At 44.5% G+C, this 72,089-nt stretch overlaps 1 protein-coding gene across 1 annotated transcript; it reads right to left on the reverse strand.

The window, feature by feature from the left end:
* Positions 1-16,125: 16,125 nt before the first annotated feature.
* sf3a3 (splicing factor 3a, subunit 3) lies at positions 16,126-52,143 on the reverse strand. The gene is made up of 17 exons (XM_085962479.1): positions 51,899-52,143; positions 48,160-48,207; positions 46,493-46,545; positions 45,837-45,942; positions 44,454-44,526; positions 43,585-43,676; positions 39,546-39,628; positions 37,016-37,154; positions 33,997-34,065; positions 32,701-32,768; positions 32,184-32,288; positions 29,306-29,375; positions 24,801-24,965; positions 22,312-22,422; positions 20,944-21,034; positions 18,604-18,659; positions 16,126-16,779 (listed from the first exon to the last, which is right to left on the reverse strand). The coding sequence occupies exons 1-17, from the start codon at positions 51,992-51,994 to the stop codon at positions 16,702-16,704; spliced, it is 1,503 nt and encodes a 500-aa protein (XP_085818605.1). The 5' UTR covers positions 51,995-52,143; the 3' UTR covers positions 16,126-16,701.
* Between the last annotated feature and the right edge of the window lie 19,946 nt (positions 52,144-72,089).

Consider the following 72,089-nt stretch of genomic DNA (forward strand, 5'->3'; position numbering starts at 1 on the left):
TGTAACCTTGGCCTCACATCTCTGACTCTCTCCTTTACTCCCCCACAGGACCATCGAGAGCCCCCATCCCCACTATCCAGGAGGAACAACATGAGCTTCCAGACTCCTCAGAGGAAGCTCCAACCTCTGAGGGCGCAGCGTCAGCAGAATTCAGCACACCCAGCAGCAGCGCAGACACTCACACCTCGGTGGGACCTTCGCGAGATAGAGTAGTGTTGTCACCTGGTGTATCACAGCTCACAAGTAAGCATCAGCAGATGGTGGAGACAGGGACAGCAGTGGAGAGTCCTCGTCGGAGGGTGCAGGACTCTGCCAGCTCGGCTCAGCTGTATGTCGACCCTGTGCCTACGGGTCCATCCAGAGGAAGAGTGGTGCTGGAACTCCAGGAACAGGTGCAGGAGTCTCTGGCAGATTTTGTCTCTAGGGTAGCTGCGAGTGTGGAGCGAATGGAAGAGTCCCTCACGAACATGAGCAGAGCCTTTGTGGAGGCATTGGCGCATGAAGGCAGCACCATGGAAAGGATGGCAACCTCTGTGGAGAGGCTGGCTATGGCCATGGAGGCAGTAAGTCGCCGGAGTGAGGAAAACATGGTGAGTGTTCAGAATAGGCTGACATCTCTGGAGGAGTGATGGTCAGCTATTGAACAGAGAAACCAAACCTTCATGGAAGTCCTGCTGAATAGGACTGCCAGTGCAGATACGGGTCCCCATGGCCCCCCTGATATGCAGCAAGGTGCTCTCAAGCCACTTGCAAGCGCTGAGGGGGACCTGACCCATGAGAGGGAAGTTGGTGGCAGACATCAAGGAAGTGGGGGCTCCTCTCCAAGCACTCACACTTCCATGCCACTGCAGAGCCCTCGGTCAGAGCCCCACCAGAGCCCCCACCCAACTGAGATCGGCGTCTCAACCCCTGCACAGCCACAGGAGCAGCAGACTGTTGACGAGTCCTCACAGGCTCGCAACCCCAGAGGACGCCCGCCAAAGGTGTCGAGGCAGGAGCAGCAACAAAGTGAGCAAGGGGCCTCCACATCTGCTGAAGTCACAGGGGAAGCACCACGTACAAACATGCGTAAAAGAAAGATAATGCACAAGTAGGCACAAGGGTAGTCACTTGGGTGTAATTTTGTGTTTATTTTTAACATGCCATCAGTTGCATATTGTCATAAAAACTACTGATGGGAAACTGTTGCAGTTGTGGTGTCTGTCATTTCGCAAATGGGACTTCCACATTGAGGGCTTAGGGTGACTTGCAATTGTCAGTATGGTGGTCAGAGTGATAGGAATCCGCAGGCTCTTGGCCATTGTCGATGGTCTGATAAGAAGCTGCGAGGCAAAAGTGTTTGATTGTGCAGGCTAAGCAAATCTGGCCAAGTGCCTCCCTTGCATCCCGGGCAACAATGTGGTCGCACGCTGGCGCCTTCTGGCCTGTGCAGCTTCAGGTGGGTGAGCAGCAGTTTGGTACTCCTGTTGATGCTGCTGTTGTTGGTGGTGCTGTTGTTCATAGTTCTGCTGCTGCCACGGCTGGTCTTCGTCCGAATCTGATGTCCAGGAGGAAAGGAAATAAATGGTTCCCATGCTTCTGGTATATGCCTCAGTTGAGAAAGCGCTCAGTCAAGGTGGGGAGAGGGGTTTCCCAGGAGGTCACACTGGAGATGGGTGTCAGGCTCCAAACTTCCAGAACAATGAGTAGGCCTGTTAAACGTTCCCCCAGACCTGAGACAACAAAGTTCATCCACCTGCAAATGAAGGTTGCTGAAAACTCCTTTTTAATGGTGGAGCTGCAGCTGTTAGTAAGCAATCCACTTGTGCTGCCGCCAGGTTTCACTGGCGTGTTTCAGAGGAGGCGTGAAGCGCATGGGAAAAGTGTTAAAATCAGGAAGGCCTCTCAAAATGGGATTATAGAGACAATTAAGTGGTTGTTAAGGGCCTTAAGGGCCTATCCCACCTCTTGGAGGTGGGATGGAGATGGGGTCAGAAAACCCGCATGTGGGAAAATTGCTCGGAGGCGGGATGGAGGTGGGATCGGGCCTGGTAAAATCGAGCCCTATGACTCTATCCCCCTCCAAGGCCAATATATCCTTCCTGAGATGTGGTTCCCAAAACTGAATGTAATGCTCCAGATGGGGTCGGACCAAAGCTCTGATCAACTAAAGCATCACTTCCTCCCTTTTGTATTCCAGCTCCCTTGAGACAAACACCAACATTCCTTTAGCCCTTATTTTCATACTTGTACCTGTGCACTAACTTTGAGTGATTTGTGTACTTGGACACCCAAATCTCTTTGCTCCTCCACAGTTCCTAGTCTCTCGCAATTAAGAAAATGTTCTAATTTGTCTTTCTTGGATCCAAAGTGGACGACCTCACACTTCCCTGCATTGAATTTCATCTGCCATAGTTTTGCCCACTCACTTAATCTGTCTATGTCCCCTTGCAACTTACTGTCCCTCCTAACTTAGTGTCATCTGAAAACTTGGATATACATCTCTATGTTCCTTCATTGATATATATGGTGAAACGCCAAGGCCCCAGTACCAATCCCTGGGATAAAAACCAATTGTCACATCCCGCCAATCAGAGTACATTCCCTTTATCCCTACTCTCTGGGCTGGATTTTGCCATCCCTGGGAAGGCAGGTTTGGAGGTGGGACTGCCGGGAAAATGGCAGAATTTGGGGGCAGGTGCCCAACCTGCCACCAACTCGCCTCCATGCCATCTTGCCAGGAGGTGGGAAGCCATCCCATGCCGGGATTACAGCTACTCAAATGCCTGTTAACAGGTAATCAACAGGCAGAAAATAGGCTTATCTCCATTTCGCCCACACAAGTGCAGTCTTCCCGAAGGCTCCGAAACCCACCAGGGTCACCGAGGCGAGTAGTGGGTCTGCGGGGGTCGGAGGGGTCCAAAAGTGTGCTGTGGAGGTGAGTGATGGGTGTAAGTGTGGAGAGGTGAGTATCTGAGGTAAGTGGAAAGTGTTAGAAAAAGTGTACTTACCTTTGTTTCTTCCTGCAAGCTTCAATCGGTGGGTATGCGGAGAGTCTCGCACCTCCGCGGTAGAGATGACAGATGGTCGCTGCATTCTCCAATGCAACAACCATCTAATTTCTGCAAAAGAAAGAGGTTTGATGAGGTCTTGAATTCAAGAGCTCATCAAACTACAGCGAATGTCAGTGTTTGACAGCTTCACAGAGCTGTCAAACTATGACAATTCATCTGTCAAAAGTTTTTGACAGATGAAACGTCATACGTTGACGTTCTCTGCAACCGGCTTTCTCTTAATTGGCCTGCTGAGCCCGCTGGGCGGGCTTAACAAGGTCAATCAAGAGAAAATAGCGTGGGTTGGCCAGAAGTCGATGGAGGCGGGACTGAAACCCAACAAGTGGGAGTCCCGCCTCCAAAAGCTCCCCATTAGCAAAATCCAGCCCTCTGTCTCCTACCTCCCAACCACTTACCAACCTTTCATTTGATTTAAGCCTTATAAAGTCTCAAACTTCAGAAGTGCTCATTTCGCCACAAAATAAATTGACCAACTTAAATCTTGAATACAGAAGGATCCAAAAGAGCATTTCCAGTCAATTTCCACACAGCTTACTTTGTGGCTGGTTGGCATCTTCAATCAATTCTACATTACCTTGTGCTTCTCTTAATACAGGACAATGCTCTCATATCACAGAACCTCAAGATGCTCTCTGCAGGAGCAGTTCTTTTTTACCGAAGAAAATTCTCTATTATTGTCTGGGCATTTAAAGAAAATTTATGCATCATATTCAGATGCGCAGAAAGCAGGTCCTTTCTCACTGAATCCCTTTGTGAATGTCAGTAGCGGTTGGATTCAAGAATATACTTTTTCATTTTCTTTAAGGTTTTGATAGAGTAGATACAGAGAGAGTGTTTTCACTTGTGGGGAAGGGCAAAACTAGAGGCCACCAATATAAGACAGTCACCATGAAATCAAATAGGGAATTCAGAAGTAACTTCTTCACCCAGAGAATGGTGAGAATGTGGAGCTCACTACCACAGGGAGTGGTTGAAGCAAATAGTTAGATGCATTTAAGGGGAGGTTAGATAAGCATATGAGGGAGAAGAGAATAGAGGGTTACACTGATTGAATTAGATGAGGAAAGACAGGAGGCGGCTTGAGTGGAGCATAAGCACCGGCATGGACTGGTTGGGCCGAATGGCCTCTTTCTGTGCCGTATATCCTATGTAATCCCTTGCCTCAGCTCATCGGCTGCTGAAACCCTTATCCATGCCTTTGTCACTTCTATACTTGACTATTCCAATGCACTCCTGGCTGGCCACCCTATGTAAACTTGAGGTAATCCAAACTCGGCCGCCCGTATCCTAACTCACACCAAGTCCCGTTCGCCCAACACCCCTGTGCTCGCTGACCTACATTGGCTCCCGGTTAAGCAGCGCCTCGATTTCAAAATTCTCATCCTTGTTTTCAAATCCCTCCATGGCCTCGCCCCTCCCTATCTCTGTAATCTCCTTCAGCCCCACAACCCCACGAGGTATCTGCATTCCTCTCTTGAGCATCCCTGATTATAATCGCTCAACCTTTGGTGGTCGTGTCTTCTATTGCCTAGGCCCTAAGCTCTGGAATTCGCTCCCTAAACCTCTCCGCCTCTCTAGTGAGAAACAGAGTTAACGTTTTAGGTCGATGAACCTTCGTCAGAACTGGAAAAGGCTTTTAAGCAAGGGCAGTGGAGGAAAGAACAAAAGGGAAGGTCTGTGACAGGAGGGAAGGCAGGAGAGATTAAGAGACATTAAGGGAGATTAAGAGATGGTGCAAGGCAAAAGGAGATGGTAATGGGACAAGTTAAGAAACAAAAGATGACTAAGATGAAGTGTAAATGGCACTGGCAGAAAGAAAGACAGCTGCCATGTGGGAGAGAGAATTTTTAAAAAAATAAATGGAAAAAAAAGGATAGGGGCAGACGTTATGATCTGAAATTGTTGAACTCTTAAGTTGAGTCCGGCAGGCTGCAAAGTGCCCAATCGAAAGATGAGGTGCTGTTCCTCGAGCTTACGTTGAGCTTCATTGGAACAGTGTAATAAGCCGAGGACGGTGAGGTCAGAGTGGGAGTGGAGCGGTGAATTAAAGAGACAGGCGACCGGAAGCTCAGGATCACCCTTACGGACTGAACGGAGGTGTTCCGCAAAGCGGTCACCCAATCTGCGTTTGGTCTCCCCAATTTAGAGGAGACCGCATCGTGAGCAGCGAATACAGTATACTAAATTGCAAGAAGTACAAGTAAATCGCTGTTTCACTTGGAAGGAGTGTTTGGGGCCCTGGACAGTGGGAAGTGAGGAGGTAAAAGGGCATGTGTTGCATCTCCTGCGTTTGCACGGGAAGGTGCCGGGCGAGGGGGAAGGGGTGTTGGGGGTGATAGAGGAGTGGACCAGGGTGTCTTCGGAATGCTGAAAGGGGAGTGAGGGGAAGATGCGTTTGGTGGTGGGATCACACTGGAGGTGGTGGAAATGGCAGAGGATGATCTGTTGAATGTGGAGGCTGGTGGGGTGAAAGGTGAGGACAAAGGGAACCCTATCGTGGTTCTGGGAGGGAGGGGGAAGGGGCGAGAGCAGAAGTGCGGGAAATAGAACGGACATGGTCAAGGGCCGTGTCAACCACAGTGGAGGGGAATCCTCGGTTGAGGTAAAAGGAAGACATGTCGGAAGCACTAGTATGGAAGGTGGCATCGTCAGAGCAGATGCGGCGGAGACGGAGAAACTGGGAGAATGGAAGAGTCCTTACAGGAAGTGGGGTGGGAGGAGGTGTAGTCCAGGTAGATGTGGGAGTCAGTGGGCTTGTAGTGAATGTTTGTCTTTCTGTCAGTGCCATTTACACTTCATCTAGAGCCATCTTTTGTTTCTTAACTTGTCCCATTACCATCTCCTTTTGCCTTGCACCATCTCTTGATCTCTCCTGCCTTCCATCCTATCACAGACCTTCCCTTTAGTTCTTTCCTCCCCTCCCCCCTTTCCCTGCCTCTACACTTGCTTAAAAACCTGTTGCATCTCCAGCTTTTTCCAGTTCTGACGAAGGGTCATCGACCTGAAACGTTAACTCTGTTTCTCTCTCCACAGATGCTGCCTGACCTGCTGAGTATTTCCAGCATTTTCTGTTTTTATTTCAGATTTCCTGCATCCGCTGCATTTTGCTTTTGTTCTCTCCGTCTTGCTACCTCTCTTTCCTCCTTTAAGATGCTCCTTAAAACCTACCTCTTTGGTCACCTGTGTAAAGTCTGTGGGTTGTGCAGTTAATAAATACACAGACTTCAGAAGTAACAAACAAACAGGTCTTTACTATTCGAGGGTCCGGGCAAATCTGCCCCAGCAATCCTGCCACAACACTTATATACTGGTGTGGTCACTATCGGTATTACAGTATACAGAAGCCAAACAAATAGTGCCACACCTAAAGTAGTTCTCTTAAAGGTGAACGGTTACATTCAATAGTTCCCTTAAAGGTAGACGGGTACATACACTACAATCCTCCCTTTTTAGCTTATTACTTAGAGTCTCCGTTAAACATACATATCTTCAACTTCCTATAAACAAATTACAGATATAATCTCGGTGGAGTCAATGTCATATAAAACAATTTACAGATATAATCTCGGTGGGAACAGTTCACAGGTTCAGTCTCTGCGGAAACAGTTCATAGATTCAGTCTCTGATCTTGACTCGTTCCGAACAACATTTCTTTGGTGTAGCCGGTTCACCTGGCTAGCGTGACTCCTCCATAGCCTTTTTCTTGACGTAACAGCTTGAACTTTCGTCCTGTTGAATCAGCAGTGCGGACTTTTACAACCAACTGGCTGTCTTGACATTTTCCAGTTTTTCAACTAATTTAGCTCCTTTCGTAGTGTTCCGCCTGAGATGGTAGAAGTGCTAATATTTTAGACAGTTATTATCTTCTGCTTCTTCTTTTTCTTTTCTGCCTTTTTGAAACTCTCGGAGCTCCTTTCTCGGCTGCCAGCTGTAGCGCCACCAACTCTCTATGTTCCTTAGACCTTAAGTGCTTCCTCCGGATTTCAGCACTTTGGGAGTTTTCATCACAAGCTGGGCAGACCACATCCTCGTAATATTCAGTGTCACTCAACAGGTCATGGTAATATTCGGGTTCGTCCTGAGTTAGGCCAGTGAGAGAGCCTTCTTCTTCCTCCTCACCCGTCTGGACATTAGCTGACGGTGGTTCCTTCCCTAGACATCTTTCTTGAAAAGACTTCTTCATGCATTCATATTCATCCCGCTCTTCCTGGGTTGTCTGCCATTCCTTCACTACTGACCTCATTTGTGAGTTCAATACCTTCCCTTCCACCGGGGATTGCGGTATCAGGCTATTTAATCCTTCTACTGAAGCAGCTGTTTCAACATTCTTCTGTTCACATCGACGTGATTCAACGAACTCTTCATAGAGTAAACTGTAACACAAAATCTGTGTTGCCACCTCAGTTATTTCTGTAACTTTTGGGAGCTCCGAATTCCTTCCCTTTGCAGATTGAAGCTCGTGTTCCCATTGTGGAGTCTTGTCTCTCAGCATGTGAAGGAGTTGGCTGACCGTTAACTCTTCCGCGGGGACTCTGTGGATCAGAGTCTTCACCATTTCATCCACCTTTCCCTCCAATGCTTTCACCTTCCTTTCCTCTTGTACTTTGGTTTCAAGCGCTCGAAGAAGTTGCGCCTTGATGCTCCCAAGCTCATGTTCAGAGCCCATTCTTACAGTCTCTGTGTTTCTTAGTTTCCTTCCCTTCCACTGAAAGGATTCCCAGTTGACTCTGCTCTTCAAGTCGTTGAACCTCGGTCATTGCCGCCTCATATTTGTCTTGGGTTTCCTCCAATATTTTTATGAGTTCTTGGACATCTTGTCTTTCATGTTCTGCCATGTCTTTCACCGCTAAATTCTCATCTATGGATGGAACTTCTACCGATGAGTCTGTCTTGGCCTTGAGCTCATCAAGAATTTCCTGCAGCCTTTGGACTTCTTGCTCATGTTCAACCTTTAGTTGTTCATATGCTTCTACTGAAACTAGCTTTTCGGAGGTTGCCGAGTTAATCCCCTCCAGAATTGTAGCCTGGGCCTGTTCATACTGTTCTTTCCACTTCTCACACTCTGCTTGTAAGGAGTCGTAGAGAAGAACTGGAATAAAATCCCGGCTTCCTGAAGATTCCTCTTCATTTGCTTCTTTCGCAATTTCCTGTTGGAGTTCAGCCAAGGCTGCTATGCTATCTGCCTCTTGAAGTCTCACTGCCATCAAATCTTCTTTATTCTTGCAGTCTATCTCAGTCATTTTCCCTTTATTTTCATTTAACTGAGTGATAAGCTCCTCTTGCAACATGGCCACATTATTCACATCAGGTAAAGAAGCGTTTCTCTTTTCCATGTCCAAGATTTTTTTCTGCATATCTTTAAGTGCACACTGCGATTCAGCTTCTCTTAACCTTGCCTGCACTAGCTCCGTCTCCAATTGCAGAACAAAATCCTCAGTGTAGCGTGGTTTGCCTTTATGCTGTATCTCTAGATCATGCAAATATTCTAACTCCTGAACATCATAAGGGAGGTGTGATCGGTAATTGGTCACGATGGCTCTATGGTCGCTCTCTGCTTGAGCCAGCAGGTTCTGTTGTCTTTCCAGACTCTCCCATTCGGTGTCATAGAACTTTTTCATTGTTTTCATCTCTTGTACGAGACGGTAACTTAATTGTTCGAATTGTTGTCGTACTTTGAAATAACGTTGAGTTCGAGCTCGGTGTTCCTCCGTAATGCATATGTCTGTGACTTGAACAGACTCAGAATTCTCTGTCTTTATGCACGCCATCGTTTTTCCAACCTTAGTCAGTGAGTTCATGTTAACCTTGTTTTTCATACGTGGGCTGGACTTATCGTCTTCCGGCTCAGAGTCTGAGCTGCTTGTCTGCACCGAGTCCTCACTCGTCATTGCTTGTAGGTAGTGCCATTCCATGTCTATTTTCTTGATCCACTCCCGTCCTAGAAGTGGTGGTCCTCCCTCATGTAGTACATACAAGTTCATTCTTGGGTGTTCTTTACCCCTATCTCTCACCTTGACTCTTATTTTTCCCATGGGGTATACTTTATGCCCCGTGTATGTCTGCAATACGAACTTGGTATCTCTTAAGGGTATGTGTGAGAATAGCCGGTGGTAATCCCCTCGATTTATGACTGATACAGCTGATCCAGTGTCCAACTCCATTTTCACTTGGACTCCAGCTATTTTTAGCATGACCCAGATAGTTTGTAGGTCAGCTTCCTTACTCACATGGTGGATACTCAGACTACCCAGCTCCTGGCCGTTTGGATCGGAGTCTGGATTCTGTTCGTCTGAACTCTTCTCAGCCCCCTTGTATACCTTGTTGTACTTTTCTTGTGATGGCTTCCTTTGGTTGTTGGTCTTCTTCCCTGACCGGCATACCTTAGCGATGTGACCCAGTTTGCCACATTTCCTACATTCTTGGTTCTTAAACCAGCATTGATTCTGGTCGTGTGTTGTCTTCCCACAACGATAGCATTTTGTTGTACTCGAGGTAATTTGGTCCACCCCGAGCGCCGCCGCCTTTAGTTGCATTTCCGCCGTTCCTTTCGCTGCGGCTTCGTGTGATGCGGCTATAAGGACAGCCCTGTCAAGTGTAAGGTCGTTCTCTTCTAGTAGGCGCTTTTGCGTCCCTTCCTTGGACAATCCGCCTACGAACTTGTCTCGCAGTGCCTCTGTCAGATTCCCTCCGAACTGGCAGTATTTCGCTAGCCTACGCAGTTCGACCAAGTATTCTGCGTTGTTTTCGTCTTTCCGTTGCATTCTTGCATAGAATTTGAATCGTTCAGCCAACATCAACGGTGTGGGGTTCAAGTGGTCCTTCAGAACAACCACAATCTCTTCGAAAGACTGATCCGCCGGTTTAGCTGGTGCTAGTAAATCCTTCAAGAGCCCGTATGTCTTTGCGCCCATCGAGTTTAACAATGTTATCGCCTTGTCGTCTTCCTCTATTTTGTTGGCTTCACAATAGATCTCGATGCGTTCCACGTACGTGGCCCAGTCTTCTATCTCAGAATTAAAATCATTAATATTCCCTTGCTTAGGCATCTTTCTTCCCTTGGGAGCAGCACCAGTATTTCTTTAAGTATTCTTATTTATTTGTTTATTTCTAAGATGGCGGTTTTCCTGCGAATATGGCGGTTTCCCGCTCTTCCTTTCTCTCCCCGCCCCCTTCAATGGCGGTTTCCCGCTTCTGTCGTCTCCTCCGCCTAATGGCGGCTTCCCGCGTTTCTTCCTGGTGGAAGGGGTACGCTTTCCCCCACAGCGGACAGGTTCAGCCGCTGGGCTGGCTCTCGCACAGCTCCCCTTACTCGGCTCTGTCTTTTCCTCCCGCCCGCACGGCTCTACCGGCGCTGGGTACACCCCGTTAATGGAGGACAGTTCAGCCGCTGGACTGGCTCTCGCGCAGTCTCTCTCTCCGTACCCGGCTCTGTCGCTCTCTCTCCCGCACGTTCGGTTCTACCGGCCCTGGGTGCCCCGTTGGTGAAGAGCAGTTCAGCCGCTGGACTGGCTCTCGCATAGTCTCTCTCCCCTTGCTCGGCTCTGTCTCTCCCTCTCCCGCACGTTCGGTTCTACCGGCTCTGGTTACCCCGTTGGTGGAGGACAGCTCAGCCGCTGGACTGGCTCTCGCGCAGTCTCTCTCCCCTTGCTCGGCTCTGTCTCTCTCTCCCACCCGCACGGTTCCTGTTCGCCTCCCAGCCCTCTCGCAGACCGGTGTTTCCCTCCCCGGCTGCGGCTGGGTTTCTCTTCCCGCGCCTACTCCGTCTCAGCGCTTCGTGGCTGCGGTCGCTGCCCGGCTTTTCCCGCCGATCGAGGTCCGACTGTCTCACGACGCCGTTGGACCCGACTTTCTGACCGGCTCCGTTCCCCCTCGACCGTGGTCGAGTGCACAGCCCTTATCCTCCGGATATTCTCTACACCTTCCCCTACTCACAGTCTCCGCGGCCGCCTTGTTTCCTGCTGATCGGCTCACTCCGCACCGTGGTAGAAGGGTAGTCAGTGCCTGTTGCAGATGGAAGCTTTTGTTGCTAAAGTCTTCCTCCTTCCTCCTGCTGCAGCCTCGTGTTTTCTTTCAGCAGCACGACGAGGGCGGTTGCCTCTCTTCGACGCTCTTCGTTGCTTTGGTAGTCTTGCCGCAGGGTACGATCGGACTCGTCGCCACTGTAAAGTCTGTGGGTTGTGCAGTTAATAAATACACAGACTTCAAAAGTAACAAACAAACAGGTCTTTACTATTCGAGGGTCCGGGCGAATCTGCCCCAGCAATCCTGCCACAACACTTATATACTGGTGTGGTCACTATCGGTATTACAGTATACAGAAGCCAAACAAATAGTGCCACACCTAAAGTAGTTCTCTTAAAGGTGAACGGTTACATTCAATAGTTCCCTTAAAGGTAGACGGGTACATACACTACAACCTGCCCTAATTTATCCTTATGTAAATTGGTGTCAAATTTGTTGTCTTAAAATACTCCTGTGCAACGCCTTGGGACGTTTTACTATGTTAAAGGTGCTATATAAATACAAGTTGTTGTTGCTGTAATCATATGCATTGGATTCAGACATGACAAAGGCACCCTCAGCCCAGTTGGCCCCATAAAGTCATCCTCTCTAACATCTGGGGACTTGTGCAAAATTTGGGTGACCCGTCCCACAGACTAGTCAAGCAATAGCCTGACAGTCATAATCACAGAATCATACTATCAGTCAATGTCCCAGACTCTTCCATCACCATCCCTGGGTATATCCTGTCCCACTGGCAGGGCAGAGGTGGCGGCACAGTGGTATAGTCGTGAGGTAATGGCCCTGGGAGTCCTCAACATGAACTCCGGACCCCATGAAGTCACATGGCATCAGGTCAAACATGGGCAAGGAATCCTCCTGATGATTACCACCTACCGCCCTCCATCAGCTGATGGATCAGTACCCCTCCATGTTGAACACCACTTGGAAGAAGCACTGACTGTACTCTGGGTGGGGACTTCAATATCCATCACCAAGAGTGGCTTGGTAGCTCCACTACTGATCAAGCTGGCCGAGTCCTAAAGGACATAGCTGCCAGTTTGGGCTTGTAAGCAGATGGTGAGATAACCACAAGGGAAAACCTACTTGACCTCATCCTCACCAATCTACCTGCCGCAGATACATCTGTCCATGACAGTATTGGTAGGAGTGGCTACTGCACAATACTTGTGGAGACGAAGTTCCGTCTTTACACTGAAGACACCCTCCATCTGTTGTGTGGCATTACCACTGTGCTAAATGGGATATTCAGAACAGATCTAGCAGCTCAAAACTGGGCATCAATGAGACATTGTGGGCCATCAGCAGCTGCAGAATTGTATTCCACCACAATCACAGGACTACATGCCTGCTAAACAACAGAAGCAGCATGATACAGACAGAGGAAAGCAATCCCACAACCAACAGATCAGATCCAAAACTGCAGTCCTGTCACACTCAGTCATGAATGGTGGTGGGCAATTAAACAACTAACAGGAGGAGGAAGCTTCATGAACATCCCCATCCTCAATGACGGCGGAGCCTAGCACGTGAGTGCAAAAGACAAGGCTGAAGTGTTTGTAACCATCCTCAGCAGAAATGCCAAGTGGATGATCCATCTCAGCCTCTCAAGGTCCCCACCATCAGTCACCAATAACCTGCTCAATTTGGGTTCTGCCAAGACCACTAGGCTCCAGACCTTGGTCCAAACATGGACAAAAGAGCTGAATTCCAGGTGAAGTGAGAGTGACTGCCCTTGACATCAAGTCAGCATATTGTAGAGTATTATTTTGTTATATTTAATCTTATAAAACACCTACATTTTCTATTGAAAATAAATAACGCAAGATGTTCCACGCGCTCCAGAATTGATGATTTCAATGGAAGAGTGAAGTAACAACACAGGCTCTGACTACAGCCAGTTTAACCAATAGACAAAAACATAAACTTGTAAACCAGGAATTTCAATAGTAAGAAAAAAAAAAATCTTGAAAAATATAAACTAAAAAATTAAGGATTTAGGCCGTCCTGAAAACTCAGTGGGAAATTGCACCCTCTGGTGTAGGACCATCCATACAAACGGGGAAAATCCTCTAATCTGTGCTGCATTAGCTAATTTTAGATAATTTGAGACAATTTAGAAATTCTGGACAATTTAAAGATTGTGTACATTTTGCTCTCCTTCCCCAAACACCACTTTTTTCTCCTTTGCTGTCTTCTCACCTGAAGGCACAAAATCAGTCTGCAATTTTTCTTCCTTAGGCATCAGCCGACCTCTCGTACTTCACCCAACTGCTCTCTACCTACTCTCCATCTGAGAGCCTTGACTGACTGGTGGTCGCTTTTGCAATGTTTTGGGATTAGGGAGGGGGCATCAGAGCTGCATTTGATTTTCACTCAATGTCCACACAAGTGCATCGTCCAGCAGAGGTCACTGGACCTTTCCCTCCCACAGGAGAGTGGATTGACCCACCTACTCTTACACAAAGTGTTAATCCCTCCATTAGTCCCAGAAGAATATGGAGAGCAGAGCAAGGCATAATTGGGAGTCAATAAAGTGATCTACAATTACACGCACTACACACTAGGTTACTGTTCTCAGTAGGAATCACGCTTGAAAAATGCTCTATGAGGAAGCAACACCCGCCCATCCAGTCAACAGTATTTAAGGAATTAAACAAAACGCTTACGTATAAATGTTCACTTTAGTGCACAAGTTTATTCAGAGTTCTCAAAGGAGTTGGAGGAGGGGAAAGAGGACACTGCAATCGTTGCTTCCTTAGCAGCACCAGATGTGTCGATGTTTCCAGTGACATTTCTCGTGGGAGGTGATTCAGTAGCAACTGATTGGCCCTCTACAGCTGCTTCCACCAGAAAGCACGGCAGTGGGTCGTCACCATGCAGCTGTCTTCTTTCCTTGTTTGGTTAGCAAGTGTGAAGAAAGATTCTTATATAATTATATACAAGCCTCCCAGAGGCAATAACATGCTTACTCTGGGCTCACACAACTCGTAATTATTACAGTGCAGTCTCCAGAACCCAATAGACGTTCTGCACAGTATTTTTTTGTCAATGGTGTTTCAATTACATCCTTACCACACTGCAAAGGCAGCTGGAAAAATAAACCCCAGCATAATAAACCAGCCAACGCTGCATTTGACCAAAACAGTAAAAAAAAATTAATTGCACTTCAATAACGAGTTATTGGCAATACAATCAAATGTGGGCTCCCAGCACAACAATAAAGTAATTGATCTTATGATGCAATACTTTCCATGTGGGTACAGTACTTTGGGGCTCAGAATTACCAACATTCGTTAGGTGAACCAGCAAGCGTGTGTGTTGTAGACCAAAACACAACATTTATAAACAGGAGGAAACCTGCATGGGCCACGATAGGAAACATTCCAGGTTCGAAGCACTGCAATTAGAAGTTGGATATGATATAAAAGACCACTTTGCCTCTTAAACTGGATTTGTTTTTCCCCAGATACTCTCTATTTGCGCACATCTTTTACCCTGTTATCGTGTAAAAACAATCTATTCCCTCAGCTTAAATTTGAGTTTATTTATTTAAAATGAGAAACCTCTTGACTAAACTAGCACTATTGGCCCAGAATTTGCTGGAGTGGGGCATTTCATCCTTCAGCTCGAAAAATATTTGTGTCACAAGTTGCTGGAAGTGCGAGCTGCTAACAGAGCAGTGAGGTCAATGGGGCATCTGGAACCTTGGTGAACGACTGGACCAACAGTATACAGGAAACTTTGTGCTATTCAGCACCGACAGGACTGAGCTGTTGTTGTTCCCTCAAAACTGCCAGACAAACCAGCGTTAATGTTGAAGCAATCGGAGCTTTTCAGCTCCGTATCTGGCAACAAACCCTGTTGCTTAGCAACAGCTTCTAAACAGTCGGCCGTACCTTGGAAGCGTCTGTCGCTTAGCAACAGCTTCAGAGAGACTTTGCAGAGCCTGACTGTTGGGGAAAAAAAAGCCACGAGAAGAAAAAAAACCTAACAAAACGGCTCCTGATTTTTGCCGGTGGCTCGAGCTTGCTGGACATTTAGCATCCGGATAACACAAAGTTTCCTGTATCTCCTTAACCAATGAGATTTAAGGATAGAAAAAGGAACAGCACAAACTACAGCAAAGGAAATAGGGCAAATTAAGTCAAATTAGGTACTGAAAGGGAAAGAAAGATTGGAATATGAGAAAGAAAAAAGACAAAGGAAAAGAAGAACAATTTACTACCTGCAGGAATGAGACACCAGTTTTAATTCTTCCCTTTCTGGGCCGGAGAGGTTGACTGGCATTGCAGGAACATAAATCTCGTCATGAAAAGGGTCCTTGCGTTAAGTACCAACCCCAACTTTCTGTGGCAAGTTTAATTTGTTTTAACAGCGCAAATGCAGCAATCTCTTGAAACTCGTGCAGAGGTCAATGGCGAGCTCTGGTTTTCATGAGGCTAATGGCGGAGCAGCACAAATCAGCCAGCAATTTGTGGTGATTCTCAACTCACACCGTATCTCTTCCTCGCCACAAATTGCTGGAATAGTTACATACTAATAACAGCATGCGCATTAAACTTGTCTATTTTGCCAGCAAGTTCTGGATTCAGTTAATCTCTCTTTATGTTTTCATTGTAGTTCCTGATACATGCTAACTCACAATGCTCTTTACCTATGGCATACTGTTAAACCCATTATATTGCACACTATCCTACATATGGCTTTCTTATTGCACAGCATGAGGGGAAAGGAAGGGACTAGTGCTCAGATTGGAACCTGGTTAGGCAGGAATGAATGGGGGAAGTACATCTCAGGATAACGAGGAGAGGCAGTGGGGGGGGGGGGGGGAAACGACTGGGCAACAGGTCTGAGATAGTTGGGCCTGTGGAGAGTAGTACCACTGGTTCCAGAGATGGACTTGGGAAGACTCGCAGGCATTATAGGCAGGTGTGATGGCAGTAGAGTGCCGGGAAAGTGTTACAGGAAGTAAATGACAATGACAGGAAGTGCGCACTGAAAGACTAATGTGTTACAAATAGAAACAAACATTTAAAACACATCCAAAGGCAATAAAAAAAAATCACAATTGACTTTATTAAATTGTGAAGAATGTCAGAAATACAGAAGTTGGGGGGGGGGGGGGGGGGCGGAGAAGAATCCAATAAAAACCACAGGATCATACTATTTGTTTTAAACAAAGAATATTGTTTACTATAAATCACATTCTTCTTTGACAAACTTAAGCCTAATCTTAAATGTCTCATGTCTACTAACAAAAGAAATCCATACTTCCATCAAGGGTCTCGATTTCCCTGCTCATATGATAGAAAGCTCCCTGCCATACTTACTTTTTTTTTTAAAGATATAAAACAAAACCTATAAAATGTTGTAAAACATTATAATAACCAGTCTTGCAAATCTAACCGAAGTATTTTATCAGATACAAAATTATGCAAATTTGCCTGGCATTCAGTTCTCTTCACACCCTTTTGGATTTAGATATAGACTTTGGGCAGTATAGGACATGGTCCTTGAACTAATACAAGAGGGAGAAAGAATCTAAACTAACCAAATATTTTTAACGAATAGCTATAATCGCAGATATTAAACAGAGGTCTGGAAGGGGCAGCATTTTAGAGATTCAGAGCAGCCCTTGTCGTTTTAAATCTTCGTAGGTCTTCTTGTTAACTACATTTCCACTTGAGTCTTCATATTCTTCCTGAAATTTAAGATTACCAGTCACCAGTTAAAACAATGTTTATAGTCTCAAAGTATGCTGCTGTTGCAGTTTCAATAAACATATTGAAAAGCAAGTTAAACTTCACTTATTTAAAGTACAAACAAACTTGCATTTATATACTTAAAAGCAATAGCGCATTGGTGATCTAGTGTAAGATTTTAAGAGAACAAAAGAAAATCAGAATCACTACACCCATAATCACACTCACCGAGTGTCAGTTTGACTCAGTTGGTAGCACTCTCACCCGAGTCAAAAGTCATGGGTTCAAGTCCACCTCCAGGGCTGAAGCACATAATCGAGGCTGGCACTCCCTCCGCACTGCACTGTCAGAGGGGTCGCCTTTTGGATGAGACATTAAACTAAGGCCCCATCTGCCCGTCAGGTCGACACAAAAGATCTCTCAGCACTATTCGAAGAGGAGCAGGGGAAGTTCTCCTGGTGTCCTGGCCAACATTTATCGCTCAGCCAACGTCACAAACAGATTAACTGGTCATCCACCTCATTGCTGTTTACAGCTGCGCGCAAATTAGCTGCTGTGTTTGTCTACAAAACTACAGTGACTATACTTCAAAAGTAATAGCTTGGCTGTTTAACACTTTGGGGCATCCCAAGGTCATCAAAGGCACCATATAAATGCAAGTTTTAAAATTATTTTTACTTCACATCATTTCATGTTCAAATATAAATTGATGACACGTTGACAAAAAGGATCTGGAGTACTGGTCTGGAGTTCTGTAAAGGTTACGGAACACATCACCATGTTTGAGTGGGCAACATGCTTGCCCTGTTACCAGAGGCTGGCCAATTCCAATTTCCCAAAACCCAAGTAAATTCTTAATGAGAGTGGCTACGGGTGTGAATACATGCAGGGCACAAGTTAGGCTCCGGGTTGGAGGGCTCGACACTTCATTTGGATAAGTGCGCTTGTACCAGATTAATTCTCAGACTGGTTACACTCAGAAATTACATAGCCAGGAAATTACAATAGTGCCTACAGATTCCCAGACCTGTAACACAATTAGTAAGGTTAGCTGGAACAGGCCGACACTGATTGCAGCGAGAGCAGCCAACCATTAGCAAGAAGTAGTCTCCAACCTAAGGCAGGCGTTGTAAATGATCCACGATATTGTGACTGTTCTGAATGTTGATGAGGCAGTATGGAGAGGTGGGAAATAGTTATATAATTATACAAAAGTACTGTAACTGACATTTCTATTAAGAACTAGTTATTATATTTCAGGCGTGCTGTCTCACTGAAGCACAAATATAGCTAAGCTGCGCCTGAATCCTTCAGCAGAACATCCCAGCATTGTAACGGAGTTGTTTACACAGGGACCCAATTTATTTAAGTAACCAGCTCACATTCCAAAGCTTTCCCTTTCATTTTGAAGCTGTTTAACTCACCTGTTGTCTTTCCAATGTCCTATAGATGCCTGATTGAGAGGACTTTAAAATCTGTTTATTGCATATTAAACCCCATTAGCTGCTTTGGTGCAACAGTAGTTAGTATATCTGTACTACTGCCCTCCACTTGTTCTCCCCTTGCCTTGATTTTGGGTCAGTGCTCAAAGTCCCTCCGATGAGAATAGTTCTGACCCAAAATGTTTATCTGTCTTTCTGTTTCAGATGCTGACTAACTGCATTATGTATTTCTAGTATTTTCTGTTTTGAGTTCTCTGTTGTCAGGCCGTGTGACTCCACACTGGTCCACCCCAACCAGTTCTATAGCAGACTAGCGGCAAGTAGAAACCGTCAAATAATGTGCTTCATTCACAGTTCAAGCAGCTCATTTACAGTAATTACCTCTGTGTCTGGCTGCCATCTCTCTGCTGCCTTCGAATGCTTCAGTTTCGCCCACACTGATTAGAAAAAGCAAGTTATTAATATTCTTGTCTAAATGTAACCGTAGCATGAATTCTTCCTGCCGGACAAGTCACACAAAATAGCAATTGTCTTCTGAAGCCAATGCAATTTTTTTGCAATAAAAAAAATAGAATTACATACAGCGTCTGAACAGATAACACAGTGGATTGTAATTAGTCACTTGTAGGCAAGTAAAAAATAAGCAATGTTATTGTTTCTACAGCAAATCCCATATCCCAACCTGAACACAGGCGGGAAAATCTATAGGATTTTCCCATGGCTGTTCTTCCAACAAGCTTTCAAAATGGCTGCCCCCGATGGTGTATTTTCCAGAGGAACTCTTTCTTTCTGCTCCCTGCCATTGTCTGGGTGAGGGAAAGAGAATGAAAGCAAAAGAAAAATGGAGAAGCAGCATTTCTGAACCAGAGACCAAAATAGTCCACACAAGTGAGAGCATACCAAATATGGACATTGTTTGATTCTGCTATATATCTTGGGTGTGTTAGGCTGCCTTTGGTTTACTATGGTGAAGAGTTGAAATCTCAGGTTAAAAATTAGGAAGCTAGGAGTAAGAAGGGAGGTTTAGCATTTTTTTAAAATTTTTTTAAGCAGAGTGTAACGGCCGTTTGAAATAAGCCATCAGCCAGGCCAGTGAGTTGCAGTTGTTATGGGAAAAAATGGATGGAATCATGGAATATAACTTTTAAATCAGTATTAAATATCCCAAAATTCCAGGTAATAGAAATAGAATTTGGCTTATTCAGTTATCATAGAACAGAGGCCCTGGCTCCCAGGGATGGCTCTTTAAGTGGACAATATAAACGTACAACAATCTGGAGCTGGAATTGCAGCCAGTGTTTTGCCTCTTAGCGTGGGCTACTGTTGTCAACTGCAATACCTCAACTGCTAAGATCAGTTAAAATCAGCAGAGGGTATGGGCTGAATCTGGGACTTTACTGGTTTGAGAAGCTCAGTATGCACATTACACAGCGCTGAGCTATCCAGGGAATGCAAAGCCCTAGCGAAATTAATGTTTTAAATAAAAAGTGCAGTGAAGAGGAAAGTCTTATGACTGTGTGGCAGTATTTCAAAACAGGGTTTACTTCAGCGAGATGCCGCGTTCAACAAGGACACATTTAAGAACTACCATTTCAGGCTGTTGCTACTGCAATTCAGTGACTTAGGAGATGTGGGTGTTAATTACAAAAGAGCCTTGAATTCTTATTGGATGCAATGATAAAAAGCTGCACGCAAAACTTAAAAAAAAAAAAGCACATCAAGTGGAAAAATGGACCGTAACAAGTGAGATGAACTCTGAAGAGAGGAGACTAAATTCTTTGGCAATTTCTGAAAGATTTAATTCCCCTGTTGCAAATCCCTTCACAATCTCAATGACCAATTTTCAGGAGCTTAGGATTTAAGAAAACAGAGAAATGATCCAACAGTACAGATTTGCTGCCATTAGCTGTCGAGAGCACATTGTTGAAATACTATATTGCTTTATGTTTTCTAATAGAAGCAATTTTCTGGTTTACAGGCTGCTGGTCACATTTTGCTCTTTTGGGCAGCTGGAAAGTAGAAAATTCAAAATGATATCTACAAAAAAACCCTCCAGTTAGTAATTAGTTTAAACAAATACAAATATCTACCCAACAATTGGCAATTATTGCAAAGGATCAATTGTTCAATTTCTTTTTGAAACTTGCTTTATAAATGGCAATAGTTTGGAATCTTCTAAAATCAACTTTCCACAGAACAAATGAATAAATGTACTGTACACCTTTTACACCAAAGTATTTTCTGAATAGATTAAGCAACGTAAAACATTAACCCGTCTTCTCTTTTCCGATGCCGATGGACCTGCTGTGTATTTCCAGCATTCCCATTCTGTTTAAAATAGTCCCCGCCGCGTATAGCGGCCGCTAAAATGATTGGCCCGCTATGCGTGGTGGATGGTAAAGCCATGATAGGCTGTAGCAATGAACTGCCTGTAAATTGTTAACACCTTGCCCAAAATCAACAGAACTTTTAAATCAGCAAGTACCGAACTGCACAATATATCCGGCACGCTCAATAAGTTTTAAGTGGCCTCTCTGTAATTGATACCCGTGGTGACGACAAATGGTTAGCGCCATTTGCCCGATATAGGCGGCTGTCCGGGATAAACGTGGACGGTGGGGACTGTATTAAGTGATTTCTCCAGGAAATGTTTGGAGTTAGTAGAGATTTACTGTGGGATTTTATTCAATTTTAACGTGAGTTTAACAGAAGAGCACTTACAGGATACTGCATCCTCAATTTGGGTGACATTTGCAAAATGTGCTGTGTTAGGGATTCCAAGACACCTCATGCCATGAGCATGACGCCATTCCTAGAAATGGAAAAAAAACACGTATGTGAAATAATTGTGGAAAACTTAAACCTAAAACTATCTATGTCAAGCCATTTACTGAGCAGCTGCTAGCTGTGATTTGGTTGCCAATTGGGTTCTACACAAACAGAGGAATTTATTCAATCATTTAATATCTTAATGGCGGGATCAGACTTTGATCTCCTCACCTCTCCCCAAATATTTTCTACCTAACCTTGTAGATGCCTTCACTGAACATTTTGAGCTAATCACTCTGCAGTCACTAGCCTGTGCTGTGTATACTGGAACAAAGCATGATGGCATCCTCCTCACTGGAACAGAATATCCATTAGAATAACATGCGCCATGTAATGGCCCAGCTGGGAACTGGAAAAACCCAGGCCCAGTCTTAAGTGGCAGGCTCTTCGGGGACTCAAACCCATGACCTACTCTTTTTTATATACTAAACAAAGTGAGCAACCCCCAATGGAGTGTACATAAGAGAGATTGAACCAACTTATTACCATCAGACATTTCAAATACAGCAGAAAAGGTAATTGATATCAGAATGACTGCACTAAAGCACCAGAGTGGTACAACACACACATGTCCTCAACATCTCCATGGCAAGGATTTCCTGATCTCATCTTTGTCATTCCATTTAACTGCAAAGCAGTGACCAGGCACCTTCCCACTGGGAATAAGCATCATCCCCGGACTGATCACGCCCCATCTTCTGACAGAAAATGGCAGTGACTAAATTAATTTCAATCTCCATATTACTGATTTGCCAATCTCAGCTGCGTTGCTGCAGAAAGTGCTAGGCAGAAGCCAGTCACTTCCACACAGGAAGCCAGCTTCAGAGCACATACAGACAGCCGAGAAACAAATCATTTTCTCCTTAACCCCTCAGCCCTAAGTGGTACCTGGTGCAGGGAGACAATAAGAAAAATTGCAATTTGGATGGAGAGTCGCCCTCAGAATAAAAATACGAAGATCTCAGATATGCAATTCCTTACATGACCATTTGAGGAGCAGCAAGCAGAACCCAAGGTGTTTCCCAATGGGGAGGGAGAAGAATTGTGCACGGGAGTCACCCAACTAGCTTCCGTACATCACCTAGCCGTCAATTATAAAACAGCACTAATTAAGTAAAGCTGGCTCACAGCCCTTTGTCCAGGAATTAGTACATGGTACAACAGAAGGGAATAATCTAGCCAGTAGAAAAATTACTAAAAAAAAATTATATTTTTTTTAATGAAAAAGTTTACACACGAAGTTAAAGTTCTTGGTCTTACAGCAAAGTGGCGCTGGAATGCTTTGGGTCCTCGGTAAGTGTAATTTCCACAGATTTCACAGTTGTAGTTGATGTTCAAACCGTGCAGCTTGTACAACCAGTATGGAATGGGCTGAAATGGAAAGCGTAGAGTCACAAAAAATGAAAACTATACTTACGAGTCAAAAAAAATTACCATGCAAAAATAACCAATTGAGAATTACAAAGTAATTAGCGCTGCCATCTACTGATGATCAGTAGCATTGCAAGTCGTTGAATACTACAATCGGGAAATAAATGCTAAAGCACACTGAAATATCACCGATAGGTCACATTGAATATATAAAACCATTTGTAAAGAAAAAAACACAACTTGGACCAAAAGAAACGACCACAGGGCAGTCGCCAGTTGGGCCTAGGCTGGATCAGGGAATTGAGTTAAGAGACTAGTTCTTAGTCTTTTAAAAATGAAGCAGACCAAAAGTGCCACGCCAACCATTAGATCTGCCACAGTACCACAACTAAATTTGGAGTTTTTAAAACTAGGTGAAAAAACTAGGGTTGCTTCCATTGAATTTAGAAGGGTTAGGGTTGATCTGATCAAAGTTTTCAGGACATTAAGGGGAACAGACAGAGTGGATAGAGAAATTATTTCTGCTGGTTGGGGATTCTAGGACTAGGGGGAATAGTCTAAAAATTAGAGCCAGACCGTTCAGGAGTGAAATTAGGAAACACTTCTACACACAGGGTGGTAGATGTTTGGACCTCTCTTCCGCAATTGTTAGATCAATTGTTAATCTTAAATCGGAGATTGATAGCTTTCTGTTAACCAAAAGTATTAAGGGATATGGGCCAAAGGCGGGTACATGAAGTTCGAGCGCAGATCAGCCATGAGCTCATTGAATAGCGGAACAGGCTCGAGGGGCTGAATGGCCTACTCCTGTTCCTATGTGCTTAAAAGGAGAGGTTCACGTGTGGCTGTGAGGCAAGGCTAGGACTCAGTCAGGTGTCCCAGTTAGGAGTCCAGTGTTGGTGTTCAGCTGAGGAGTCCAATACCCAGCCGTTGTTTTTTTGGGATACACTTTGATTTAGGTTTTTCCTTTTGCTCCCTCAGGAGGTGAAGTAGATTCACCAGCACTCAGAGCACATTTAAAGGCCCTGATCTTCTGCAGAGTTGGAGTGCTACAAGCAGAGCCTCCTTGCACAGCAGCTGAACTCAACATTTTAATTTGATTTTTGACAGAATTTTCAGCATGCGTAGGAACTGATTATACCCTCTGCCAGTTAGAACTATTAAAAAATTATACCTTGATTGACAGTATACAGGGAAAGAGCACAGGAATGGGATTAGAGTAGACCGTTTCAATGAGGCAAGTTAGCCGACACATAAGAACACAAGAATTAGGGCCAGGAGGAAGTCATGCAGCCCCTCGAACCTGCTCTGCCATTCAATATCATGGCTGATCATCGACCTCAACTCCACTTTCCCACCTGACCTCCATATCCCTCGATTCCCCTAGAGTCCAAAAATCTGTCTATCTCTGCCTTGAACATACTCAACAACTCAGCATCCACAGCCCTTTGGGGCAGAGAATTCCAAAGATTCACAACCCTCTGAGTAAAGAAATTCCTCCTCATCTCAGTCTTAAATGGCTGACATCTTATCCTGAGACTATGCCCCCTAGTTCTAGACACTCCAGCCAGGGGAAACCACCTCTCGGCATCTACCCTGTCAATCCCCCTCAGAATCTTATATGTTTCAATGAGATCACCTCTCATTCTTCTAAACGCCAGAGTGTATAGGCCCAATCTACTCAAACTCTCCTCATAGGTCAACCCTCTCATCCCAGGGATCAATCCAGTGAACCTTCGTTGTACCGCCTCCAAAGCACGCATGTCCTTTCTCAGATGGCACTACCACTTTGCCCAAATGACGGCCTCCTTTACTGAAATTTCTGTGATTCTATGAAATAGTACATCACTGTGAACACTGCAGTGTACTCTATTTCAAGAGTGTGGAAGATTCATCACTGGTCAGTTATTAGGTCTTATTATGAAATAAAAAAGAAATTATGGTTCCTCATTTTAACCCACTCCTTGAAGTAACAATTAACTTTACGGGATATAGGTTTGATTCAGTGAGATTTCTTCTTCAACCTCACAAATGTGAACTAAAAAACATGATTCAATTTTAATCATAAAAGTGGATGGCTGGACAAAAGCACAACAGCAGGGTCTGGGTAACAGTGAGATTTACAGGCATTGCAGCACTTAGAATTAAAACTCAGATCCTACAACATTCTATGAAAGGTACAATAGCAAAATGCTGAAGGGTCATACACCTGAAACGTTAACTCGGGTTTTCTCTCTCCACGGATGCTGCCTGACCTGCTGCGTGTTTCCAGCATTTGCTGTTGTTATTTCATTCTATGAAAGGTTATCATTTAATCACAAAATTAGAATGACCCATTTTGGATGGCTGGTGAGGTCTTTCACTTTTTTAAAGCTCACCTTGCCGTCCCAGCCCAACGGCAGGTTCTTGGGATTGTAGATGATTTCATTTTCCTCGTCTTCACTTTCACTCTCACTGATGTGCTCCTCGTCCTCCTCTTCCCGTTCCTCTCCAGTCCGAGCTTGTTTGCGTTGTACATTTTCTCTGGTGAGCTGTCTCTGTTCCTGCAGGGCAGGAAAAAAAAAATCATTGAACACTCCAAGAGGGCCACAGGTACATCGCTGCATCAAAATAAATACAAAAACAATTACAGCAGAATTCACTGAATTCTGTGAATTGAGAAATCTTGTGATTGTACAAATTTTACAATAATATTCAGCACTAGATAATTAGAGAAATAATTTTCACAGCTTACTGAACATTAGAAAATTTGCAGGCTGATGTGGAATCTTTAGGCAGCATTTTTATACAGTGAAAAGTAACTCCATACAATATGTCTTGAAGGGTCACAATCAATTTAACTCCAGCTTATTTCACTTTGTTACAATTACCACTGCAGGAAAGTAACAATAATCCTCTTCAGCCATGCAGGAAAGTAACAATAATCCTCCTCTTCAGCCATAACACAAGAAAATTTACCCTTTCAGCAGTAACATTTCAGCGTCAAAATACTGAATTATCATTTGGCCATTGCCAAGATTTATCCAATTCTTCCACTTTAATATTCAATATTCAAAAACAATAAATGTACTACAGGTAGACTATCCTTTATCTGAAAACCATGGGACCAGCTGTGTTTCGGTTTTTGGAATTTTTCGGATTTCAGAAGGTTTTCATCTCCGTATCTGACAACAAACACTGTTGCTTAGCAGCAGCTTGTAAACACTCGGGCCCTGCCTTGGAAGCGTCTCTGAAGTTGTTGCTAAGCTACAGAGACTCTTTCCACAGCCTGACTGTTTAAAAAAATGCTAGGGGAAGAAAAAAAATGCTAGCGGAAGAAAAAAAACCTAACAAAACGGCTGCTGATTTCTGCCGTTAGATCGAGGTTTCCGGCTCCCCCTGCTCCGTATCTGAATTCCTTGACTTAGTGGGGGTCTGGGGCTCGACTGCCGCCGCCAGTTGTGGGAAGGCCGGATAGCGGCTGACTCCTACACTAAGCTGGCCCGCAAATCAGGTCAGGGGGGGGGGGGGTGGAGAAGAAAAGACTCGGATGGGCCGCTGCAGCTATCGGACGGGCCGCTGTATTGTTGGGTTCACTCTCCCGGTACCTCCTTCACACTGCCCGGCTCAGCCTGCAATCTCCTACCCAGGAGGGAACTTTGTGACCCTCTGCCCTGCTCACAGGGAAAGGCAGAGCTCCCGGACCACTCCAGTCATGTTTGGCGCCACTCGGGTCATGTCGTGCGCATGACTTACGCTCCACGAAAAAACTTTTGGTTTTTAGAGGTTTTCGGAAGTGCGGATAAAGGATAGTCTACCTGTATTTTGATAGACATATTTGTTTATACTTCCGGTCAGTGAATATCATTTTTGCTGCAAGGTTAATGGGATCTGTCATTTTACACAAAGTCTCAAACATCCCTCTGCAGTACGTAACAGAAAGGAATCTTACAGGACATCCTTGGGAACATGATATTCTCAGACTGTATACACAAGAGATACCGGAGATGGCTGACAGCCAAGTAACAACATTTTGATAGCTGCACAGCTGGGATTTAAAATAAGAAAGTAATTTATAAGTTAAAAAGAGGACTTTCCTGTCCAAGTTGTTCTTGCACATCACCGAGTGGCCAGTTTCACTGAAACCCAAGCAGAGGTCAAGGAACAAGCCGTACCATTCCCTCGACTGGAGACAAGGTACAGCTCAGTGAACTCATGAGAGAAAAAGGGAGGGGAAGAAAGAACACTGGAGAGTGAGTTACTTCACTGGAAAAGGTGATGAAAAAAATCACTTCCAAAGCTGCAGGCATACAGGACTTATCTGCAATTTAAAAAATAAATTCTCCCTTCTCTTTCATGGTCTATGTAAAGGTCACATAAGAGGAAACAGAGACTTGTCCCGAAGCCACTGGCAACTCTACAGAACTGGGCACAAGGAGATACACAATCGAATGATGGCGACTTGCCCTTTCTTACAGAGATGCACCTTCCCATCACTGAACACCTTCCAGAGAACAGCATAGAAACCAAAAACTCCTTAATGAAGTCACATCCATGACCATGTTCTCTACCACTCAGACACGGCAGCACCAATAAGCTATTATCGTAGAGTTCAATTGAGAAATAATCCGTAGCTGATTCTGGAGAATTATCCAGCCAATAAGTTTTAATTATGGAATAAATGCATATTCTGGCAAATACTGAAATATAACACTAGAGGAATATTATACCAGGGGAGGAAAGGATCATACGCAAGGTCCCTGTAATGCATTCCAACCTGTATTAAATACTAGTGGATCGCCCATGGCATTGTTTATAGACAATATGCTGTTTTTAAGGACAAGAGTGTTAAACATTATAATCCACAATAATTCTGTTATGGTGGAGGTTTCTCCCTTTGCGGCCACAACGTCTAACTGTTCAATAAAGAGGGGTTCAGGTCACAGAGTTTAATTGTCATTGGTCAGGGAATTTTGCAAACTGAAATGTGCTTGGCCATTTCAGGCTAAGGTCAGAAGTGCAAGTCAGAAGCACCCAGCATCTTAAGATTGTTTTGTATCTGTAACAGTGCGTGAAATGCCGCTTCTCATCTGTTACTAGCCAATCTCCCTCTAGCATTGCTTATGGCAAGTCAAACATGACATGGTTACAAGGGTAAGGGAGGGATGTACATCTGCAGTGAGAGAGTTTGGAAAAAAAGCTTTCTAAGTCCAAAGGCATAATGAAGCAAGTGTTTTTTTGATTGGTTCCTGGTGAATAAATCATTTCTATTTCCCTTGCCCAATGCAACTGAATAATTAAAATCTTTCTATAACCAGCGTTTCTAAATTCTCAGCATAACAAAGTATAGCTGCTGCAATTATCTCCTGCCTCTTGGTCCTGCTCTCTTTCGGAGCTACCCTATGTGAAGTGAGGAAAAAAAGGACTTTAGTTTTCTTGAGTCCACCCCCAAAATCTTCTAAAATTCATTTTGCAACTCATTTTCCAATAATTTGGAAAAACAAGCTCAAATACCGTTAAAGGCTAACAAAATACAAGCTTTGACTTTTGCATGGAGAAAAAGAAACAAATCTGTCAACAACTTGTTTTGGAATTTGCAGTACGAAATAAAGCACATGCTCTAATCGTTTCACTTGTCCGTCTGTGTCTCGGAAGTAAAAAAAAAGTAAGCCCTTGATAATAGCTTTCGTATGAAATTTTACCTCAAGCTTCAAATTCATGTTCTGGCTTGTTTTCAAATCATTTGGAAAAACAAGATCATAAATCCTAACGCAACATAAAGAAAGAAATTCTTAAAGTTGTATTGAGGACACACTGATACACACGCAGATGTTCTTTCCCCTGTGGCAAACCTGGGAAATGCGGGAACAGGCAGCATTGGCAACTCTGTTTAGCTGACAGAGTGACGGCTCTGGAAACGGCATCAACTCCAAGCCCAGAGAGTGGTACAAGCTTCAGAACAACAACTTTAATCAGGCCACTCAAATGAAAGTTGTACAGGTAAATGTAATCATGTTATTGTGAAGTATCTACAGGAAACTCTCTTTTATCCGGCACGGACGGGACCGACGTGGTGCCGGTTCATCAAAAATTCCGGATAACCGAACGCTATAGTAAAAGATACCAAGCCGAGAGCTCCGTATAAAGCAACAAACCCTAACAGCTTCAGAACAATGGGCACAAGTTGCAAGCGTCTCTGTAGCTTAGCAACAGCTGCAGCCACACCCTTGCACAGCAACAAATGGAGTAAAAAAAAGTAATAAAAGTTACCTGAACCGACTCCTGAATTTTGCCGGTTAACCGAGATTTCCGGTTATTTAGGTGCCGGTAAATCGAAAGTTTCCTGTATTTTTTTATGCTGTTACTACAAAACGTATTTTAAAAGCTCTAAACATTTGAGTTTGTTGGAAAGAAAAATGGAGCAGGTGCCAACAGGTGAAAGCTTTTTGATAAGTTTTGAGCAAATTAATCCTTTAATTTTTTTATTGGCAGATTTTTCTCACTGGTCATTAAGAGTTCACATTTGTTGCCCTTTTAGGAATATGAAATTTAAGCCACTAAAATGCAAGTGTGACATAAAATTTGCATACTGAGGAGTGTCAAGCCAAGGGTGGCAGGTTCCTACGATACCACTGAGTCTGTTACTCTCCCGTGCAATTACTGTGGCGACAGCAGTTTCTTTCACTGTGGAATACAGGATCTGCTTTTCCCCATTATGAGTATACAAAAGTAAATCTTTTATTGCAAGATAAAGCAGTGACACTCCATTGGTCTGCTAGGAGAAAGCCAGTATTCACCCAAACAAAAGGGCAACTTCAGGTTTTAAAAACAGTAGCCACAATAAATTTTAAATCCTTCCAATCAGATAGGTCAGACAGACGAGCAACAATTTCAGAAAACTCACCCCGAGAATTTCTATGTATTCATACACTTGAGCTTCAAGAAAAGCTATTTCTTTGTTGCGTTCCGAATCCCTGCAGTTGAAGTGGGGGGGGAAAAAAAAAAAAAAAAATCAGTAACTATACTAAAAGGTGGTCAAAATAAATCAATTCAATACAGGAACATGTCATTTCTTGTGTTTTCGTACTGTAGAACATTTATATGAATGAATTGACAGCAGAATCTCTGCTCTGGTGTAATTTTCAATTTTACAAAGCATGAAGAAATACAACAGTCTTTGTCTATTAGATTTCTATTCCAATTGCAATATATGCATATAATATTCCACAGCAGTTGCAATTCTTTTGTTTTTGTGCTCATTAAGTTGAGAATGGTTAGCATTAGGCAAAGGAATATTTTTCTATTTCATGCGTTATGCACTACAGGTCAGATGTAGTATAAATAAAGGTTCTTCGACTTGGCAACCTCGAAGGTTCTGGTGACACCGCATGCCCTGATTTTCATGGGTCTTGCAATGTGCTATATTAGGGGCTTCCTGTTCTGGCTAGCAAGACACACGTAGCCCATTACATGCATTTGAATATTTGTGTCACGACGCACAGAATTGGTACCATGTCATCGCCCAAGTATCCTGTGAACATTTCAAACTTTCATCTGTTGTTTGAAGCAGCAAATAGGATCAACAACTGGTTCTTCTACACATTTACTTGAATTGAGACCCAATGCCCACTCCTGCATGCACGACATTAAGTACGCTCGGAGATCAATATCAAAAAGTTGGTTATAACATTAAAGCCATATTGTCACTCCCCTGATGATTCAGTAAGTTTATCAAATCAAAATCAAATCAAATCAACTTTTATTGTCATTGTTAGTGCACAAGTGCAGTACAACGAAATGTAGGCTTGCGGCTCCCGAGAGTGTACATTTAGATTAAGACATTTAAACATTCAACATATATTTGGCTTGTAATACATTAACATAAACATAATAAAGTGCATTGGCAGATGTGCAGGCTTTAGAGTTTATTTGTGGAGTTCAGTAGGATGACAGCCCTGGGAAAGAAGCTGTTCCTAAATCTGGTGCGAATGCATCTGTAGCGTCTCCCAGATGGCAGGAGGGCGAACAGACTGTGGCTGGGGTGGGTAGGGTCTTTGATGATGGACCGTGACCTCCGTAAACAGCGTTTCTGGTATATGTGCTCTATGGTCGGTAGCCGGGTGCCAGTAATGCATTGGGCAGTTTTGACTACCCGCTGCAGGGCTTTCCGGTCATAGTAGCTACAGCTGCCATACCATACTGTGATACAGTTCGTCAGGATGCTCTCTATTGTGCAGCGGTAAAAGTTAGAGAGGATCAGGGGTGACAGGTTACATCCCTTCAGCCTCCTTAGGAAATATAGGCGCTGCTGGGCCTTCTTCACCAGAGAGGAGGTATTGAGGGACCAGGAGAGGTCTTCCGTGATGTGGACTTTTCTGTATCGAGCGAGCGATACAGAAAGGACCCAAGGTAAGATTCTTGGTCTGCGCTGAAGGAGGTGCCACAATTGACTGCAGCCCTCAAGTTAGAAAGAAGCAATATCAACCGGAGTTCCTGCTCCTGATCACCGTTTTGCATGCACTTGGGGTGACGACAGGATTAATATCTGGCTGCGATGCTCCCACAAACAAACATCACTGCCAACAATTACATACATAAATGTCCACTTGGGTGAGCTACTGCATGGCACTCAAGACCAACAGAATTGCACCCCAACAAGGAGTCAGCACCTATACGAGGGATGGGGAAAATTGCTAGAGCAAACTGGAGAAAAACAATCCTATTTACAACATTTACATGCAAATTAAAAAAAAAGTTAATATCTTGTTACCAATTGTACCAATCTTTACTACAACATGAGGAAAAATGAAAATAAACCCCAAGATCACATGGCCAAGTCTGTACATATGGCAGAGCTTCCTCTGGGTAGCACCTGAACTGTGTTTGGGGAGCAGGATGTTCCTGTAACCTCGGGGATGATTGTAAGCTAACCCACCCGGTGGGAAACTGATGAGATCAGACCAGCCGCCCGATTTTATTTTTCACTGAAGTCAATTAGCTTAAAACTACCCCCAGTCTACCTCATGCACTCTTCAATATCGCAACACCACCTCAGTAAGAGATCTCAAGGTAGGCAATAAAAAAAGGTGCCATGAGAAATAGCATTTAAAAATGTGCAGGTCAGAATATAGGCTGCTGCACTAAGTCACAGTAAAGGGCATTCACAGAGGTATAGTATCTTTAAAAAATTAGAATGGCTTGATTTTTAGCATTATAAATTGGGATATAGAGAAATGCACAAATGGCTCTCCCCAGTGACTCAACTGATAAAAGCAGGGAGTAACTGAGCCATACAGGCACTCAGATCACAGGTCTGTGCAGAATTAGCTGCTCTCACTGATGTACCAGTAGTGATTCTACAATTGCCTGTGACACCACCTGGGCTGGTGAAGGGAAAATCCCTCGGGGCTCCCATTCCTGTTTGCTGGACAGCCATCCCAGCTGAGGTGGTGCTTCAGGACAGAGTTGGCCTTGGTCAAACAGCCTACCAACACTCACTGCCTCAGCTCACATCGGAAGGGTGGGCATATGGACAAAGTACTGGAGAGCACCCAGTGCCAATGGAACGCTACCCCAGGACCTGCAGGTGAGGAGGAGGGGAATGAGTTACAGAACGATGTACAGGTTTTGTGTGTGTGTGTTTATTTAAGAATTTTGTGATGACGCAAGTTCTGCTGAATCAATAGAGAAACAATGCTGGCAGCACGAGTCTCCTGCATAAACTGGACTTAGTGGGTATGATACATAACTAAACAAATAATCGATTTTTGTAATCTACTAACTTTTTAGTGCCTTTGGATTTCGATTTTGCGAACAGCGAAGGGTCCAGTGCCTCCAGAGATTTCCCCTTGGTACTGAATAACCTCTGGGCTCTTTCTTCTAAGGTTCTGAAAGAAAGAAGAAACTATTTTAACATTTTTTGGACTACTAATTGAAAGCATATTAACAATGCATATTTAAAGCCTTTAAATGGTATTTAAGATCATCAGCCCAGTAATGCCAGTACATGAATATCATTGATTATCGGTACATCAAATTATACCATCTGCCCTCATAGAAAGAACTGATCACATTAGCCCACAGTTCAATTGTCAGAAATTGAAGTAATTTTGTAGAGCGATCGCAATTAAAAGAGCAAATTTACAAAATAACCCCTTTCATACACCAATCTTAAAACATTTCCCTTTTAAAAATCCAGATACAGCCCCTCAATGTTAATATTAAGCTTGCATTTGCTTTTTTTTTTTTAAAGTTACAGTGTTTATTCCAGTAAACTGTTACCTTAGGCTGAACACTTACCCTCCACATTTCAGACCCAAAGCCATCAGAGCAGATTTCAGTCTGTCCAACCCTAGGGAAGCCAATTCCTGCCGGTTCAAGCAGAGTTTATGAAGACAGTCTGATGCTTTGTTTAAGTTTAATGAGCACCCCAAGCAGTCAGAACCATTCAGCATGCTTTGAGCAACTGCAGTTAACCAGTTCCAGGATTTTGTAGCTAACATCAATATTTAGGAAATAAAGGTTTACAAACTGCAATTTTTAAGCATATTCTAATGATCAGCTTAGAAGGAGAAATTAAAGTCCAGATGTGGGGAGAGTACTTTCTGTTTAGACTAGTCCGCTATTTTATAGAACTATCAATTAGAACTCTCCTCGGCTATTACTCTTACTCTCTTCTATAATATGGAGTATTTTTGTTCCAAGTACTTCCACTAGAATTTCGCAACAAACACCAACAAAAATCGAATAGCAGAATGCTTATTTAGTTTTACTCCATAATGGCTCAATGGGCCGGAATTTCCTTCATTCGACTTGCATGGAAATTTATGCTGGTTCCTAGACTGATTTTGCCAACGGCAATTTAAACCAAAACTTCCTCGGAATCTCACCAGCATACGCCTGAACGCAAAAACTAGCATAAAACAAGTGGAAATCAGCATAAACAATCGAGGCCTCGGGAAAGCACAGACCATATGCCACCTACAGGAAACTTTCGATTAACCGGCCCCTAAATAACCGGAACGCTCTATCCACCGGCAAAATTCAGGAGTCGGTTCAGATAACTTTTTTTTACTTTTAGTTACTTTTTTTTACTCCATTTGTGGCTGTGCAAGCATGTAGCTGAAGCTGTTGCTAAGCTACAGAGATGCTTGCAACTTGTGCCCATTGTTTTGAAGCTAAGCAACAGGGTTTGTTGCTTTATACGGAGCTCTGAGCTCCGTATCTTTTACTATAGTGTTCGGTTATCCAGAATTGATGATGAACCGGCAACACGTCGGTCCCATCCGTGCCGGATACCAGCAAGTTTCCTGTATATCGTTTAAGTCCCTCTTATTAACGTTCTGAAAATGAAAGTTTGAAGCCATCAAACCATCATTTATGCACATTAAACACAGCCATGTTTAAAAAAATATAATTGTGGAAGCTTTTCTCTTTCTAATGTAATCCAATAGCATTCGAAGATGTAGAAAATACGTAGTTACACCAAAACTTTCCAGGAAACTCCAGGCCAATGTATTTTGAATAATGGTCACCACAAACTCAAAGACAAAGCAGACAGAATCAAAACCACAAGCAAATAAAAGGAGAACCTACTTCCCAGGACGAGAAAGCCGACAGGTCCAAGTGAGCTCCTGCGTGAGTCAGGGCGCTGCTCGTCTCTTTCTGTCAAGAGAAACTGCAGTTATATTCAGTCAAACTAAATGATACACTTAAAGATAATCCTAAACCCCTTATGCAATATAAATATGCTGCAAGACTTGACTCAAATCATTAAATTTGGGTGTTTGCCACAACTAAGCGATCCTTTCACAGCACTCAAGTTTAATATAACAGCGCTGGTCAAAGAATTACATTTAGATTGTTCCTGGCACTCAAATCATTGTGTGGAATTTTAATCCACCCCCTCCTCCCCATTATATAGCCACCAATTCATCACACTTTGCCCCCCCTCTAGTGAATGGATACTGTATCCACTTGTATTTTGTTTCTAGATCAAAACACACAATTTTACAATACAGGAAACTCTTGATTTACCGGCACCTAAATAACCGGAAATCTCTATTAACCGGCAAAATTCAGAAGTAGGTTCAGGTAAGTTTTACTTCATATTAGTGGCCATTCCTGGATCTGCGGCCACGTAACCGGGGTTCCTGCACCTGTTGCTATGCAACAGGGACGCCTGGATCTGTGGCCGGGGTTCCTGCACCTGTTGCTATGCAACAGGGACGCCTGGATCTGTGACCGTGTATGGGGCTCTTGTACCTTTTACTATACCTCTGTAATCCGGACTTTTTGATAAACCGGCACCACGCCGGTCCCGGATAAAAAAAGTTTCCTGTACTTTCAAAAGAAAAAATACAAACCAAATAACCTTAAACAAAAGCAAAATACTGCAGATGCTGGAAATCTGGAATAGAAACAGAAAATGCTGGCAAACACTCAGCAGTTCTGATGAAAGGTTGTCGACCTGAAACGTTAACTCTGTTTCTCTCTCCACAGATGCTGCCTGACCTGCTGAGTATTTCCAGCATTTTGTTTTTATTTTTACAGGCTGGGGGAAAGCAGGTGGGACAGGGTGGGGGAGGACAGAAGAAGTCTAATCAGTTCTTATCCGTCTTTAATCAGCATCACACTTCAGGAAGGAGCCAGGAGGAGGAAGTTGGATGGGGAGACACAATCAATAAGCAACTACTGTTTTGCTATCGCACTGGATGTGCCTAATCGGAGCAATTCTAAAAGTGCTAGGAACAATGGCATAAAGCCATGTCAAATGATGAATTCAAACCAATAGGTCCAGTATGAAGGACAGCAGCGACTGAATGTACTTTTGGAACACACTTCTCACTAACAACGAATACAGTCTCAATTTCTGTTACACAAGGAATGGCATGAAACATTTTTGAGACACTTCTCATTTATTTTGTGCAATCCAGACTTTTAGTAGGTTACCTCTTCTGATTGTTGGATGCAAGAGTCCTATGTGAAATAAGTCAGTGTGATCTCAGCCCCGCTCCGCAGGCCCACAGCCCAAAACTGCCCCAACTTCGGTTTGAATTAGCAACCTCACTCAAAGGCTACAGGATGGCTACTGGAGGAAACATAGACATGACATGTTGCTAGTGCTTTTCTAAGGCTAGGGCTGAGCTATAGTAGAGGATTATTTACTTTGCACTTCAGCATGCTGTATCGGAAGCAGGACTATTTGATGAGACATGGAAGCCGGGATCTTTCACCTTCCCTCTGCTGATTTCTTAGGGCGGGGTGGGCCGGAATAGAATATGGGACAGGAGCACCCTCCACTGTGTCCCTGTCCATTTTCCTGCTTACTGAATATGGCATAGGCCTACTGAAATGATTTTCAAATGTAAGAAGTGCCTCATCCGACATATTTTCCAATATTTGTTCCATAGCAACACTGGACGCCAGGAACCAGAGACGCCTGCTCATCCCTGGTGTCCAGTCTTACTATTGACAGGATATGGGCCACTTAAAGACCTAGTAGTCAGTGTAGAGTACCTACTAAAAAGGCTTAAGCACCTTTTGCACTTGTTAAAACATTAAAAGATCTCTTCAGCCAGCAGCATGGTCGCCTGCACATAGATCTTGCGGCAGGCCTCCAAGACCTTCCCGAGCTATGCTCCTCGCCCCCGCCACAAGAGTTCTTCCGACGGAAACCGGGGAGCCTGTCATAATTACGTTACTGATTCTGAGGCTAGAAACTCGCCTGAGGTCAGAGGTGCATTTGGTGGTGGGCGAAAGTCCCTTTACCCCGTACTGTATCCCAATTCACCTAAAAAGGAATATTTGGACCAGGGCGTCTGAACATCCCCAATTCAGAGAAGCACAAAAGTAACATTACTGTATTACACAGAATGTAGGAACAAGTAATGGGTTGTCCTGTACTCTGCCACCTTGGGTATACAACACTGATATTGCAAATGGTAAGTAGTAGAGTTACAGGAAACTCTTTTTATCTAAATAACCGGAAATCTCTCTTAACCGGCAAAATTCAGGAGTAGGTTCAGGTAAGTTTTACTTCATATTAGTGGCCGTGTAACCGGGGTTCCTGGATCTATGGCTGTGTAACCGGGGTTCCTGCACCGGTTGCCATGCAACAAGGACGCCTGGATCTGTGGCCGTGTAACTGGGGTTCCTGCACCTGTTGCCATGCAACAAGGACGCCTGGATCTGTGGCCGTGTACGGGGCTCTCGTACCTTAGCAAGTATACCTCTCTGTAATCCGAACTTTTTGATCAACTGGCAGCACGCCGGTCCCGTCGGTGCCGGATAAAAAAAAGTTTCCTGTATATCTTTCTACCAGCTTTTCCAGCCAATATTTAACAACCTATTTAAGAAGGCTAATGTTTAACTCTCAAACCCAAAAAGATCAATATAGATTTGCTCCACAGCAGTTTAGGAATATTTAAATTACTTCTATAATTTTGGGTAATAGAGGTGATCCCAGGCTAAATGAAAATAGCACTGAATGCAAATAGTGGTTTTATTATGGTTGCCAAGAAACCCAGTTAGCTTTTTTTAATTTTGACAAACAGTCGTCCGATACATTTACCCTAACATAATGCTATCGTAAAATAATTTAAATATTACATACTGGCCAGCCAGGAAAATTGCCATTTTCCCATTTTTTCTCAAAGTCAATTTGTATTTTTCCAAAGAGCTCATTCTGATCCAGTAAAGGTTTCACTCGGTCTGTATAATCCTGGAGGTAATCCAACAACATTTCCAGATACCTGGAAGAATTAAAAACTGACGTCAGTGCAATTAAAATAGATTTGATGTTGGTGCTCATGTCCTTTCAAGTACAATAACTCCATATTAAATAATGAAGAGTAATTTACAGTTGACCCAGTTAAAGCAAAACAAAGCATCTAGTTAACAAAAAAAGTCTTCACTTGACTCAGAGAACTTAAGGAGGAGGGGTTGTGCACTTAAGTTTCATCTTTGAAGACAGTTTCTCGTAAATACACATCATTTTACTTTAATCCACGCATGGTGATTCTTAAACTTTTTAGAAAAAATTACAAATTACTGACATTTGCACCTTTCAAAAACATGTTCGCAACCCATCACCGGCCCTGATTGTCTGCATATTGTGTGATTAATGAGAAATCGTAATGCATTCGCAGAAAATATAAAACATTGACGCAAAGATTATAGTTGGTGCTAGTTAGTATGAGAGATAAAATTCCAGTGTGAAATAAGACCAAGTATTACCCAAAGAGAAAGCAGAACTATTCCAAAATTTAGCATTATTACCAAGTAAATGATTTACATTTCACCTTTCAAAATATTTCAGAAAATGGATTACAATAAGCAAACATAATGGAGATATTCCAGAGACTTGTGTCTTTCTCATGATTATATAACCAGTATTACTTCAATCACATAGATATACAGTACTCGACTAAACATTTCCAACTTGTAACATAAGCAAGCCTCAGTCAAGCTCCGACTGTTCCTAGACAATAAGAGCAAGAATTCAACTGTAACTAACTTTGGGCCAAATTCCCATTGAAAAAACAGGAGTATGTAAAGAAACAGAAGGGAGAATTTGGACTTCTATCACACCTTTCACATCATCAGCATGCCTCACAGTGCAAAGTTTTTTGATGTGCGGTGGCTTATTTTGTAGGCAAAGTTGGCATCAATTTACATACAGCAAAAACGAGAAGTGATTTTGGCAGTTCAGGGACAAATGCTGGCCGGGACAGCAGAAAAACTCCATGCTCTTCTTCACATAGTGCCATGAGATCTTTCACATCCGCCTGAACAGACAGAAGGGTCTTTGGTTTAACATCTCATCCGAAAAATGGCATCTTTGACAATGTAGCACTCCCTCAGCACTGTTCTGGTCTTGAAGTGGGGCTTCAGAGGTTTGAGAGTGCTCCCACTGAGACCAAATATAAAGTACCTTTTCATACTGTCCAGTGTTTATTATGCATCTTTGTAAGTTTTCAATAAATGAGGCAGATAGACTCTACATGGTTAACTCGCACTTAGGCTAGAACAGATGAAATTAAGAGTAATATTAAAGTTTCCCTTTCAAGCAATTTCAAGAGACTTGGGGGTCCAGGTACATAGATCACTAAAATGTCATGAGCAGGTACAGAAAATAATCAAAAAGCTAATGGAATGCTGGCCTTTATATCTAGAGGACTAGAATACAAGGGGTAGAAGTTATGCTGCAGCTATGCAAAGCCATGGTTAGACTGCACCCGGAGTACTGTGAGCAGTTCTGGGCACCACACCTTAGGAAGGATATACTGGCCTTTGAGGGAGTGCAGCGTAGGTTTACCAGAATCATACCTGGACTTCAAGGGTTAAATTACAAGGAGAGAGTACACAAATTAGGGTTGTATTCCCTGATCAAAGTTTAAGATATTAAGGGGAACGGATAGGGTAGAGAGAAACTATTTCTGCTGGTTGGGGAGACTAGGTTAAGGGGGTACAGTCTAAAAGTTAGAGCCAGTCCTTTCAGGAGTGAAATTAGGAAACACTTCTACACACAAAGGGTGGTAGAAGTTTGGAACTCTTCCCCAAACGTCAATTGATAAGTTTAAATCGGAGATTGATAGCTTTTTGTTAACCAAAGGCATTAAAGGATATGGGGCAAAGGCGGTTTTATGGAGTTAGGACACGGATCAGCCATGATCTCATTGAATGGCGGAACAGGCTTGAGGGGTTATATGGCCTGTTCCTATGATCCTAATGCAAGGATAAGAAGTAGGAATAAGTACTTGTGTATGATAAATGATAGCAGTTTCCTTCTTCCCATTGAACAAATTGTTTAACATAATTTCAGTTACAGGGCTTTTCTACCTGGACTAACGGAGTGGCAAACCACAGCAGCACTGTCAATTGCATCAGTGTGAGGCCAGGATGGAGCACTGATGGTAAAATTAAACAATCGGTCTGGCAGAAGAAAAATTGACACTTCTAACAGACCAGTACTTACAACTCCTCGCCACCCTGGTTAGTCATTAATGTGCTGCTTATTTAAAAGTTGTTTCCTGAAAAATAGCTTCTGTTCTGCAGTACAAGATAGCGGTAGCGAACTGAGGAAGCATTTGCAGTCTGAACAGCGAGGGGCCAATATACATGTGAAAATTAATTCCACTTACCGCTTATATTCTGCATTTTTTCTTTCTTTCGGAATATCAAAAAGTTGATCAAATGTAGTTAAGTAAGTAATATAATCACATTTCTGGGAAAAAAAAACATTTGTTACAAAGTCCACTGGAGTTCTACAATCCATTACATTCAGATATAAAAGAGGTAACTAAAACTGTTTTATGCTTATTTTCATGGTGCAAATATTGCTTTTCAGACCAACGTTTGTTAGACATGAAGCACCAGCTGTGTCTCAGAACACATCTCAGTAAAATTCCCGACTGAATTCTTACAGCAGCACGTTTTACTGAAATCCAACCGAATGACACCTACAGCTCAGTTACAGGAATATTTCATATGCTTGCCATTACCTTCTACTGAAATCGTCATAACACTGCAGATTGTAACAACATTAGCTTATTTAGAGAATCCAACTATTTAGATTCCACAGAAATTCATCTTTGCGGATGTAACAGGACAGAAGAGTTATAACCATCTTAGCAGCTGTAAAGGGCGCCCAGTAACTTTAAGATAAGTTCACTACAATACTTCAGACAGACGCGTTTACAGTCAGAATCAGTAATGTCTCATCACTAAACAAAAAAATCCAGGTAAGGAGTGACAACCACTTGCCACCAGAGGGAGCATTATCCAAACTGGAAGACCTTCCTTGACTGACTGTTACATTAACTGCTTTACTGCACACACATTAACTGAATGTTCCTTCACGTTACAATATTTCTGAAATTGACACTTTATCTTCTGAAATCCTGGAAAACCATCAATTGCATAGCAAATGATGACAGCATTTTAAACTATAAAACAATTCTGCCACAGCTAACATTTACAATTAATTAGTTTCTTGAAGGTTACCATTTAAAAAAAAATGAATATTCACACCAACGAGCCACAATGAATTCACCAACAGATTAACAATCTCAAAGCACTGCAACTCTCTGTACAGAATACATAGTCCTGCAGGAGGGTAAATCCTCACAGAATAAACCACTATGTTACCTCAGAGTAAATTTAAACTAATTCACTGAACCAGTCAACCTGTGGCTTAATTAACAAAAGCCAAGTCCCATTATATATCCTCTATTCAACACAATTAATTCTCATAATTCAACAATTAAAAAGTCCAGAAGAAAATGAATGTTTAATGCAATAAACTGAGATAGCCAATTTTGCTAACAGTCCAGCTGCTAATTTACTTTTATTATTTTTCCTTTCCCACTACCTCCAAATGATGGACCCTCCCCAGCCATTTTATAATGGAAAAGTAGCCAGGTGCATGTGAAGGGGCCAGCCCGAGTATCACTGATTTTCTTGCTAATGGGGAACTTCCTCACTGTCACTTGGCATCTTCCACTAATATATCCAAGACCAGTAGTTAACTCAAATGGAGAATTGCAAGCTAGCACTCCATGAGAAACCAGCAAGAGCACCACTGTGTTGGACCACTGCACCATCTCTAGCTTTACTGAACTTCCTGACAGTCAACTTTCTTACTTAAAATAGAAACATAGAAGATAGGAGCAGGAGGCGGCCATTCGGCTCCTCGAGCCTGCTCCGCCATTCAATGAGATCATGGCTGATCATCCAAATTCAGTACCCTGTCCCTGCCTTCTCCCCATATCCTTTGAGCCTTAAGAAATATATCCAACTCCTTCTTGAATATATTTAATGAATTGGCCTCCACTGCCTTCTGTGGTAGAGAATTCCACAGGTTCACCACTCTCTGGATGAAGAAATTCCTTCTCATTTCTGTCCTAAATGGCTTACCCCTTATCCTTAGACTGTGACCCTTGGTTCTGGACTCCCCGACCATCGGGAACATCCTTCCTGCATCTAGTCTGTCCAGTCCCGTCATAATTTTATAAGTTTCAATGAGATCCCCTCTCATTCTTCTAAACTCCAGCGAGTATAAGGCCAATCGACCGAATCTCTCCTCATACGTCATTCCTGTCATCCCAGGTATCAGCCTGGTGAATCTTCGCTGAACTCCCTCCATGGCAAGAACATCCTTCCTCAGATAAGGCGACCAAAACTGCACACAATACTCAAGGTGTGGTCTCACCAAGGCCCTGTACAACTGCAGCAAGACATCCTTGTTCTTGTACTCGAACCCTCTCGCTACGAAGGCCAACATACCATTTGCCTTCTTAACCACCTGCTGCACCTGCATGCTTACCTTCAGCGACTGGTGCACAAGGACACCCAGGTCTCGTTGCACTTCCCCTTCTCCCAATCTATTGCCATTCAGATAATAATCTGCCTTCCTGTTTTTGACACCACATCCACTGGTTCTCCCTTATCTATTTTACCAGTTACATCCTCAAAAAATTCCAGTAGATTAGTCAAGCACGATTTACCTTTTGTAAATCCATGTTGACTTTGTCCGATCCGGTCACTGTTTTCCAAGTGCTCTGCTATTACATCCTTTATAATGGACTCTAGCATTTTCCCCACTACTGATGTCAGGCTAACCTTGCATTTATCCACATTATATTGCATCTGTCATGCTTCTGCCCAAATCATACTGGAGTTTCTCTGCATCCTCCTCACAGCACACACGCCCACTCAGCTTTGTGTCGTCTGCAAACTTGGAGATATTACATCTAGTTCCCTCGTCTAGATCATTAATATATATATTGTGAATAGCTGGGGTCCAAGGACCGATCCCTGCGGTACCACACTAGTCACTGCCTGCCACTCGGAAAAAGACCCATTTATTCCAACTCTCTGCTTTCTGTCTGCCAACTAGTTCTCTATCCAAGTCAATACCTTGTCCCCAATCCCATGTGCCTTAACTTTACACGCTAATCTCTTATGCGGGACCTTATTGAAAGCCTTTTGAAAGTCCAAATACACCACATCCACTGGTTCTCCCTTATCTATTTTACCAGTTACATCCTCAAAAAATTCCAGTAGATTAGTCAAGCACGATTTACCTTTTGTAAATCCATGTTGACTTTGTCCGATCCGGTCACTGTTTTCCAAGTGCTCTGCTATTACATCCTTTATAATGGACTCTAGCATTTTCCCCACTACTGATGTCAGGCTTACCGGTCTGTAATTCCCCGTTTTCTCTCTACCACCTTTTTTGAATAGTGGGGTAACATTAGCTACCCTCCAATCCATGGGTACTGTTCCAGATTCCATCGAATGTTGGAAGATGATCAGCAATGCATCTATTATTTCTAGGGCCACTTCCTTAAGTACCCTAGGATGCAGATTATCAGGCCCTGGGGATTTATCGGCCTTCAATCCCATCAATTTCCCTAACACCATTTCCCTACAAATGCTGATTTCTTTCAGTTCCTCCCTTTCATCAGACCCTATGTTCCCCGACATCTCTGGGAGGTTATTTGTGTCCTCCTTTGTGAAGACAGAACCAAAATATGTATTTATTAATTGGTCTTCCATTTCTTTGTTCCCCATTATAAATTCCCCTGATTCTGACTGCAAGGGACCTACGCTTGACTTCACCAATCTTTTTCTCTTCACAGATCTATAAAAGCTTTGTCAGTTTTTATGTTCCCTGAAAGCTTACTCTCATACTTCCCCCTCTTAATTAATCTCTTTGTCCTCCTTTGTTGAATCCTAAACTGCTCCCAATCCTCAGGTTTACTGCTTTTTCTGGCCAATTTGTATGTCCTCTCCTTGGATCTTATGCTATCCCTAATTTCCCTTGTTAGCCATGGTTGAGTCACCATTTTTGTTTTATTTTTATGCCAAACTGGGATGAACAAATTCTGTAGTTCATCCATGCGGTCTTTCAATGTTTGCCATTGCCTATCCACCGTCAACTCCTTGAGTGACATTCCCCAATCAATCCTACCCAACTCGCGCCTCATACCATCGTAGTTTCCTTTATTTAAATTCAGGACCCTAGTCTCTGCGTCAATTACTTCACTCTCCATCTTAATGAAGAATTCGATCATATTATGATCGCTCCGACCCAAGGGGCCTCGTACAACAAGATTGCTAATTAATCCTTTCTCATTACATAATACCCAGTCTAAGATACTTTGCATCGTGACTTACCTCTGAACCTTTCAGGTTGATGTATTTGAGATAACAGTCATGAAGGTCGAGGTAACGTCCATATCCTTCCTCATCCGTGAACTCCACTAGATCTACAAGAAAGTGGATTTAATTTTCATTCAATGTATTTCAATCCCAAGCTAGAGTAGGCCTATTATGAGATAATTGTATTAAACAGTCAGTGGCTTTAGGGAGACTCTTAAAAGCAATTGTAGAATATAATAGAGGCAAAGTAGACATATGTTGGAGAGGAATATTAAGTTGTAGAAATACTGCATGCGAAGAGAATAAAATATTATCTCAGTTGCTCATATGCTAAAAGCATTCATCATGCTATTCGCAACACCTATTAGAGGCATTCACACAGCCCAGAGGTGAACCTTGTAACATTCATGTTAGGTGTAATTAACCAAGTTGCCTTAACTTAATAAATATTTTGTACATTAAATGGGCAAAGACAAAACATACATAGAAATGATTTGCCATTTGGAAACTGAAGGTGTTAAGTGGATGCAAATATGCACAGATATGACTACTTCTGTACATCATGCCAGTTGTTATAGCAATAATTGTAAACTATGGCAACTACATTACAGTAAGCAGATTATAAAGAATAGAAGAAAATCTCCGCACTTGGATAAATGGAAAACTGTAACTGGTTTTAGTAGCTTTTGTATATCATGGTCATTGATACAGTGGATACGCTGTTTAATGTAACTGAACTATTAAAAACATTTAGTTTGTACTGACTCAGTGATTTTCACACAGGATTGATTCAGTGTTGGAATAAGGTTACCCAATGATAATAACTCAGTGTTGTACATTTAAAAATAAAAGCAGAAACCCTAAAGAGAATTGTGCAGACTTACTCTGCGCCTCTTCACTTGGACTATCCCTTGTCTTCATTAACTCCTCAAACTCTACCGACATCGGAATACTGATCTGTAACAAGGAAAAGAACAAAGGTGAACGACAATCTCAAAAATAGTTTCATTTGGATTATTTTTCAAACATCCAGATGACAGATGTCCACCTTAACTGAAACATTTCTATTCATTTCACATCATATTCAATTTCCAGATTACAAGTTGATCAATAAACAAGCGATACTGAACTGTAAATTGTGGGACATGTAGTTTGTAAGGTTGGCGGTAAAGTGATGAGAATAAATTCATTATCCCATTATTTCCCATTGTGCAAAGCACTCTGTTTACACCAGGCCTAAACTTCTTGTTTCATTACATGGAACATAGCTCAATGGGCAGCACCCTCGCCTGAGTCAGAAGGTTGTGGGTTCAAGTCCCACTCCAGAGACTTGAGCACAAAAATCTAGGCCAACACGCCAGTGCAGTGCTGAGGGGACTTGAGCACAAAAATCTAGGCCAACACGCCAGTGCAGTGCTGAGGGAGTGCTGCACTGTCGGCAGTGCCGTCTTTTGGATGAGATGTCTGCTCTCTCAGGTGGACGTAAAAGATCCCATAGCACTATTTCGAAGAAGAGCAGGGGAGTTATCCCCGATGCCCTGGCCAATATTTATCCCTCAATCAACATCACTAAAACAGATTATCTGGTCATTATAATATTGCTGTTTGTGGGAGCTTGCTGTGCGCAAATTGGCTGTCGCGTTTCCGACACTTCAAAAAGTGCTTCATTTGCTGTCTGGTGGTTGTGAAAGGCGCCATATAAATGCAAGTCTTTCTTTCTTCACAGTTAAACTTCTTGTAACAGAACAAGCTGGTGCAATAACAGAGCCAATGGATATTACTTCTGCACTGGAATACAGGTTTTGAACCAAATATTCCACATTACAGCTGCCATGAGTACTGCAGGTGCAAACTAGTTAGACCTTTCTCAATGAAAACAAACAAATTACTACAAATAAAAGTTATCCTCTCACCTGCTGCATGAACGGAACTCATAAAGGGAGCATTAACAACCCAGTTTATTTAACTTGTGACAAAGATCTCCACAGTGAGTTCATGAAAAACCGAGCAATCTTTTATATATTCTTAACTTGCCTCGTGTCTGTGTGCGGCTATTTAGCTACACATGCAAAATTTTAAATGCAAGTATTTTAATCTATGGGTTTGAGAAGCAATCTGAAATACTATTTAGTCGTTTAGTGGAAAGAATTATAAAGAAATCACAATATATTTCAAGCTATTTCATAGTGACCTTAATTGTGGATGGACATTTTACAGAAGAGATCAGAGTACTCTGAAGTGAGCTCCGAGTCTGTGAGGCTACCAACCTCATTTGGGTGCTTTCTGTGGAATTCTTTGATCATCTTCAGCCGGTTGTAGAATTCTCCAAACTCATTTGGTCCCGAAATGGCATTTAACTCATCCTTCCTCATACTGTCAGCAAAACAAAACCAGAACAACGTAAAGGAATGCCATATGCACAGTGTAACAGACAGAACAGATAACGGCAATAAATCAATCTTCAGGGCACTGGCTGTTCTCTATGGACCTCAACCAGGATAGTTACAGAATCTGTCAAATATTGACTAAAATCAAAGAAAATATCTTCATTTATTTTGGAGAGTTAAAAAAGCTATAATTTTGAGTTACTTCACTGGAGGCAGAGGCACCTGTGCTGGTTAAGGTACAGGAGAGCAGTCCCAGAGAAGGAATACATTCTCTTTAATATTAGTGCAGCACCAAGAACGACCAGGCAAGACTGAAGTCGCGTTAGATGTCAATGCAGTGCAACCCTCACCAGAGAGAAAGCACTGCATCTGTGTAATAATTCCATCACCCCTGCCATTCATGCAATTAAAGTGGAATGTGACATTTTACCAGTTTCAAACATTAAACAATTCTAAAATGCTCGAGTTGCATGGCATGTGTCACCAAGTACAAATCTGGAGTTACTATCTGAAGTTATACCAGTAATAATACATACCAATCTTTATCTTCATACAAGTCTCTTAGATTTCCAGACACTTCCATGTATCTCTGGAAAATAAATTAAGACATTTCAAAACTTAACCTGTTTAAAACTGGTAATGGTGAATAGGAGACAGTAATCAGCATTTAAAGGGAAAGCATTTCCAAGCTTCAAAAACAAAATATCGCTCACCCTTATTTCAACTGATTAAGTTCTTACAAATAAATAACATTAAAAAATTACTCTCAATCCCAGCCCAACTTGTAGCAATCCTTGTTTATTTTTTATTCGTTTTTATGGGATGTGGGCATCACGGGGAAGGCCAGCATTTATTGCCCATCCCTTGTAGTACCATCAACATCGCAGCAGCAGTCGCAGCTCCCTCAATCACAAGAGAAACTGTTGGAATTGGAGATTGGTTGTTGACAAAAAAAAAGGACAAGCATTATTCACCCTGCCAGAAAACCCCCTTTGAAAGAAAGGGTTACAACTCCATGTTTGGTGAAGGCACCATGTTAAGATGGAACTTTAAAAACAGAACACCCTTGCTTACGAGGAATGTGTAGATTTCAAGTTAATTACAGTACAGGTAGACTATTCCTTATCCGCACTTCCGAAAACCTCTGAAAACCGAAAGTTTTTTTGTGGAGCGTAACTAGAGTATTTATGGTCTATATTTATCCCACTATTTAATTTACCAAATTATTACTGTACAAATAAACTGTAATACTATTTATAGTCTTTATTTATCCCACTCAGTGTGAATATTCATAAGGTTCGTTGCAGAAATATTAATGTGTTTGCTTACGGGGTGCTAGGGTGTTACATACTGATTCTGAATACCATTCTGAAATCCGGAAAATTCCAAAAAACATCTGGTGCCAAGGGTTTCGGATAAGGGATAGTGCACCTGTATTAGGAAATCGTTAGCTTGCTTTTAATTTTCAAGTGAAACACATCTAAGACATTTGATTGTCTGTAGTTCTGTGGGCTAAAAACACTGGATAGCTACAGAAATAAGTCACTCCCTTTATTATGGAGAAGCCATGCTGCAAAAACAGGGATAAACAAAGCAAGAATGGGCCAAAGAACTACAATTAAGGCTGTAAGAAGCTTCATTAAAAATGAGGACTGTTCCAGTATCTCAGCGAGTATTTGTACTATGTAGTGAGACAGTGTTGATCCCAGGTCAGCATTGAGTTAGCAGATCTCATTGCAGTGGCACAGAGGCTGGGGAAGGAGAGAGAATGGCCCCGAGTCCCTGTTCCTGATTGCTGTCTAGTGAATCCTGCTGGTAAATGTACGTGGATAAGCTCAATCTCTATTGAATAGCTTCCCATAGCCACATACTGGAGCATTATCAATGCCCATGAAAGCTCAACTCCTTTGGGGGGGGGGGGGGAGGGGGGGAGAAAACTGATCAATTACCATCAAACACATGGCCTAATAAAATGGCAACTCGAATTATCAGATGGTTCATTATATTGGATAAAGTTTTGCATGTTTAATAGGGAACAAAAAAAAAACTGGTGCACAAGTCAGATCCCAAACTATGGACATTATAAAAAAATCTACACAGAGATCTGATCTATACAATGGATTTTACTGTAAGCAAATGTAATTAACAGCAGTCCTAAAACAGCAGACAGACACGAAGGCCAGGTCACAGTGATCTTACTTACATCAAGCACTGCTCTGGCACGATGATCAGAGTTGATTTGGTCTCGAAGCTGGAAAATAAATTAAAAAGTTAATACATTTTAAAACAAGCAAACTGATGGAGCTGGAATTCAATTTCTACCATTTAAAATTGCTTATCAGCAGAGCTTCACCACTTGATCAGAGCCTAACACAGCAAACACTTCGCCCTTCATAATGGAAAGTTAAAAAAAAAACTGACGTCTGCCCCACAGAAAGGCCCGTCATCTGATCATAATAACACTGAACGGAGGCAGAATAGTCCATAGCCCAGACTATACTTGCGTGAACAGGAGTCCTGTCTGTATTTAATCACTTCCAAATCAACCTGAAAACTGCTAAAATTTAAACTTGGGATACTTGAATAAGGTAAAAACTTCTATAATAGATGGGTGCATGAATCCTGCGCCAAAGCAAACTGATTTCCTTCCAGAAATGTAACCAGTGCAGTCCATTGTTATAATTAGTGTCAATTGATCACTGTCCGCCACTCCAGAATGAATGGCATTCTGAATGTGCAAATGATAGGAATGGGGAATTGATTTCTTGCTCCATAACTAAGCTAGTTCAACCTCTAATGTTTAGATGATCCAATGAATTTGCAGAACATAATGATAATCAAAATACAATAAATTCCTGCTGTGCAAAGATAATCCCTGGCTTTTCTCCACTGTGAACCATCTTCTTAAACCCCTCTCCCCTGCCTCCTCCACGTGTGAGGAGCTCATGGACTTCTTTGTCACGAAGATTGAGAGCATCCATTCAGCTGCCACTGCCCTCCCTTCCCCGAGCAAACTGATATTGTTAACGGTCCTCCCTCCTCGGGTACTGTCCCCCTCTCCTTCAAATCTGCCATCATCATCCCTCTCCTCAAAAAGCCAACCCTTGACCCTTCCGTCCTTGCAAACTACCGCCCCATCTCCAACCTTCCTTTCCTCTCCAAAGTCCTTGAACACTTCCCAAATCCGTGCCCATTTTTCCCAGAACTCCATGTTTGAATCCCTCCAATCAGGTTTCCGCTCCAGCCACGGTATCGAAACGGCTCTTATCAAAGTCGCAAATGACATCCTATGTGACTGTCATAAACTATCTCTGCTCATCCTTCTCGACCGGTCTGTAGCCTTTGACACAAGTGACCACACCATCCTCCTCCAATGCCTCTCCACCGTCTCCAGCTGGGTGGGACTGCACTCACCTGGTTCCATTCTTATCTATCTAATTGTAGCCAGAGAATTACCTGCAATGGCTTCTCTTCCCACTCCTGCATCGTTACCTCTAGTGTCCCCCACCCCTCCACCCACAAAAGGATCTATCCTTGGCCCCCTCCTATTTCTCATCTATATGCTACCTCTCGGCGACATCATCCGAAAACACAGCGCCAGTTTCCACATGTATGCTGATGACACCCAGCTCTACCTCACCACCACTTGTCATCCAGTGCTGGCTGAGCAGAAATTTCCTCCAATATCAGGAAGAGCAAAGCCATTGTCAAAGGATGTCTTGCTGCAGTTGTACAGGGCCTTGGCGAGACCACATCTTGAGTATTGTGTGCAGTTTTGGTCACCTTATCTGAGGAAGGATGTTCTTGCCATGGAAGGAGTTCAGCCAAGATTCACCAGGCTGATACCTGGGATGGCAGGAATGACGTATGAGGAGAGATTGGATCGATTGGGCTTGTACTCGCTGAAGTTTAGAAGAATGAGAGGGGATCTCATCGAAACCTATAAAATTCTAACAGGACTAGACAGACTAGATGCAGGAAGGATGTTCCCGATGGTCGGGGAGTCCAGAACCAGGGGTCACAGTCTAAGGATAAGGGGTAGGCCATTTAGGACAGAAATTAGGAGGAATTTCTTCACCCAGAGTGTGGTGAACCTGTGGAATTCTCTACCACAGAAGGCAGTAGAGGCCAATTCATTAAATATATTCAAGAAGGAGTTGGATATATTTCTCAAGGCTAAAGGGATCAAGGGGTATGGGGAGAAAGCAGGGACCGGGTACTGAACTTGGATGATCAGCCATGATCGCATTGAATGGCGGAGCAGGCTCGAGGGGCCGAATGGCCTGCTCCTATCTTCTACGTTTCGATGTCTTCGGTCCCCACCACAAACTCTGTTCCCTTGCCACAGACTCCATCCCTCTCCCTAGCATCTGTCTGAGGCTGAACGAAACTGTTTGCAACCTTGGTGTCATATTTGGCCCCAATATGTGCTTTCAACTACATATCTGCACATGCTTGTTTATAGGAACGTACATAAGTGGAAAAGACCACTGCCACGCCATCGGGTTAGTCCTGGTGTAAACTCAAGGGGATTCATCTGATGGTGACATTGTGACTCATATCACGCGTAAAGTTTAGTTAACTTCATAAATGGTTTAAAATTATTTTATTTCCTGAGTTTTCTTTTTGGCAGTTTAAACATTTTTTCCACCTTCTTGGCTTTGTTAAAATCTGCCCCTTGGAGGCAGGATTGCTGCAGACTGCAGGAAGATATCAATGGACTGGCCAGGTGGGCAGAACAGTGGCAAATGGAATTCAATCTGGAGAAGTGTGGGGTAATGCAGTTGGGGAGGACTAACAAGGCAAGGGAATACACTATAAATGGTAGGACACTGAGAAGTGTAGAAGATCAGAGGGACCTTGGAGTGCATGTCCACAGATCCCAGAAGGTAGCATGACAGGTAGATAAGGTGGTTAAGAAGGCATACGGGATACTTGCCTTTATTAGCCGAGGCATAGAATATAAGAGCAGGAAGGTTATGCTTGAACCGTATAAACACTAGTTAGGCCACAGCTAGAGTTCTGCATGCAGTTCTGGTCACCACATTACAGGAAGGATATGATTTCACTAGAGAGGGTACAGAGGAGATTTACGAGGATGTTGCCTGGGCTAGGGAAATTTAGCTATGAGGAAAGATTGGATAGGCTGGGGTTGTTTTCTTTGGAACAGAGGAACTGAGGGGAGATTTAATTGAGGTGTATAAAAGGTATGAGGGGCCTATTTCCCTTAGCAGAAGGGTCAATAACCAGAAGGCATAGATTTAAAGTAATTGGTAGAAGGAGTTGAGGAGAATTTCTTTCACCCAGAGGGTGGTGGGGGTCTGGAACTCACTGCCTGAAAGGGTGGTAGAGGCAGAAACTCTCATCACATTTAACAAGTACTTGGATATGCACTTGAAGTGTCCTAACCTACAGGGCTACGGACCAAGTGCTGGAAAGTGGGATTAGGCTGGATAGCTCTTGGTCCGCCCGCACCGACACAATGGGCCGAATGGCCTCCTTCTGTGCAGTAAATTTCTAAGATTCTATGACCACAGTCAGACGGAGTTGTGAGATCCCCTCAGCCAGAGTGTGAGCCCCGCAGGGCCCCGGGGTCTGGAGCTGGAGCCGAGCTGGAGCCCCGGGGTCTGGAGCTGGAGCCCCGCAGGGCCCCGGGGTCTGGAGCTGGAGCCCCGCAGGGCCCCGGGGTCTGGAGCTGGAGCCCCGCCTCCTGCTAATCACCCTGTCTGGGTTCTCCAATGCGAGTGTGAGCGGAGGCCAGAGAGGAAGCGGATCTTATTGATCGGTCACCCCGGCCAGTGCCTGTCCTCCCGAATGGAGCGGCCCCGGCTCGGAGGGAGGGGGGCATTTTACCCGAAGGTTGCATCATCTGTCTGGGGCATGCGTTACCTGAGGCCTGAGGCCTTTCCCCACCCCCCAAAAAAGCCGGCCGCTCTCATTACCGTGGATTTCTTCACCATCATCTCCTTCACCATTCCGTCCATCAGCCGCTCCTTCTCCTCGTGGTAGCGGCGCTGCTGCTCCAGGATGGTCTCCATAGCGGCGGCGGACACGGGGAGCCCCGACTCTCGCTCACCAACAATCCCGAACCCGGCACAGCGGCGGACCCGCTCCCGGATTGGACCGCTCAGCGGACGTGACGGCTACCGGAACAGAACGGACTAGCGGAGTCCCTCAGCGAGCGACGGCGAAAGGTTCCGGTTTCTTTATTGGGGGGGAAAAAACTCATTTCCCGAAAAAAAGACTTGTATTTATATCGCTTCACCGGCTCAGGGCGACCCGAAGCGCTTTGCAGCCGATTAAGTACTTTTGAAGTGTAGTCACTGTTGTAATGGATCATAGGAGCAGGAGTAGGCCATTCAGCCCCTCAAGCCTGTTTCGCCATTCAATGGGATCATGAATGATCTGTGACCTAACTCCATATACCCGCTTTTGGCCCATTCCCCTTAATACCTTTGGTTAACCAAAAGCTATCAATCTCATTTAAAATTAACAATTGATCTAGCATCAATTACCGTTTGCAGAAAAGAGTTCCAAACTTCTACCACCCTTTGTGTGTAGAAGTGTTTTCTAATTTCACTCCTGAAAGGTCTGGCTCTAATTTTTAGACTATGTCCCCTAGTCCTAGAATCCCCAACCAGCGGAAATAGTTTCTCTCTACTCTATCTGACCCCCTTAATATCTTGAAAACTTTGATCAGATCACACCTTAACCTTCTAAATTCTAATTTGTGTAATCTCTCCTCATAACTTAACCCTTGGAGTTCAGGTATCATTCTTGTAAATCTACGCTGCACTCCCTCCAAGGCCAATATATCCTTCGGTGCCCAGAACTGCTCACAGTACTCCAGGTGTGGTCTAACCAGGGTTTTGTATAGCTGCAGCATAACTTCTACCCCCTTGTATTCTAGTCCTCTAGATATAAAGGCCAGCATCCCATTAGCCTTTTTGATTATTTTCTGTACATGATTTGTGTACCTGGACTCCCAGGTCTCTTTGGACCTCCACTGTTTTTAGCTTTTCACCATTTAAAAAGTACCCTGTTCTATCCTTTTTAGGTCCAAAGTGGATGACCTCACATTTGCGTACATTGAAATCCATTTGCCACAATTTTGCTCATTCACTTAATCTGTCGATATCCCTTTGTAATTTTATGCTTTCATCTACACTGCCTATCTTGGTGTCATCGGCAAATTTGGATATCTGACTTTCTATGCCATTATCTAAGTCGTTAATAAATACTGTGAATAGTTGAGGCCCCAACACGGATCCATGTGAGACACCACTAGTCACCTCCTGCCAATTTGAGTACCTACCTATTATCCCTACTGCCTATCTCCTGCCGCTCAGCCAATTTCCTAACCAGGTCAGTAATTTGCCCTCAATTCCGTGGGCTTCTACCTTAGTTAACAGTCTCTTATGTGGGACTTTATCAAATGCCTTCTGGAAGTTCATATAAATAACATCCATAGATATTCTCCTATCAACAACTTTAGTCACCACCTCAAAAAATTCAAACAGGTTTGTCAGCCATGACCTACCTTTCACAAATCCATGCTGGCTGTCTCTGATCAACTGAAAATTTTCGAGGTGTTCAGTCACCCTATCCTTAATTATAGACTCTAGCAATTTTCCGACAACAGATGTTAGGCTAACTGGCCTATAATTCCCTGGTTTCCCCCTCTTGCCATTCTTAAATAGCAGCGTTCAATTTTCCAATCTAAAGGAACGGTTCCTGAATCGAGAGAACGTTGGAAGATTATAGTTAGGGTATCTGCAATGTGCTCACCTACTTCCTTTAAAACCCTGGGATGGAAACCATCTGGCCCTGGGAATTTGTCACTTTTTAGTGCCATTATTTTCTTCATTACTGTTATTTTACTTACGGTAGTTTTATTGAGTCTCTGTCCCTGATTCACGATTAGATTCAATGTAAGAAACACTGTGACCAAATTGCACACAGCAAGCTCCCACAAACAGCAATGTGATAATGATCAGATAATCTGTTTTAGTGATGGTGAGTTTGTTTTTTGTGTCAGGTTTTATTTTTCTAATAAAAGCACCTCTCCATTTCCACAAGTTTGACTTTAACAACATTGAAACTGCAAATAAAAGATGTTGCTAGACAGCGGGCAGTCGAGGGGGTGGTTCTGCCTACCTCTCTTCCACGGCTATGCTCGCGCTGGGTGTCCCTGGAGATGGAGTACGCGGTGTCCACCGGTACGCTTGAGGCCTTCTGCGACCAGTGGGCACCGGAGGGACTGGAGTGCTTCATCCTCACCCGGATTAAAATTTAAATTTGGTAAGTTTACTTTAAATTTGGTTTAATTTACGGTTTATTGGTTGCGCCCCTTTAAAAGGGGGTGCTTGCTTCCTTTTTATTGGTGATGTCACCAGCCAGCAAACAAAGTAACCAACCAAGAAGAATTAAAAGATGTTGCTACGGGAATCCATACCGGCCCTAGCTGGGGGTTGCCAACTCACATGATCCACCTCTACCACCTCACCTAGTCAAACAGCCTTTTTTACCCCCATCTCCGATTCTTTTTCAATAACTAAGTAACAAAAGTGTTCAAAGAAAATGAAGGAAACACTTTTTTTAATGCCCCTATGATTTTTTTCTCCTGGGTTGCTCACAGTATTGTCCTGGAAATTAATTTTTAATTCCTGGAGACTCCAGGGTAATCCTGGAGGGTTGGCAACTCCACGTCTGCCTTTTTGTGGGATATGTGGCGCATTCTTTGTTCCAGTCCTACTCAAGTCTCCTTTTGACCCCTTTTTCCGTACATTGATGACTGTGTTGGTGCTGATTCCTGCTCTCACCCCGAACTGGAAAATTTTCACCAACTTTGCTTCTAATTTCCACCCTTCCCTCGCCTGCACATGGTCCATAGAAACATAGACATAGAAAAATAGGAGCAGGAGTAGGCCATTCGGCTCTTCGAGCCTGCTCCGCCATTCAATATGATCATGGCTGATCCTCTATCTCAATACCATATTCCCGCTCTCTCCCCATACCCCTTGATGCCTTTTGTTTCTAGAAATCTATCAATCTCCTTCTTAAATATATTGGCTGAAGGGTTGGGATTTGAGCCAGTTGAATGTAGCAGTCAAACGACACAGCATGACAACCTAGTTTCGGTTGAAACTAGTTGAAACCACAAATGGAACAGATGGTCAGAAACTGAACTGCAAAAGTGATTAAGCATGTGGAGATATGAGAAGCTTCAATAACAAGGTTAACATTTGCAGAACAATCAGGTTACAAAGTAACAACTGTCATGCGGATGTATGTAAGGTATATTTGAGCCATGTCCAATCACGAGTCACTGACTCGTGATCGGCCGAAGCCACGATGAAGCAAGAATGGACCCTGCGATCCAGATAACTGGACAAACTTAGATAAAAGACAGAACCGAAAGAAGGGGCTTAGCTAACGATGTAAAGTTATAATTAGGTTGTTTTTGAAGGAATATAATTGGGCCCGATTGGCCAAGGAATAAGTAATGTAACAACGGCTATCGGTGTGCCCCAGCCTTGTACTGTATATAAGCTTGTGAATTTTGTTGATCGGAGAGAAGGTGCTCGCACAGACCGCGGGGTCTGAGACGCTTCTCCCAGAGCTCTGTTTTCAATAAACTGCACCTTTTACTTTACCACAGATTAGATGTGAATTTATTTTCACCCAACAATTGGCCCAGAAATTCGGGTCGGGGGCTTCCAGCGGGTGCAAGCCCCCGACCTGCACTTACCTTGCGCGCCGGCTGTTGTGCTGTGGGCCCTCGTGGAATTCCGATCCGGGGCCTGCTCCAGCTGCCGGCGCGCTGTGCTTGCGTATCCCAGGGGCGCAGTTAGTTCGATGCGTCCCCTGGGATCACGTGAGCCATGGGCAGCCAATCGGAGCAGGGAATGCTCCATTCATAAGTCTGACAGGAAGTGCTGTCAAACTTAGAAATACTACTTGCCACTTCTTACAAAACATCACTAAATCTTCAAATAATTTTTTTTTTAAATCACATTTTTTAAATAAACTATAAATGAAATGAAATAACTATTTTAAACAATAATTTACATTTTTGAAAAAAATAATTTTATTTTCTAACGGGTCTAAAAATAAACTTACCTTGCTTTAAAGTATTTAAAAATGATAAACCTGTGGAAAAAATGTTTTAATTTTAATTAATTCACCACTTACCTTGTAAAAAGCAGGCCTTACGCCTGCTTTTTACATTTATAACTTCTGCAGACTTACCCTCCCGGTAAAACCTGTAAAAAAAAAAACGAAGTGCGATGCGCACACGCAGCCTCCCCCGCGCACGTGTTCGACCTCTGAACCCCTGCTTTCAGGGGAACGGAAGTGCCGGTTTCCCGCGCATGCGCAGTGCATGCAGGAAACCGGCACTTCCATTGGGCTTACGGGTGAGTACCTCGTGCGTATTCACCCGTGGAGACCCGAATTTCTGGGCCAATCAGTGACTTAGCCTCCACAGCCTTCTGTGAAGAGAATCCCACAGGTTCACCACCCTCTGAGTGAAGAAATTTCTCCTCATCTCAGTCCTAAATGGCCTACCCCATATCATGAGGCTGTGACCCCTCGTTCTAGACCCCCCAGCCAGGGGAAACATCCTCCCTGCATCCAGTCTGTCTAGCCCTGTCAGAATTTTATACGTTTCAATGGGATCCCCTCGCATTCTTCTAAACTCTAGTGAATACAGGCCTAGTCGACCCAATCTCTCCAACTCTTCCCTTCCATCTCTGACTCTTCCCTTCCCTTCCTCAACTTCTCTATCCCTAATTCTGATGATAGCCTTTCCATCAATGTGCACTACAAGCCCACTTACTCCCACAGCTACCTTGATTAAACTTCCTCTCACCCGCTTCCTGTAAGGACTCTATTCCAGTCTCGCAATTTCTCCGTCTCCATCGCACCTGTTCTGACGATGCCACCTTCCAAAATGTCTTCCTTTTTCCTCAGCTGAGGATTCCCCTCCACCGTGGTGGGCAGAGCCCTCGGCCATTTCCATCCCATTTCCCGCACTTCCGCCTTCACCCCTTCTCCCTCCCAGTGTCATGATATGGTCACCCTTGTTCTCACCTTCTATCTCACCAGCCTCTGCATTCAACAGATCATCCTCCACCATCTCCGCCAACGACAGCACAATGCCCCCACCAAACACACCTTCCCCTCCCTTCCCCTGTCAGCATTCGAAAGGGACTGTTCCATCCATGACACCTTGGCCCACTCTACTATCAGCCCCAACACCAGACCACTTCCCCCGGCACCTTCCCATACAAGCGCAGGAGATGTAACACTTTCCTTCCCACTGTGCAGGGCCCCAAACAGTCTTCTGGATGAAACAGCGACTTACTTGTACTTCTTCCAATTTAATATACTGTATTTGCTGCTCACAATACGGCCTCCTTTATATTGTGGATCCATTTTTTGCTGAGGTTGAGGGCCACATTCATTAAGTTTTCATCTTTAAAATAAAATTGTCATTTTTATTTTTAACGCTAAATTTCAGTGTTTTTTTAGGAACATAGGAACAGGAGTCGGCCATTCTGGCCCTCGAGCCTGTTCAACCAGAAATCAGGGCTGATCTGTATCTTAATTCCATCTACCCGCCTTGGTTCCATAACCCTCAACACCCTTGCCTAACAAAAACCGATCAATCTCATTTTGGGAATTTTCAATTGACCCTCAGCATCAACAGCTTTTTGGCAGCGAGAGTTCTAGATTTCCGCTACCCTTTGTGTGAAGAACTGCTTCCTGACTTTTTTCTTTCTTCTTTTTGTATAACCTCATATTTTTAATAAAATATAGTCATTTTCATTTTGTGCCAGTTGCTCTCTACTTTTTCTGTGCTTTAGTGTGCTTCAATGTGCTTCAACATAACTAAAAATCTGTGCCTAATGTATGTTTTAGTTTCTGTATTTTTGATATCTTAGGAATTTGTGCTGCACAAAACAGAACGAAACATGAGAAATATGAAGGATTAACGTAATTTTCCCCAGATTTGGAAAAGCATGTCAAAAGAAGAAACAGAGGGGTCAATTTCCACCTCTATTGCCTGGCATTAACGGGGTGGTGACGGCCTCAAAAGGGGGCCAGTTACAAAAGCAAGCGCTACTAGTTTTCAGTGACGGAAGCAGAAAATGCTGGAGACACTCAGCAGGTCAGGCAACTTCCGTTGAGGAACCATGAGTCAGTTGACATTTCAGGTATAAATCCTTCCTCAGAACTTTCAGCGTCTCCAGCGCTTTCTGTTCTTTGTTTCGGCAGTAATTTTGCTTCTTGTGCCTCCAGTTTTCAGTGATTGTGTTATCTGCTCAGTCTTCTTCTTCTTCTTAGGCAGTCCCTCGGGACCGAGGATGACTTGTTTCCACATTAAAAATGAGTTCTCAGGTGACTGATGAGTCCAATGCGGGACCTACAGTCTCTGTCACAGGTGGGGCAGACGGTGGTTGAAGGGGCGGGTGGGTGGGGTGCTTGGGTTGACGTGCGCTCCTTGCGCTGCCTGCGCTTGGCTTCCGCTTGCTCCCGGCGAAGAGACTCGAGGTGTTCGGCGCCTTCCCGGATGCTTCTCCTCCACTTTGTGCGGTCTTGGGCCAGGGATTTCCAGGTGTCGGTGGGGATGTCGCACTTTTTCAAGGAGGCTTTGAGGGTGTCCTTGAAGCATTTCCTCTACCCACCTGGGGCTCTCTTGTCGTGCCGGAGCTCCGAGTAGAGCGCTTGTTTTGGGAGTCTCGTATCGGGCATGCGGACAATGTGACCCGTCCATCTGTTCAGTGATCACTAGATGGCAGCAGATGCTGTCTTTTGGATGGTAATTCTGACAGGTCGTTTGAGCTGAGTTACTGTCGCCATTATAAATATTTGAGCTGGAGAATGGATGCCAGAGTGTGTTAGACCAGTCTCTTGGGTACAAGTCCACTAGATTTTTCCTCTGTTGGCTGTAAAAGTTCATAAATGATTCTGGGCAACTGTCTCGATCCAGCTCCCAGTGGATGTGAATCTACAGCATAAAACTGGCTTCACATGTCCCAACTGGCACACACAAATAAATAAATGGATGGATAAATGTGGGGATTGAAGAGTAGAAAACATTCTTTACATTGTTGGTTTGATCAGGATCATTTTTTCAGCAGTGTGCATTGGAATGGCTGAAATTAGCTTTAAGCCCATAGCTCCCCATCCGGAGAGATTCATTAGGCAAGGGGAGATGGTGAAAGAAGACTAGGTTCTTCCCCATGGAGAGGAAGGGCTCAGTAGTTCCCTGATAGTTTAGTGGTTAAATGCAACATAAAGACCGCTAAGGTGTACATTCTGTGCTCAGTTAGCTAATCACGGACCGGACAACAATTCCAATTGGGCTCAAGGCCGCTGGGCTAGGGAGGGAGGTGGAGCAAGATTCCAGCTCCTGATTATTATCCAGTGACCCCGGCCAGAGTGTGAACATGTGCATGTGTTGGGTGAGCATGCAATTGGGCACATCTGTGTTACCGTCATGGTAAAATGACCTGCTGATACTCAGTGACACACATGAAGAATGGCTACTTGGGTGAGGTACCATAGAGTGCCTGACACCTGTGGAAAGGAGAAAATTGGAAGGGGGAAATAAAAGACTAGAAGAGATGAAAAAGGAGTAAAAATAAGGAGAGGAAGAGATGGGAAGCCTGTGAGGTGCGTTGTCTTGAACTGTTCTCTAGTTGTCCTAGAGGCTGATGTGAGAATAGACAAAGGCCGAGGACTAAGTCATGTGCCAAGCCTCTTGGACATAGGAGCAAAGAGGGGGAGAAAATTCAGATCTGAGAGTAAGTCATCACTATTGATGCAGCGGCAATTTTTGGTGAGATCTGGGGGAGCATAGACAATTACTGTAGTGGTCACATAGACAATTACTGTAGTGGTCACAAATGGTAGAGAAGTGGGTGGCAGAGGCCATATCATTTATATGAATATCCCATTGTCAGAATTTCCCAGAATTTACTGTAAATGCTTGGCAGATTCGATCTGCCTGTTGCTCTTACTTAAACCATAACGCTGCCAAGACTTTCTGTTCTTGACGTTTGTCAGCAGGAATTTGGGACTTACAAGTAAGAAATTCTTAATGACGCCTGATCTGGCTCTTTAAATGAAAACTGGTATTGTAAAATGAGCTGCACGTCTTGGTCTGATCCCAAAAAGCACTAGTTTATGCCACAAATATGCTGAGAGTTTACAACAAAAATAAATGTTAGAATAAGTAAAATAGACAGACAAAATGATAGTCTAATCTCCGGGATTGCTGCTGAAGGTTCCTGAGTGAAATAACTGAAAACACACACAACCTAGTTACCAGTGCTGCCTTGTGCTCAGCGCAAAGCCTGGAATCATTCTGTACTGGTTCTGCAACCCCATAATTTGGGTTGGAGTTGGCATCCTAGTCACTATGCAGCCAGGAGTTCCACTTTGCCGCTCTTCTGCTGACAGAGGTTGACTCCTGGAATTTCAGGGCCTCTGTTCTTGATTTTCTCACAAGATTTCCAAAGTTGGCTTTTTTCATTGATTGTTGCATCACATTCTTTTGCATTTGCTTCATTGCCCGTCCTTCAGACTTGCTGCCATAAACTCCCAGCCCAGCCCAACGCTGGTGCAGATATGTTTACATTCTTAGCTTTTTATTTGGTTTCTGTTTGTCCTGGTCAATTTTGTTGTGCTCCCTTCTGCCTTGTTGTTACTCTCAGTGTCCTTGTTGTACGAGGCCCCTTGGGTCGGAGCGATCATAATATGATCAAATTCTTCATTAAGATGGAGAATGAAGTAGTTGACTCAGAGACTAGGGTCCTAAATTTAAATAAAGGAAAGTACGATGGTCTGAGGAGCGAGTTGGGTAAGATTGATTGGGGAATGTCACTCAAAGGGTTGACGGTGGCTAGGCAATGGCAAACATTCAAAGACCGAATGGATGAACTACAGAATTTGTTCATCCCAGTTTGGCATAAAAATAAAACAAAAAAGGTGACTCAACCATGGCTAACAAGGGAAATTAGGGATAGCATAAGATCCAAGGAGAGGACATATAAATTGGCCAGAAAAAGCAATAATCCTGAGGATTGGGAGCAGTTTAGGATTCAACAAAGGAGGACAAAGGGATTAATTAAGAAGGGGAAAATAGAATATGAGAGTAAGCTTGCAGGGAACATAAAAACTGACTGTAAAAGCTTTTATAGATATGTGAAGAGAAAAAGATTGGTGAAGTCAAGCATAGGTCCCTTGCAGTCAGAATCAGGGGAATTTATAATGGGGAACAAAGAAATGGCAGACCAACTAAATACATATTTTGGTTCTGTCTTCACAAAGGAGGACACAAATAACCTCCCAGAGACGTCGGGAAACATAGGGTCTGATGAAAGGGTGGAACTGAAAGAAATCAGTATTTGTAGGGAAATGGTGTTAGGAAAATTGATGGGACTGAAGGCCGATAAATCCCCAGGGCCTGATAATCTACATCCTAGGGTACTTCAGGAAGTGGCCCTAGAAATAGTAGATGCATTGCTGGTCATCTTCCAGAACTCGATAGACTCTGGAACAGTACCCATGGATTGGAGGGTAGATAATGTTACCCCACTATTCAAAAAAGGTGGTAGAGAAAAAGCGGGGAATTATAGACTGGTAAGCCTGACATCGGTAGTGGGGAAAATGCTAGAGTCCATTATAAAAGATGTAATAGCAGAGCACTTGGAAAGCAGTGACGGGAATGGACAAAGTCAACATGGATTTACAAAAGGTAAATCGTGCTTGACTAACCTACTGGAATTTTTTGAGGATGTAACTGGTAAAATAGATAAGGGAGAACCAGTGGATGTGGTATACAGGAAACTTTGGTTTATCCGGAGGTTGTATGTCCAGAATACTCGATCTAACGGCAAAAATCAGGAGCCGTTTTCTATAAGTATTTTTATTTCTCGTTCTTTTTTTTTCCCAGTCAGGCACTGCAAGGTCTGTAGCTATAGCAACAGCTTCAGCTAGAGACGCTTGCAGCTGCAGCCGACTCTTTAGAAGCTGTTGCTAAGCAACAGTGTTTGTTGTCAGATACGGAGATGAAAACCTCCGTATGCTTCAACATTAACTTTGTATGTCCGGCAGTTTTGATAGATCGGCAACACGCCGGTCCCGTCGGTGCCGGATATCACAAAGTTTCCTGTATTTGGACTTTCAGAAGGCTTTTGATAAGGTCCCGCATAAGAGATTAGCGTGCAAAATTAAGGCACATGGGATTGGGGGGCAAGGTATTGAATTGGATAGAGAACTGGTTGGCGGATAGAAAGCAAAGAGTTGGAATAAACGGGTCGTTTTCCGAGTGGCAGGCAGTGACTAGTGGGGTACCGCAAGGATCGGTCCTAGGACCCCAGCTGTTCACAATATATATTAATGATCTGGACGAGGGAATTGGATGTAACATCTCCAAATTTGCAGACGACACAAAGCTGGTGGGAGGGTATGCTGTGAGGAGGATGTCGTGAAACTCCAGTACGATTTGGACAGGTTGGGTGATTGGGCAGAAACATGGCAAATGCACTATAATGTGGATAAATGTGAGGTTATCCACTTTGGTGGCAAAAACAGGAAGGCAGACTATTATTTGAATGGCAATAGATTGGGAGAAGGGGAAGTGCAAAGAGACCTGGGTGTTCTTGTGCACCAGTCGCTGAAGGTAAGCATGCAGGTGCAGCAGGCGGTTAAGAAGGCAAATGGTATGTTGGCCTTCGTAGCAAGAAGGTTTGAGTACAGGAACAAGGATGTCTTGCTGCAGTTGTACAGGGCCTTGGTGAGACCGCACCTTGAGTATTGTGTGCAGTTTTGGTCGCCTTATCTGAGGAAGGACATTCTTGCCATGGAGGGAGTGCAGCGAAGATTCACCAGGCTGATACCTGGGATGGCAGGAATGACGTATGAGGAGAGATTGTGTCGATTGGGCTTATACTCACTGGAGTTTAGAAGATTGAGAGGGGATCTCATCGAAACCTATAAAATTCTGTCAGGCCTGGACAGACTAGATGCAGGAAGGATGTTTCCGATGGCCGGGGAGTCCAGAACCAGGGGTCATAGTCTAAGGATAAGGGGTAAGCCATTTAGGACTGAAATGAGGAGGAATTTCTTCACCCAGAGAGTGGTGAACCTGTGGAATTCTCTGCCACAGAGGGCAGTGGAGGCCAGTTCATTAAATATATTAAAGAAGGAGTTGGATATATTTCTTCAGGTTCAAGGGATCAAGGGATATGGGGAGAAGGCAGGGACAGGGTACTGAATTTGGATGATCAGCCATAATCTCATTGAATGGCGGAGCAGGCTTGAGGGGCCGAATGGTTCACTCCTGCTCCTATCTTCTATGTTTCTATGTTTAGTCTCAGTTGCCTTGTTACTCTCAGTGTCCATGGTGTTACTCTCAGTGGCCTTGTTACTCTCAGTGGCCTTGTTGTTACTCTCAGTGGCCTTGTTACTCTCAGTGGTCTTGTTACTCTCATTGGCCTTGTTGTTACTCTCAGTGGTCTTGTTATTCTCAGTGTCCTTGTTGTTACTCTCAGTGGTCTTGTTGTTACTCTCAGTGGCCTTGTTACTCTCAGTGGACTTGTTATTCTCAGTGTCCTTGTTGTTACTCTCAGTGGTCTTGTTGTTACTCTCAGTGGCCTTGTTACTCTCAATGGACTTGTTGTTACTCTCAGTGGCCTTGTTACTCTCAGTGTCCTTGTTGTTACTCTCAGTGGCCTTGTTGTCACTCTCTGTGCCCTTGTTACCCTCAGTGGCCTTGTTGTTACTCTCAGTGGCCTTGTTACTCCGAATGGCCTTGTTGTTACTCTCCGTGGCCTTGTTGTTACTCTCAGTGGCCTTGTTACTCTGAATGGCATTGTTGTTACTCTCAGTTGCCTTGTCACTCTCAGTGTCCTTGTTGTTACTCTCAGTGGCCTTGTTGTTACTCTCAGTATCCTTGTTACTCTCAGTGTCCTTGTTGTTACTCTCAGTGTCCTTGTTGTTACTCTCAGTGTCCTTGTTGTTACTCTCAGTGTCCTTGTTGTTACTCTCAGTGTCCTTGTTGTTACTTTCAGTGGCCTTGTTGTTACTCTCAGTGGCCTTGTTACTCTCATTGGCCTTGTTGTTACTCTCAGTGTCCTTGTTACTCTCAGTGTCCTTGTTGTTACTCTCAGTGTCCTTGTTGTTACTCTCCGTGTCCTTGTTGTTACTCTCAGTGTCCTTGTTACTCTCAGTGTCCTTGTTGTTACTCTCAGTGTCCTTGTTGTTACTCTCAGTGTCCATGTTGTTACTCTCAGTGTCCATGTTGTTACTCTCAGTGTCCATGTTGTTACTCTCAGTGTCCTTGTTGTTACTCTCAGTGTCCTTGTTGTTACTCTGTGTCCATGTTGTTACTCTGTGTCCTTGTTGTTACTCTCAGTGTCCTTGTTGTTACTCTGTGTCCTTGTTGTTACTCTCAGTGTCCTTGTTGTTACTCTCCGTGTCCTTGTTGTTACTCTCAGTGTCCTTGTTGTTACTCTCAGTGTCCTTGTTGTTACTCTCAGTGTCCTTGTTGTTACTCTCAGTGTCCATGTTGTTACTCTCAGTGTCCATGTTGTTACTCTCAGTGTCCATGTTGTTACTCTCAGTGTCCTTGTTGTTACTCTCAGTGTCCTTGTTGTTACTCTGTGTCCATGTTGTTACTCTGTGTCCTTGTTGTTACTCTCAGTGTCCTTGTTGTTACTCTCAGTGTCCTTGTTGTTACTCTCAGTGTCCTTGTTGTTACTCTCAGTGTCCTTGTTACTCTCCGTGTCCTTGTTGTTACTCTCAGTGTCCATGTTGTTACTCTCAGTGTCCTTGTTGTTACTCTGTGTCCATGTTGTTACTCTGTGTCCTTGTTGTTACTCTCAGTGTCCTTGTTGTTACTCTGTGTCCTTGTTGTTACTCTCAGTGTCCTTGTTGTTACTCTCCATGTCCTTGTTGTTACTCTCAGTGTCCTTGTTGTTACTCTCAGTGTCCTTGTTGTTACTCTCAGTGTCCATGTTGTTACTCTCAGTGTCCATGTTGTTACTCTCAGTGTCCATGTTGTTACTCTCAGTGTCCATGTTGTTACTCTCAGTGTCCATGTTGTTACTCTCAGTGTCCATGTTGTTACTCTCAGTGTCCATGTTGTTACTCTCAGTGTCCTTGTTGTTACTCTCAGTGTCCTTGTTGTTACTCTCAGTGTCCTTGTTACTCTCCGTGTCCTTGTTGTTACTCTCAGTGTCCTTGTTACTCTCAGTGTCCATGTTGTTACTCTCAGTGTCCATGTTGTTACTCTCAGTGTCCATGTTGTTACTCTCAGTGGCCTTGTTGTTACTCTCATTGGCCTTGTTGTCACTCTTGGTGGTCTTATTGCTGGTCTTATTCCAGAACACCTTCCCAGATGAAAATTGGGAAAACATGGTATTGCGTTTAACTTTGGTGTAAGATTCAGGTTAAGGTTACCTTAGATTAGGTTTTGGGATGATCTTAAGGCTATGGTTAGAATAAGATTATTTCAAGGCTGACTTTATTTCATTGAAGCTAACAGTGGGAGGGAGGGAGTATACCTTCTTAACTAATCCTCTATTAACCACTGGCACTGGGGTCTGGTGCTATGGGTTTCAGCAGCTTTCCAGTGCCTTGCCTAAGTGGCCATGTATGAACCTAAATAGTGACTATTGTAAAGAAATTTGACTACGGAAGGCCAAACAGCTGGACCCGATTATGTTCTCACATGATGTCCGCAGAAGGTCATTTTCCACCAGCGGGGTCACTGAATAATGATCAGGAGCAGGGATTCCGATTGATTATTTTTTTACTCCCAACAAAGGAGCTTTTTTACATTCATTCTTGGGATGTGGGCATCACTGGCAAGGCTGCCATTTATTGCCCATCTCTAGTTGCCCAGAGAAGATGGTGGTAGGTTGCCTTCTTCAACTGCTGCAGTCCGTGTAGTGATGGTGTTCCCAAACAAAGGGGCTGTGAGTTCAAATATAATCTCCCCAGCCCCGTGCACTGGAATCGACCAGGAATCAAACTTAGGAACTTCTGGTCTGTATGACTTAGTACCACAGCACATGGTGCATTTGCCCACTGTCACTGGGCGGATCTCCATAGCTGGATACTAGGTCTAGACACAAGCACTATTCTTTCACTGCAGTCAAAGATATTTTCTTTTGAAAATATTGGCCTGGGCTACCAATCTGAGCTCACTCTCACCAAAACTGGGGAATATTTCAGGTGTAAATACTGATTTAAATTTTGAGATTTTTGGCTCACTAGTTTTCCCTCTGAATTTCTTCAATTAACCCTCCTTCTCCTGTTGAAAGCAGCGTCTCTTGTTAGGGCATAATTCTATGGCTGCCAGCAGTCCTTTGGGGGGAGAAATTCATTATCGCCCCGTTTGGGGCGCAATTATCGGCCGGGCGCAAAGTTTAGCGCCTGACGCTAATTATCGCCTCCGACTGCAAACTTGGCTTCTATCGCCCCTGGAGGTGATTAGAGCGCTAAATCAGACGCTACACACCTCTCTTAAGGCGCTAACGCCGAGGAGCGAGGCGCTACCTCAGAGCGCCGGTGAAACTCATGTGATGTCAGTCAGCAATGGAACACAGACACACTGGCGCCGGCCAGTTCTTAAAGGGGAGGGTCGATCTTGCTCTCCATCCACACCCTGCTCATTGCAGCCTTGAATCTCGGCCTGGAGAGACCTGTACATCAAATCTGCTGGAAAGAACAATGGCGAGGCCCAGGGAAAGAGCTCAGAGTGCAGCCCCCACAGTCTCTTCTAAATCGATGCAAAGAAGGTCAAATCAAAATGAACCTGCAAAGTGCTGCTCAGTACTCAAAACTCTTTCACACAGCGTTGAATCTCTCCAGAGGTCTCTCTCTCTCTCTCTCTCTCTCAGAATGCGTGGTGCAAAAATGTCGCTGACCAAAAAAGGCAGGAAGCGGTCGCCTTTAAATAGCGCTCCCCCAGCCCCTTCCCGACTGCAAAACGTTCCCCTCAACCTGTCGTTGCAGGCGGTAAGGCAGGGGGCGCCACTCAATAGCCGGTCCGGGGTGCTACCGGGGCATTGCGCACTCGACTGACGTCACGATCTGCGGGCACAGGAGATCGTGGCAGTAGTGTTTAGCGCCACCGCAAAATGTCTGGTCAATTTCGTGAGCGGCGCAAACATCGCCGCGCCCGGGCGCGAGTTGCTCTGTGACCCATTAGCGCCCTAGGGCGCTAACGGGAGGTGCAAAGCAACCAAATTTTTCCCCCTTGGTATCTCGTCAAGTGGAGATTCTTCATGCGTGAGCCGAGACATTGAGAATCAGATGGCTGTTCTACCAAGGGGGAACATCACAACTGAGCTACATCCTGCGCTCTTTACAGCAGGGATCGCCGTGGAGTGATCAGGAGTGAGAACCGTAGTGTAGTCCCCAACAGCCACCCATTCTCCCATACCCTGGGGATGCTGAGGCTGGCTATACTGTCCCACCACGACTCTGAAAAGATCAACGAGCACAACATGCAACAATGCATTTATCCACTAAGCCAGCAGGAGGCGCTGCTATTCAAAGTCAGTAAACCTCAGTACACCAGTTAAAGCGCAAAACTACACAACAGCAGCTGGGTTTACATTCCAGTAAGTCCTCCGTTTTAGTTGGTTTATAATATTGCAACGTGCAGCTTAATGTTTTCAAGCTCATCTTTTTGTTTGAATACTGATTTGTCCCTGGTTGTTAAAAGAGATTTTTTTTATCTGCTTGATACCAAGAATGATTTGAGGTCAACCTTGAAGGTTATCATATGCTATGGAAACCGAGGAAACCATTTTGGGAAATCATGGGGTGGGAGAGCTATACCAAGCTGCAGAATGAATGATGTCCTTGCACCATCAGCCTGGTCCCTAGTGGAAACAATGGACAACAGCAAACCTTTCCGTGAGAGCCATGAATTTTGACCTATGCCAGACTCTCATGCACACATTTTTATATCTCATACCAAAACATTGATGTTGACGATTTCTAAAATAAGGTTGTCAGGCAGTGCTAAAGAAGAAAAAACTGAAGCATTCATCAGTAGGAAAGAAAGTAGAAAGAGGCAACAGCCAAAGTAAGTATCGCGATGCTACCTTCTCCATCGCTCTCAAGGTAAGATTCGAGTCTCCAAGTCTCACTTGCTTCTGGGGCCCATATGTCTCTCTTCAGAACAAAAACGAGGGGTGTGCTGAATATGAAAACGAGGTTATAGTGGCGTGTGTCATTCTGAGTTTGTGGTTCTGCATGTATTGCTCAAGATGCTCTGGACCTGCAACATACCTCAGATTGGGTATCTCAGTGATACTGCTTGTGAGTGAAGTGATTCTCATTTATTCCGATGTCCAGTCGTAGTAATGTCCCAGTAGTGGTTCATCTCAGTAGAACCTCTAGCTGCAATTGTCCCGGAATGAGTGAGAGCTGAATGCAGATTCCCCTTTGTTTGACCTTACAGACGTATAAGGCCATCCACAACACAGGCCAATGCACAGCGGAGCCAATGCACAGCAGCTGGTAAAGAAGGCCGCAGCCTGGCCTCCTCCTGCTCTGTCCAAAGTATAACACGGTCATTGAAATCATTAAAGGAGGCTGTAGCTTAGCTTACACTGTCACATTTTTAAAAAAAATCTATATGTTCCAAAATTGAAGTGCAATGGCATTCCAAGGGCACTTAGGCCTAGAAATTCAGTATAGCCACTTTTGGGGCGGTAAAGTCGGGCGGCCGCTAAAGTTTGCGCCCGGCGCAAAGTCGCACCTCCTTCGCCGATATTCAGTCGCATCGCCCCAAGAGGTTGCTGCTGCGCTAAAACAGGCGATGCACGACTATCTTTAGGCGCTAAGCCGGCGGTGCTGAGCGATACCCCCGAGGCCGGGCGCAGCGCAGGTGCGGCGAGTTGTTGATTGACGGCAGACACTCTGGCGCCGGTCAGCTCTTAAAGGGGGAGGGTGGATTTGTTTGCCTGCCACGCCCTGCACACTGCAGCCCTCAACCTAGGCCTGACCACTTCAGCTTCATCTGCACAACGCCCAGGGCTATGGAGAAGGCCAGGGAGAGAGCGCAGTGCTTCAGCGATGGTGACCTGAGGCTGCTGGTTGACGGAGTGGAGCGCAGGCGCCATGTTCTGTTCCCAGAAGGTGGCAAGAGGCCGCTGCCCAGCGCCTACCGGAAAGCCTGGAGGGAGGTCTCAAACAGGGTGTCTTCCAACAGTGTGGTTGCCAGGACTCCTGTGCAATGCCGGAAGAAGTTCAACGACCTCACTCGGGTTGTCAGGGTGAGTACCCTTTCCAGTGTCCTCCTCATCCCTGCATGTGCACCTCACTTTATGGGCAAAGGGACCTGAAAGCCCTAATGGCCAGCCCTCATCCAGCAGCTATGGGACTGGCATGAAAATCACTTGCACATTCAGCACTTTACACACTGTACAAGCTATTCGACCATGGGAGGCAGTGCAGACAAGATCAGGGCTTCACACTGTACAAGCTATTCGACCATGGGAGGCAGTGCAGACAAGATCAGGGCTTCACACTGTACAAGCTATTCGACCATGGGAGGCATTGCAGACAAGATCAGGGCTTCACACTGTACAAGCTATTCGACCATGGGAGGCAGCGCAGACAAGATCAGGGCTTCACACTGTACTTAGAGGCCGTCCTTTCTCTTGCAGGCCAAGGTGGCGCACAACCGGCGGAAACGAACTGACACCGGGGGAGGCCGTCCTGACGTAAAAGAGCTCTCCGACCTCGACCAGCGTGTGGAGCGCATTATGGCAGGCCGGCTGATTGGCCCCGTCGCCAGTGGAGATGCCGACCCTGTTCTGGGCACCAATGGTAAGGGCATCACCTTTTTGACCTCGCTCGTTCCACTTGCGCCTCAGATCAGCATCCTTTGCCACTGTCCGACCAATGCAGTGAATGGCACCACTCATGCCTCCCTCGCTGCCGCCCTGTCCTCACTCTAAAGCTACTCTTGTGCCTTCCTGCTTTCAGATGGTGAATCGCCAGGTGAGGAGGCGGGCCCTCAAGCTGCCACTGTCAGCGCTTCGGAATACGAGGAGGAGGAAGAGGAAGCCGGCCCATCAGTGCCACCCTCAGCCGCGCCAGCCCATGGCGATGTAGGGGACACGTCTTCCCTGGAGGGGAGCCGGGGGGAAGGGTCGGAGGAGAGTGAAGCTCCGGGGCCCAGCGGCCTGCAGCAACGCGGGAGGGGTGGGGAAGCTCGGCGGACTTCTCCCCAGAGGGTGAGTGCGGCCTCCAGTCCTGTGACGGTGAGCGCAGAGGAGGTGCGGCTCCTGGAGGAAATGGCCGTCCAGGCTGAGCGCAGGCACAATGAGCTCATGGCTGCAGTGGCAAGGATGTCTGACTCCATTGAGTCTTTGTCAAGGAGTGTGCAGCAATTTGGAGCAGCACAGGCCAGGAGTCTGGATCAATTCAGTGCAGCACAGGCCAGGAGTCTACAGGACTTCGCGGCAGCACAGGCGGCTTCGAGCCAAGTGCTCAGTCGTGCCGTCCATTCACTGGCTGTTGTCATGCGGACACAGACCAGGGCCACACGGGCACTAACTGCTGCCACCCTCGCTGGATCAGCCAGGCATTGCCAGGGCACTCGCCGCGCAGCAGCAGCCCAGCAGTCTGTTCTTCAGCTGTTTGCTGCGCATGCTGCAGTGCTGGCCCGTGCGAGTGCCAATGTCTCAGGCGACCAGCGAGCACCTGCGATCTGCCAGGTTGGCACCATTCCTGCAGCCGACACTGCCATTCCGCCATTGCAGCTGCCACGAGCCGCTGGACAGACTGCTGCCGCCCAGCCAGAGTTGGAGCAGTCAGCAGCCGGCCACTCCAAGGCCAGAGCTGGTGCAGGCCGACCCCCAAGGGCATCTGCCATCTCGCCATCTGCCCCTCAGCAGCCTTCCCCCAGCCTTGCTGCAGCCACTGGGCTCCCATTGAGGAGGAGCTGCAGGGCGGGCAGGGGCCAGGCAAGGATGCGAAAGGCATCGCCCTCGCAGGGCAAAAAGTAGAAGGTATGCACAAATGCCTGGTGCTTTTTGTATGGCCGAGATTGGTGTAGTTGTGTTTTTGTAAGGCCGAGACTGGTGTCTTTCTTTTTGTAAGGCTGAGACTGGTGCAGTTGTGTTTTTGTAAGGCCGAGACCGGTGTCTTTCTTTTTGTAAGGCCGAGACTGGTGCAGTTGTGTTTTTGTAAGGCCGAGACTGGTGTCTTTCTTTCTTTTTGTAAGGCCGAGACTGGTAGTTTTGTGTTTTTGGAGGGGGCTTCTCCACATGAGGATGTAATGTGGGAAGGGCAGAGGTTTGCAATAAATTATTGTTCTTAAATTGCAGTGTGCATGGTTTTTTTGTAAAGTCCGGGTTGCCCTGCTCGGCTGAGGGCTTGTGGAGCGGCTACATTCATCTGCTGACATTGGCACAAGCCATTCCCTGAGAAGGGGCCTAGAACCGACGTTCAATAAGCCGGCGACGGGCGGCCCTTGCACTTTCTGCCTCCCTCCTGTGCTGGTCCTCCTCCTCCTCCTCCTCCTCAGGTGGTCCTCCAATGTCTGGTGGCAGTGGCTGAGTCCTGCGGATAGCCAGGTTGTGCAGCATGCAGCAAACGACCACGAAATGGGAGACTCGCTTCGGCGAATATTGTAGGGCTCCACCGGAACGATCCAGACAGTGGAACCGTTGCTTCAGGACGCCAATTGTTTGTTCGATGATGTTCCTGGTCGCTTGATGGCTATCATTGTATCCCTCTTCAGCAGGGGTGCTGGGCGCACGGAGCGGGGTCATCAGCCAGGTACACAAAGGATAGCCCTTGTCCCCGATAAGCCATCCTCGTGGGTGAGGCTGGGCCTGGAACATGTCTGCCACAGAAGTCTGTCGCAGGATGAAGGCATCGTGGCTGCTGCCTGGAAAGCGGGCATTGACAGCTAGGATGAGCTGCCTGTGGTCACACACCAGCTGGACGTTCAGCGAATGGTAGCTCTTCCGGTTGCGGTAATCCTCGGCATTCTCCAGAGGTGCCCGCAAAGCCACATGCGTGCAGTCAATGGCGCCCTGCACCATGGGGAAGCCCGCGAATGCTGCAAAGCCCATTGCCCGC

The sequence above is a fragment of the Somniosus microcephalus genome, chromosome 20, assembly GCF_052327205.1.
Source record: "Somniosus microcephalus isolate GS21.2 chromosome 20, FLI_Smic_1.0, whole genome shotgun sequence".
Lineage (NCBI taxonomy): Eukaryota > Metazoa > Chordata > Chondrichthyes > Squaliformes > Somniosidae > Somniosus > Somniosus microcephalus.

Bases quoted from the DNA above. Each gene is read 5' to 3' on its own strand.
- sf3a3 (XM_085962479.1), bottom strand. From the start codon at position 51,994: ATGGAGACCATCCTGGAGCAGCAGCGCCGCTACCACGAGGAGAAGGAG. The intron at 29,376-32,183 runs GTTAGTAGATTA...CTTCAACTGCAG, and splicing joins AAATCCAAAGGCACTAAAAA to GGATTCGGAACGCAACAAAG. The intron at 21,035-22,311 runs GTAAGACCAAGA...TTCCATTTCTAG, and splicing joins CATTCCAGCGCCACTTTGCT to GAATGGCGTCATGCTCATGG.